Here is a 72,089-nt window from a genome sequence, read left to right on the forward strand (position 1 = left end):
GTGTTGACATAATCTGGAAAAAATAAAACATGAAATAAATAAGCAAGCAAAAACAACAAAAAAGGAAGCATGGTCATATGTTAGTTTGCCTTAAAAATAGCTGTGACTTCAGTAGAACACACATTTTATAAGAATCAGATTAAGATGTATCAGCCAAAAAAAGTATAATGACTTTTGGGCTGTGTTAAGGAAGTTAAAGGAATAAAGTTGATAATTTTTCTATGTTCTTCCCTGGACAGACATATCTGGAATATTCTATTTAATTCTATGTATTATGATAAGCTAGAGAGCATCTGGAGAAAGACAAGAAGGATAGTGAAGGTCTTTGAATCCATGTCACAATTTAGAGGATCTGGAGATGCTTAGTCTGAAAGAGAGAAGAGTCAGTGCAAGGGTGGAATGATAACTGTGTTCAGTCATTTAAAGAACTGCTGTGTGGAAGGGACATTAAGGTTTTACTGTTTTGCTTCAGAGAATAGAAATGGGAGCAATGGGTGGAAGCTGTACAGAGGCCAAACTAGGCTTCATGTCAGGGGAAAAAAAGAAAATGAGTTCTTAACAATGACTATTGTCTAAAAATGAAATGGGCTGACTTCAGGGATGGTTAGTTCCCCTTCACTAAGCCTTCATTAAGACTAAAGGTCTTTAAGCAGAGTATGAGTTGAATAATTAGAGGCAGCTAAGTGATGGAGAGGATAGAACCCTCTCCCAGAGTCAAGTAGACCTACTTTGTGACAGGGCAAGTCACTTAATCTCTGACTGCCTCAGTTTCCTGATCTATAAAATGCCTGGCACATAGTAAGTTATTATCTTATCTAGCTATTACAAATAATAAAAATATTAATCATTGAGATGCTAAAATCCCCTCCAATTCTAAAATTATGTGATTCTGTGCTTATTATTTTGTGACAGGACCACTTTCTGCTTCCTCATGGGTTTGGAAAGGGAGGAAAAACATTTATCAAGTTTCTACTATATTCCCGACACTGTGCTAAGGGTTTTGTACAAATCCTACCTCATTTGATCCTCACAACAACTCTGAGAGGTAGGTTGTTATTATATATTATATATAGGTAGCTATTGTTATCCTAATTTTACAGTTAAGAAAATAATGTGCAGAAGAGTTTTTTGAACTCAGTTGTTCCTGATTCTAGGGCAGCCTGAAATAGTGGAAGACTCATCTTCCTGACTTCAAATTTGACCTCAGAAACTTACTAGCTATTTGACTCTGTTCAAGTCCCTTAATCCTGTTTGCCTCAGTTTCCTCATCTGTATAATGAGCTGGAGAAGGTAATGTCAAACCACACCAGTATCTTTGCCAAGAAAACCCCGAATGGGGTCATAGAAAGACTGAAAAGACTGAACAACCACGTAGTTCCCTGCTCTGGGTCCAGCTTTCTAACCCAGCTACTCCGCCAATTAGGAAAATAAAAACAAAATCCCCAACTCAGTCTTTACTCTTATGGGTAAGACCACTTGTGAATCACTAGGCACATGCAAGGGCTATCCAGAGGAGGCAAAAGGTGGTATTCTGAGAAGAGAAGGCATTGGCACATTTCGGGGGACAGAAAAGCTTCTTGAAAAAGGCTGACTTTGAGATGTAAAGAATCTAGGGAAAATAAGAAGAAGAGATAAAGGATTAGAGCGTTTCTAGGCAGCTTGGAAAGCTTGCACAAAGGAATGGGGGAGATGCAATATCAAAAACATGCAATTAGGTCAAAGTAGCCTGTTGGGGAGTGAGTGCAGGGCAGTAAGAGAAGATTGACATGCTGAAAAGGGACAGATTATGATGAACTGTAAAATGCCAAACAGAAAAGTTTATATGGGATTCTGGAAATAATAGGATAAGTTGAAGAGGAGAAATGAGGCAGTCACAAAACCACTAATACTTTACAGTCTCTTTTTAACAATAGTCACTCTTTTTAGGATTTTAGTTTGGATTCATAGTCACTAAAGAGAAAATAGGCAGAATTACATTTTTATTATTTTTAAGTCTGAATAAAATATGACTTGGGATACGACAAGATTTTCAAATGACTTTGGTGCTTTCTAACGTTGTATAGCATCTCAACATATTTCAAATCTATTGAGGTTTTATAGCTCATACTTTTGAGGTCAATTATTATGGATCTATTTCCTCAGCTCTTTGGCTGTGGTCTCTTTTCTTGATAAAACATTTTTTCTTTGATTGTTGGATACTTCCAAATTGTGCTTGCACATACATTTTGCTTCCTTGCATTTGAACTTCTTAACTTATGTGTTCTGCATTTTGAAAAGAAAAGTAACACCATTAATGATTTGGACTGTGTGAAATTTTATAATTTTGCTTATATATGATCAATAATCACATATATTATGTTAATTAATTTATGGAAGACTCCTTGAATGATTAAAGATTAAATACCTCTCATTTATAGGTTACTTTCATGCACTAGGTATTATGTGGCACTAGGGCAAATACTGGGGATACAGGAAGAAGCAAAGACAGTCCTTGAGGGGGAAGTTAGGTGACTCAGTGGATGGAGAGCCAGGCTTAGAGACAGGAGGTCCTGGGTCTTGGGCCTTAGAGACTCCCTAGCTCTGTGACCCTGGGCAAGTCACTTAACCCCCATTGCCTACCCCTAATCTCTCTTCTGCCTAAGAACCAATACACAACATTGAGTCTAAGATGAAAGATAAGGGTTTAAAAAAACATAAGATCATCCATCTTTGCCCTTAAGGATCTTACAATCTAATAGAAGAGACAATGTGCAGACACATATGTACAAAGCAAGCTATATACAGGACAAAAGAGAAGTTAATTAACAGAAGGAAAGCACTAGAATTGAGAGAAATAGCAAAAGAATCCTTTCAGTGTAAAAGGTCAAATTAAGATAAATATAAATATAGCTAGCTTTTGCAAACATTAGCATGGTATATTGCCCATTGTGTATTTAGTCTGTTTCCAAAAGTTCCCAGATTTCTTTTGGTTTCCATCATTTCTAGGTTCATATTGTTACACAGCACTACTTTGGATGTATCACCAGATTTGCCTCAGGTTGATGAAGAGGTAAATTCTTATTCAATTCAATTCATGACAATTCAATAAACATTTATTAAGTTGTTATTATATTTGAGGACTAAATGTAGAAATTGTTTTTACAGTTTTTTAAAAAATTATTCTGTACAGGGTTCTACAGGGTAGATGACTTCAGTGCCATTGCTTCTTTGGCAGTAGAGATGAACAAGAATGAAACTTTTGGTTATTGACCATTACAAATTTAACCCTCTCATCCAGGCCTTCAGAGTGGCTTGTGATTCTTATAATATCCTGAAGTTATAGCAAAACACAAGTGTCACCAGCATTGATAATGTGGCTCCTGGGTTAGCTGAGGATATTCCTTTATCATTCATGGGTGGTTGACATAGAAAGAGAAAAGAATAAAGTTAGATTTGGTCTTTACCAACTTATTCTGCCACTTAAGACTACCCTCTAATGGGTTGTGTAATGCCAATGCCCTGCAGAAATGAAATAGTAATAATAGCAGTAATAATGGTGATAATAATGGATGCTAATTCTAGCATGGCTGACCTCCCTTGGGACTTGAGAGGCATTATACAAAACACAGCATCCAACAATAACTTAAATCCTATAAAATGAGAATTAGACACAAATATCAACCAAGGATTCTTTTAGTGGCAATTGGCCTAGGCTTTTGGAAAGTTTTATGCTCTTTATAATGAGACTAAATCCATGACATTTCACATTCTCTGGGCTATAGATGTATAATTAATGTAAATTAAATTTTGCTTGGATTTAAATTCAGATACTTTCTCCTCATTTACCATGACTTTCACTGATTTGTATCCTTGGGCACTCAATATTTCATTCAGAATTGAGAACAATAAAAATATAGGTCTGCCTACTTTTGCTTTACTGATTATAAGTCCAAAACAAAACACTAAAGAATTGAGGTTATTGTTAAAGAGAGGTTGTAAAGCATTATGCTTAACATAAGTTTTTGGGAAATTATTACAAATAATTGCTACATTGGAGGTTTTTAGTTCATTGAAGATCAATGTGTGAAGAGAAAGAGAACAAAGAATCAGTTACTAAAAATTTACTAGCACCTAATAAAATAAATTATCTATAATTTAGAGAACTTTTTTAATTTTCAAATTTGGTTGGGAACTGAACTGAAGGGTTGCTGTGTGCTTCTCAAGGTCTGGGTGTATGGGAGTTTGCCTGCTGTTATCTGATCCTTATCTGAAGTGTTCCTGGAAACCAGTCCAGTGGTGATTATTATCTTTCATCACCCTGTTGAAGGAAGGCAGATCGTGAATAGGAAATTATTTAGGGGATGCTCCTGAGGACAGAGTCTAAGGTCTGATGCCCCCTGGCATTAGCATGAGTCAGTGTTAAGAGTAGTTGACCATGGAATGCCCCTAGTGAATGGAAAGAGTTATTGGGAAGTAGCCACAGCTTGATATTTGTAAGTGACTGGACAAGGAGGGTTCTTAAACCTGGGTGGGAAGCACCTCAGGACCCCTTCTTTTTGCTTCTACACCTGGACTGACTGGTTCTCAAAGTTGTCCAGGCACTGGCTTATCTTTGTTATTGATCTATGACAAGCCACAGGCTTTGACACAGACAAGGTCTTATCTAGCCAAATGAAGAATCAGTTCTAGTTAGGCTGATCTCCCTCTTTTTTCTCTCTCTCTTTTTATTAATAAATGACTATAACTCTGGCACTGAGCCTCCAAACTACCTTCTAATTGTTATGTTTTGTTAATTCTTCTCAACATAAATCATTTAAAGGCAAAGACCATATCATGTCTCACTTTTTATCTGAGTATCCAATATATATATATGTATATATATATATATATATAAACATTCATGAAGTTTTTGTTTTTGATTATGATGATGATGACTGGAAATAGTCTGGTTATTGTTGAATTTTATTTGATGGTCCCTCTACTTCCAATAGACCAAAGTTGATGGCAATAATGATGATGGGCAACTCTCTCAAAAGACAAGGGATGAAGATTAAAGAGAATATCAGAGTCCACATTCTTTGAAACCTAGTCAACTTAGAATAAGAAAATAATCCATATCATTTTAAAATCATTTCTTATGCTTTGCACTACTCCGCACTGGAGCATCCTGGACCATCATGAGAAGGATATAGACAATCTAAGTGCCTAGATGCCATGGAATTACCACAGACATAAAGTCAACATCTAAGAAGAGCCTTTGTTTCTAGGTAGCTTCCTGTGAACCATTCATCAGCAGGAGGAACATGGAAAGATGAACTTAGATATAGTAGTAGATCAATATCATGTATTTATTATCTGTACTTTTTGATCCCACTATTACCCAGCATGAAATCTCTTCTACAATTCAATATTCTTTCCCAAATCACATCTTGCCCCCAGAGATGCCATTGTCTTTGTTCTTTTCTATTATGATTACTTCCCTATTCCACCATCACTACCTATCCTATACTCTTATTCACTTGAAGGCCCATGTCAAGTGCCATTTCAGTTCTAAGAACTTACCTAAGCACTCTATTCCTATTCTGATTTCCTATATCACTCATTATATAGTACTCATCTTTTTCATCCTTCTGTTTTAATGATTTGTGATTAAATTTATGAATATAGTATCTTTATTTAGATTAAATTAAAAGCTCCTAGAGGGCAATTAATCAATTATTAAGCACCCACTAAGTTGTCATTATAGTAATAGAAGATATAAAGACAAAAAGTGTAAATGATCCCTACCCTCAAATATATTACTTTCTTGGGATGAGAGAAAGATAACAGATAAGTATAAAATATACATAAAAAACCACAAACACATATATGTACATATATAAAACATAAATATAATACATATACAAAGTACATATGTATATATGCATACATGCATGTGTTTATGGGGCCCTTATAGTAGGGTTCAATAGCAAAGGATTCATTTGTAAATTGATATTTGAGCTGAACCTTGAAAGATAGAGATAAGGAAGAGAGTCGATTCTAGACTGAAGGGCAATTAGCACAAAAACATGGTGGTAAGAGATGGAGTTCTATGTATGAGAAACTGCAAGGCCAATTTGGGTGTGTAGGATTTTTAATAATAATCAAAAGAGAGGGGAAAAAAGTTCTTTCAGTCAAGTGAGAAGAGAGACAGACAGACAGACAGACAGACAGACAGAGGAGAGAGAGAGAGAGAGAGAGAGAGAGAGAGAGAGAGAGAGAGAGAGAGAGAGAGAGAGAGTCACACCTGCAGTACTTTACCAAAAGCACAAGCTCTGAAAAAAAAAGAGCCCCACAGAGTGTGGGTCTCAGCCAAATTTATCTGCTAAGCTTCCTTACATAAAATGAGGACAGAACTTAAAAGGATGCTGGGAATGTACCTCAGGTGTTGCAAATTTTCCATCTGCACAGTTGTATTATATGTATGGAGGACAGTAACATGTCAACCATGGCTTACTCATTTTTATATCTCCTACTATAGTGCATTAATAACTGCCTCATATGTAGCAGTGAGCAATAAATATTTATTGAATGAATAAGAAAAATGTCTTAATTTCTTTAAGGTATTAGGGATAATTGTGAATTCTAGTTGACAAATTGAAGCTTTATGGAACAACTTAGGTTATATACTTTACAAAAACTAGATGAAGTAAAATTTGGAAAACCAAGGAGGACTACATGACCATCCCACCTTCTTTCCAAATTTGATGTTTCCAGAATTATCTCCTTTATGCCATTTCTTGGGCATAGGCCATCATTGGAAAGATGATGTTGCCCACTTGTTCCCATGATAATATCTACTATAGCTTTTGGGGCATCTCCAACTTTGATTCTTTAGAGTTGGAAGATTTCTAAGATTTGTAATCATATTGCATAATTAAGAAAATATTTGTCATTTTTTAAAAGAGAGACTTCTGTGCTGAGTTGTAATTTAGGTTCAATAAAAACATACAACTTCCTAAGTCCAGTTCTTCCTGCTCTCTTCTTCTTATATAATATAGGCCCAATTCTTTGTTTATCCTCACTGCCTATCATAGATATTTTCATAAACATAGTAGCTAAAGGACTAGCTTTATAACTGTGCTTGGGTAATATTCTGAAAATTAGTTACTTTTCCCTTATTGAATTTTCCCTATAATTGTTAGGTTAATCCAATTCAAGAATTATGGATCACAATGAGAAAGAGCTTTCATGTTTGGGGACTTGCTTCAATCAGCACAAGAAGATCTATAAGCACCATAAGAATTCAAGAATTGAACAAGAAAAAAATGCAGAAGATGCATCTTCCCTATATTGAGTCCTTGAGGACCTCTTGACTAAGGAGGCCCCTGACCAGATGATGGACAGGAAATAAAAAAGTAAAAAAAAAGAAACATAGCTTTGGCTCAGATTTTTCTGCAGCTTGGATATTGTGACACATAAAAGAAGAAAAAAAATGTACCTTTCTAATTCTCAATATATTTTTATTTCTAACATTAACACATTAAATCTTCCTCTCTCTCTACCATGATATGTGAGAGATAAGGTAATGATTAGAAATATCTGGAAAGATTAAGAAAATATGAATATATTTGATATTGAAAAACATGAAAAATGATTCTTTCTTTAAAAGTTCAATCTTAAAAACATTTATAGATAACATGAAAGCATGCTGAGCTCAACAGGAGCTCACAGACTTTACTGTAAATTGTTCAGCATGAAGTAAGCATTTACAACTTTAGAATATTTGAAGAAATTACATGGAGATTCAATTCCCTGTAGCAATTTTCCCCCCTCTGATTTGAGTGGTTATGCATTCATATATTGGTTGGAAATTGAAATTATGCCACTGTCCTTCAGTTGGGGCCTTCCTTCTTGATGAGCTAAAATGAATGAAGGAATATAGAATGAAAGAAGTTCCTTTCTCAGAAAAATTATTAAACACAGATGGGAACTCCTATATCACAACAGATGGCCAGTCACTATAAACAAATTAGCATATAGACAACAGCTACCAAATTCAATTAGTTGGGAGTGTAAATATTAATTAGGATTTAAAATCAACACTAAAAAATATCCCTAGAAAAAACATGAACCAACCCCCAAATCAACCACTGTAATAAATACTGTCTTTTTTGAAAAGGCAATCTCATTAGTCACTAACACACAAACACACTGGCAAAGATGAAGAATCTATATTCTTGCAGTATATGCAACCCAAGCAAAGTGGAAAATCAAGCTTATTTCTTTACATTGACCTATAATTTTCCACAGAAACATAAATGCCTTTTTAATTTTTGTCCTTGGTGATTCTCTCATCTTTCTCTAAAATCCTCATATTTTTACCTATATATACTCTAGAGGAAAAAAGAAAAATAAGCAAATGCCCTCTAAGAGTATTTGTAGAACCTTGATTATTGTAGGTACAAGTCACAGTAGCTTTTGCTGGCAACAACCCCCCAAATTTGCACTCCGGGGTGTTGAGGACTGCTGAGGATTTCCCCAGGGAGCTCCCAGTGTGGAAGTATAATTCCTAGCAATTGGTTCAAAGCTTAAATCATAAAGTACAAAACAATTACCTGAAGTGACATGATATCTGGGGATCAACTCCTTGCTGGAAGACAATGTAGCATGGGGGTTCTTAACCTAATTATGTGTCATGGACCCACTTTGGCAATCTGATGTTCTCTAGACTGTTCAGAATGTTTTAAATGCATAATGGAAAGAAATAAAAATTTTCTGAGGATTTTTTCCCCCATGCAATTTCACAGACTCCCTGAGATCACATAGGTTGGTGATAGCGAACCCTTTAGAAACGGAGTGCCCAAACTGCAACTCTCATGCCGCATGTGAGCCCTCCTCCCTACCCATACCGATCATTCTACTAATCAACAAAGCTCCAATCTTCAGGAAATTAATTGTTATGCCTCCCACTCTGGTTCTTCTGGCTTTACATAAAAGGAAAACAAAACAAAACAAAAACATATCTTTTTTGTGTGATTATATTTTTCTATATGTTGTATCTTCCCCAGTACATTATAAAGGCACTGAGGGCAGGAAGGAAGTATATAGTATAGAAGCTATATTGTTTAGGATCTGGGTTTAAATGATATCTTAGCTTTTGACCACCTATGTGATCTTGGTTAAAGTTATTTAACTTTAATGGGCCTCAATTTCCAAAAAAATATAAAATAAGTCTGTCAAATTATATCCGTTTTAAGACTTTCTCTTGCTATGATTTTGTTTTTGCTAGCTTTGGAGTCTCCCATGGGGATATATATATATATATACATATATATATATATATAGTAGAGACTTGATAAATGTCCATAGAATTGAGCTTACTGGGGAATGGGAGCATTGCTTTTCAAGCAAAAAATCCCAATTTTTCTCATGATTTCTTTTAGAAAATAATCTAATGAAATTATACTATGAAAAAATATAAGGTATTACTATAAAATATTAAAATTATATCTCTATAGAATAATGAAATTTAAAAAGGTTAATCATATGATGCTAATAATATCTAATAGGTATATACCCCTTTAAATATGTAAGCCTTAACATGCTATGGGTTATTGTTTCCATAGGTTCTATAGATTGATTTTAATTTTTAGCTTTCAGCCTACCAAGTTATTTAACATTTCCTATCCTTAACAGTCTTTTTCATTTCCTCTTGATTTAGAAGTTATTTGGCTGTGAAGACAACCCAAGTGATTAATCCAACAGCATTTGTGATAATAAAGTGGAAAATCCAAAATTGATTTGCTTTGGGTTTACAGAATCTAAATAAGCCCACTGCTACAACACTGTAGGTATCCTTTTGGGGGTAATTTTTGGTGTTTGTTTCATCAGTTAAAAAGGCTATTGGACCTAAGTGGAAAATCAATAGGAACCCAGAGAAAGAAACATCACCCAGGCAGAAGACAGTGTTGAGGAATCAATCTATACAGCAATCTTTTCAGCTGTATAGATCTAAGGATATATCATTAGTTAGGTGTCACAGTGGGTTGGAAGGACCTTCAAATATACACGATTTCCTTTTATTCAATGGAGCAAATACAGGCATTCATTTTCTGTGTTTTTTTTTTTTAATTCAAGGATCTTCATTTTTGTGTACATATGAAAAACAAACTGTCAGCATCCTTCAGTGACTCAGTGGAAGTGATGCAAAGCAGAATTAGGATCCTTACCATATGCATTTTTTCATCCATCTATTAAAAGATCAAGATTGCATTTTTACATTTTTTTTTTTGCTTATAGGAATATGAGAGTCTATATCCTCAGCCATGCAATGGTTTAATCACAAGTAATTGAAGGGCTAATACATTCACTATGAATCACAGAAAACCATGCTGAATCTCCAGATTTCAAGGAGAAAAATATTAGCAGATTTTTCATGGTTCTTCAGTAGTCAGTTCTAACCGGAGTGGGAAACTGAGACAGAGATAGGGAGAGATGAACAGAGACAGAGAGATATCAGACAGGCAGAGAGAGGTGGAGGGGAGAGAGAGAAAGATATATATATATATATATATATATATATATATATATATATATATATAGAGAGAGAGAGAGAGAGAGAGAGAAACAGAGAGAAATATATTTTCCCCCTATTATGTTTCTAACATTGTTAAGTTATAGCTGATGTGCCAGTTATACTCAAGACATCAAGAAAATTAGTGTCTCTAAAAAGAAAAGTATTATTTCATCTTACTACCTGTTTCTACTCCCCCCCCCCCCCGTTTGGTATTCCCTGACTCTCCAACAAACCCCTAATCACTTGAAATTGCAATAAGGATTGATCAACTTAAGCATCAAGAGCTTCACTGCCAGTCTATATTCCCACAGGTGACCTTTGTTAGCAAATTATAAGCAATACCCCTTCATAACATGAGGCTCTCCACTAATTGGTGAAATTGGTTATTAGCTTGAAAATTATGATTTTTAACTATTAAATTGTGTAGGCCACTTTTTTGGTCTGTGATCATTTTATTGCCATTTATCTTAGTCAAAAATTAAATCCCAAAGGGATTTAATTTCCTGCAAATTGCTCTGTAATCATAATACTCTCAGCCGATTTGAATTCATTTTTATGTTCATATGAAATGGGCTTATCTTTTCAGAAATCTTCTAATAGATTTTAAGACCCTATTTTAGTGTTATAATTCTTATCAACAGAAAATGTGATGGGAAGCAGAGAGAAAAGAAATTAGTTATAAAGCTTCAGGAAAATATTAAATTAGAACATTCAAAGAATTCTATTGCCATGATGGATACCCCCCCCCAGATAATCCTTATATTGCACTTCCAAATATGAAAGTCTAATAGCATCTTCATTTTGCCCACAGAATACTAAATTTGCTTTTATAACAACTAGAACTTTAAAAGTTATTCATCAATTTTTTTTTGTATTACCAGGAAAAGATATATTAGGCCATATACAAAAGATATATTAGGCCATTGAAAGAATATGAACTCGAAATCAAGAGGTCTTGTTTATGGTGCTAGCTCTGTCACTAATTTGTTATCTGACCTTGGACAAATTGCCTTACCTCTCCGATCTACAAGTTTCTCATCTTTGACAGCAAATCACTCCCTTTTCTGAGTGTCTACATAGAACCACCAGGAGGAGCTGGATCCTTCACTCTCTGTTTTTCATTTGTTTGTATCATTCTTCCCAACTGCTCTGGGGAAAGAAAGAGGACAGAAGGAAATTGAGAGAACAGTGAAAATGATCTCCGGTAGCCTGAACTCCAGACAAAAGTGCTAAGACAATCAAGAGATACATTCTTCAAACTTTGGCAGAGAAAAGGAAGGACCTCAACCCAAGACAGAAGAGAGAATGACTAGAATCGAGCAAACATAGGGGAGGACCACTAGGTAGGGCTACTATCATTGCTATCTATGGACTCAAATGTGAGTTTTATGTTTCTAAGTGAATTTGTAAAGAATTCTATTTATAATTAGAGCTTTCTGAGCCTATATGACTGCAAGGGGGGCTGGTAATCATCCTCGTAAGTGCCAGGCACTGATGATCCTACATTATCTGGCAGGAATAGCTCATCAGAGAAGTATAGTCATAGAAAGTTTTAGAGTTAGAATAAATGAGAGAGGTTATCGAGCCCAACTCCCCATTTTAACAGATGAAGAAAATTAAGTTGTCTAAAACATTTTTAAACCTTTGCCTTCCATCTTAGAATTAATAGTATTGTTCTGTAAGGCAGAAGAGCAGTTAAGTGGGAAGGAGGGAAGCTAGGAAATGACTGAGATCACATTTGAATCCAGGACCTCTGGTGTCCAAGCTCTGCTCTCCATCCACTGAGCCATTTAGCAGCTCCCCAAAATAAAGTTCTAATAGGTTATGTGACTTGCCCAAGATTACCCTAATAAGCAGAATTTCGAATCACACTCAAGTCCTTTGACTCCAAATAGAGCAATTCCGCCTTCCCCACACCACATAGATATCTGTTTGCATTAACTTATCACAAGGTATTTATTAAGCACCTACTCTGTTCTGGGCATTGGGATAAACTCTGGGGACACAAAGACAGGCAAACATCATCTCTGTCCTCAAAGGACTTGTAACAACTTTAAAAAATGAGTCATGAGTTTGTATGCTTTCTGGGAAAAATGATGAGTTACTCTTGTTGAATTGAAGTTTTTAGGTCATTTGGGTTCAGTCAATGAATGATACAGAAAACTAAGTGCTTCCTAAAGTATGCTTGAGGCCTGTCATATTAGGAAACAGTCTGGCTTTGGTTATATCTAAAGAATGAATAATTTGGATTAACTTCCCTGTTAGATCTCTTTAAACCTAAGTCTATGATTCATTGAAATTGGCACAGAATTAATAGAAACTAGGAAGTGGAATGAAAATATATTTAAATTGAGGCTCACTCACCTGCACATTTTTTCATGAAGAGCTTGTCAGTGAAAGAGGCATGAGTGAATATAAGGCCACTAGAACAATTAATGTCCTCATAGTTTAATGATTTCTGGAGTTATGGAAAAAGGTGGTGAATAAATACAAAGAGTAGAAATTCTGTGAGCAAAATGGAATATTCACAGAACTACTGCTTTTAATTTTTCTGTGAGACTTCATTAGATGCTTCTTTATAAAAAGTTATTCAAGAAGTACCCCGTTTATTAAAAAATCTCTTTAAAAATAATTATAGCAAATTTCATTTCTTCGGATTACCTGGACAAAAAAAAAATGGCTAGAACAATAGTGATGTAGACTGCTTATGGTAGACTCTCTCTTTCTGGGGAAAGGAAAACCTTTAGGCAGAAAAAGTCAAAATGATTGAATATATATATATATATATATATATATATATATGTATATGTAGATTGACATCAGAGCAATTCTACTAAACCCTTTCTTCATTACCTTCTTATTCATGACTGATTTTAAAGATAGTGAGGAGCAGTTAAATGGCTCAGTGGATAGAATGCTGGGCTTGGAAATGGTTGGTGCTTAGTTCAAATTTGACCTTCAACACTTTCTAGCTATATGACCCTGGGCAAGTCATTTAACCCCAAATGTTTAGCCCTTACCTCTCTTCTGCCTTGGAACCAATACTTAGTTTTGATTCTAAGACAGCAGGAAAGGTGTATTTTTGCTTGTTTGTTTTATTTTGTTTTTGCTTTAAGATAGCTAGAGCTCACTTATTGTATATATATATTCAAATTTCTAACTAATTCTTTCTTCCACATAATATAATCTTATCCCTAACTACCTTAGGCTGCTCAGAATCAGCTTTCAATTCTAGTCTGGTCTGCTTTCTGTGGACTTTTATTCATGTTGCTTAATCTCTTGGGATCATGACCAACCTCGAGATCTATTTCACTGTGAGTTGGACAGGAAAAAAATATATATCCTTAGGTTCTTTTCTTTCCCTATCATAGACCTTTTGTACACGATTTATAAATCCTACTAATACTTCAACTAAGCATGGTCCTCACTCTGTTCTTTGAATTCCAAGACTAAACTCTTAGAGATAGTTTAGATGATTAACATGAAGAAGTCACCCCCTCCTACTTGATTTTTCTCAACATTGCTTAACAGAGAAAACGAGTGTTTTTAGATGATAGTCAAAAAGCAATGAAGTAACACATCTAATTGGTAAAAAATCAGCACAGCTTTCAATCTACTTGAAAAAAAAAAACTCCCAAGAATTAAATAATTAAACCTGTGATATAAATAGGTCATATAGTTCAAATTTTGTGTGTTTTGTATTATCCTATTTAAGAATCCCAATCATTTTTAGATCTGTATGAATTTATGAGATACTTAAAGGAGTGCTAAGTTGGCAAGTTAAAATTTGGGAAGATCATATGGTTAGCAGATTTTCTCTTAAATGGTTGAGGTTTTGAAAGAAAACCATGACTTGAGAACCCTAGACCTTTTGTGTCTTGAGTAGCCACATTTAAGGGGAAATCAGCAATCTTTTGGTTCATTGATCTCCCTCTAATGACTACTATTTATTTATTTAACTGTTTCTACCCATGTCTAGTTATGGGTATTTAAGAGAGTTTAAAATAATTTTCTGCACTCTACTTATATTCTTATTGTTACACTATTCCAACCAACAAAAATCACTTGGAATTTCTTACTGACAGTTTCTTGACAGTTTCTGATGGTATTGTTTGATACCTTTGTGAAATGTTAGATGATTTGATTTGTCACTCTGAAGTGGATGATTTGAAACCACCTTGTGAAATAATAACTATGGGAACTTATCATAATGCAGCCCAAGCTAAATTTTGAATCTTTAATTCTAATTAACTGTCAGTTCTCCCTACCAATCACAATAGTACTTGCTCTTGTTTCAGAGGAGTGGCATGATGCCAGCTTCAGATCTAATAGTCAGGTTAGGTGGATTTCAGACTCTGTTCAGTTATTACTAAACAGTGTATCAGCATATTCCATCTATTAGTTTCATCTGTGCATATAAAAGATACTTTGAGGATACAGAATACATAATGCATATGAAAGTACTCAGAAAAATTTTAAAAAGTATAAACTTAAGGTATGTTTAGCAATCCACATAGAAAAACCAAGTGGATAAGGAATCTATATTGACCAGATTGGAATTGGTGGCTGTATTGAACTAATCTATTGAACTAGCTTATTAAACTAGTCTCCGTGTGTGTATATCTGTCAGGCACTGCAATTTGTCAATGATCTGGCACCAAGTAGGTGAAAAGTAGTATAGACTGAATTGAATTTGAGAAATTGTATAGCAATCACAATAGTCTAAATATACTTTTTACTGTAAAAATCCCATCTTTTATAGTTGTGGTAGACTCAAGTAAATATATTGCTCAATGATTGCTAGACTCAATTAATTAATAAATTAATAAATAATGAATGAATAAGCATTTAAAAGATCTCATGTGAAAGATACTATCTAATGTGAGTGTTAAAGGAAATTAGGTACTCCAAGATGGTATGTACTCCCCCATGGAAACCTACTCCTATGCGAAGGCAGGGAAATGAAAGATCACAAGTGAAGAATGGCAAGAAAATTAGCTTGGCATGAAGAAAATAGAGAAAAAAATATAATAATCTTTTAAAGGTAGGTTGGATTCACACTGCAAAGATTTTTAAGTGTCAAACAGAGGATTTTCTATTTTATCCTAGAAATCTTTAAAATGGATCAAATAAGGCCATTACTTGGTTAGATAGATCTGTGCTTCAGGAATATTACATATCAAGGCTATGTGTAATTAGAAAAGATGTGAGTTGTTCAGGCATTTTCTGAAAAACAAAACAGACATGATAAGAATTAAATGTAAGAATTCTTAACCTGGGGTTATGAATTAAAAAGATACACTTGGATCATTATCTTTCAAAATAATCGAGTCCTTTTGCAATCTTGAGACGAGGTTCATAGGCTTCACCAGCTGAAAAGAGGTCCAAGATAAAAAAAAAGTTAAGGACTTCTATCTTAGCAGAAGTCATTTAGTGTACTGCGGAGTCCTTTATATAAGATATGGAGAAAGCCAAGGCCAATAATGATATTGGATGAGAAGTTGTGAATAGATTACAGTCAGAACTGGTAGAAGTCACCACATTAGCAATATCAGGCAACCAACAAATTCTCGGCATTTATCATTTACTTTATTATTCACTAAAACACATCCAGTAATAAAATGATATTTTTATTCTGTTTTTTATCTATTTTTTAGTGCCATGAATCAATGGCTTTCTGTCCCTTTAAAAGTTCTTTGGCAGAAAGAACATCAGCTGTAGACCCTTTTGCTGAGAAAATGGCACCCCACATCCGTTCCCCCATTCCCCTGCCCCCTCAAGGAAATATGTCTCAAAGGGAAGCGGTTCAGCTGCATGGAAGGGTTGGCAGAAGGAGGGCAGTATGGGGAGAGCAGAAGCTTCCTGGACTGGGGGCTCAGGCTGGAGCCCGACTGAGACAGACCTTGCCTCCGCTCACTGCAGCTGATGGATCCTGAGTGTTCCCAGCCCTACTGCTGGGCTGGAAGGGAAGTCCACAAGGCAGAGAAGCCAGAGGTCCATGCAGCCTGCTTTAGTTTTGTCAAATGTATTCATCATCAATAAGCAGGTCTCATCACTGTGGACCAATTGGAGTGGACCAAAGCTTGCTTGAGCTCCTTCACCGAGATGTACCCACTGGTATGTGAATCCACTGAATGGAGCCAGGAGTCTGCTTGGGGTCTACACCTGCCTACTGATGGGCCTTGCTCAGAAGGTCCTGGGAAAGGGGTATGATCGGGATTCATACTAGGCTGGCCATAGGGACCTCCTGGGGCAGAGCCTCCATATGGTCCTTCAGAAGCTCCTGAGGGGAGCCCCCTTGGCTGGGATGTCCATAGACCCCTCCACCAGATGGTGGTCCATAAGGCCCTTCAGGAGCTGGGCCTCCATAACTCCCACCAGGGGGCAGCCCGCCTTCATACTGGGGGAGGCTCCTGGGGCCTGTCCAGCAGCTCCTGGGTAGACCTGCCCATAATGGGAGCTAGATATGGCCTCTGTGACATTCTGGCACTAGGCGGGACTTCCCCTGTAGGGACTTTGTCCCTATATTCTCAGGAGAGGAAGACCTGAAAGCATGATCTCCTTACTCTGCTTAATCACTACACACACACACACACACACACACACACACACACACACACACACACACACACACTAACACACACACACACTCACACACACACTCACACACACACACTCACACACACACACACACTCCTTATATTGCCAGCATCAAAAATTAAAAGGGTTTTTTATTGTTAATAGTGGTGATAATCATTAATATTTGACAAGAAATAAGGATAATGATGAAAATGATGGACAGCATTTATACAGCACCTTAAGTTTTATAAAGCATTTACAAATTTATCTCACTTTATTCTCACAGTCATAAATATTATATCGATTATTATTTACATACAGAAAGTAATATGTATGTGTGTTTGTATATATACATATAATTATATATTTATAGATTTTATACATTTAATACATGTTAAATATATATTAAGTATTTTATATATATGTATATATAAAATACTTAATATGTATTTAATTTAATAAATAAATAAATTTAAATAAAATAATTATATTTAAATTTAAATAAAATAATTTGATATATTTAATAACATATATATATATATATATATATATATATATATATATATATATATATATATATATATATATATATATATATATATATATATATATATATATATATAAAATGGATAAGGAGCCAGGCCTGAAGTTGGGAGGATCTGGGTTCAAATATGACCTTAAAACTTTTCTGGCTGTGTGATGCTGGGCAAGTCACTTAATCTGTATTACCTAGTCCTTCCTATCCTTCTGTCTTAGACTTGATAGTAAGATAAAAGGTCAGTGTTTTGTTTTTCTTAATGAGATGGAGAAGGAAATGACAATTCACACCAGTATTATTTCCAAGAAAACTCTAAAATGGGGTCATAAGGAATTGAATATGACTGAAACAACTGAAAAATTCTCACAGCTTCTATAAGAGGTAGGTGTTGTTATCATTCCCATTTTACAAATGGGGAAAATGAGGCAAACCTATCAAGTGAGTTTCCTTGGGTCATAGAGCTAGTTAAGTATCTGAGACCAGATGAGAAATCAGGTTTTTCATGGTTAATTCTTCATCACACCATTCAGAATTTTCTTCATGGAGATTCTGGAGTAGTTCTACATTTCCTTTTCCAGCGCATTTTACAGATGAGGAAACTGAGGCAAACAGGGTAAATGATTTGCCTTGGGTCACATGGCTAGTAAGTATCTGAGACCAGATGTGAACCAAGGAAGAAGGGTCTTCCTGACTCCATTCCTGGCACTCTATCCCTGAGCCATCTAGTTGCCCTTAAGGGTGGGAGTTGTATCTTTATCTGTGGAATGTCATTACCTAATAAATATACATGTATTGAGAGTCTGCTATGTGTGAAATAATGTGCTAGAGATACTAATACAAAAGTTAGAAAGCTCCTATCCTCAAGAAACTTATATTTTGATCACAAAACTGCCAAATGGCAAAAGTGGGATTTGAATTCTTGATTTCCTAATTCCAAGCCCAGCATTCTATCCATGAAACCATTGATGACCATTGTGTATATCTAGTTTCTGTGGAAAGAGTAAAAATGAATGTATTTCAAACAAGTCTTTGATCCTTTCCTTTATTCTAGCCACTGTTTATAGGTAGATCTGTTCAGAGTTTGCTTCTGGAGCAGATTGTGTGATTTTTGAAATTGCATTTATGATATGTCATTTCCTCATGTGACTAAATAAAGTAGATTTTCATCATTTTGATGATTTAAGAATATTTCTCAAAATCACATTAAAGAATGTACTGGTCTAAGATATCTCATCACAGTTAGACAAGCAGAAAAGGAAAATATTCTGAACTCTTCCCAAAGTCATATGCTTTTTGCCTTTGAGGTGTGCATGTGTGTGTGTGTGTGTGTGTGTGTGTGTGTGTGTGTGCTAGAAGTTCCATTGACCAAAAAGTTTATTTCATTATGCATTGTTAGAAATTTTAAAATGAAGAATTTTTATTTTATCCAAATAAAAACCCCACCAGCTTTTCTAGAAAGAAGAGGGATGAGGCTATTTCCTTAAAGTAGACATCAATAAGTCCCAGCTAGTAGGCATTGAGCACTTAACATAAAATACACATATAATTCATATTTATTGAATCCCTGCTATGTGCAAGACACTGAACTTGGTAGTGGTAGACAGAGAAGAGTGGAATAGACCTATAAAATAGGTTCTTCAGCCTAAAGGAATTAATGATTTTCTTTGAGTTAGACTTTTTTTATTTAAAAGAAATTTATGTCATCACAAAAGCCAAACCTGAACTTTTTCCTGTGGATTTGGTTTCTTCCTCCTGTTTTTTTTTTTGTTGTTGTTGCTAATTTACTCTTTAGGATTTTGGGATACATCTATATCCAATATGCTTTCTCTTTTTTTCTCCTGAAAATGGTCAGCTAAAACATGGTCTCCAGTTAAATTCTGTTGGAAATGTGTTCTTAACAACTTTTCCTTTTGGACATTTGTTTTTTGATATAATATTTTGATTAAATATAGATAATATTTAAGATTTCTTCTGAAATTGTATTGGTTATATTTATCCCCTGTTTTTCTATGCTCAAAAAATTCTAGGCTTCATGTTTCTTAAGATATGAATGTGGAGTGGAATTGTTCATTGGCTTTTGTAGGGGGTTAGGAGGAGGGGAGGGAAGGAATGTGAATCATGTAACCATGGAAAATATTCTAAATTAGTTAATTAAATAAACTTAAAAAAAAAGAAAATGGTCAGCTAAGCTCACCCAAATAAATTTTTCTTCTTAAAATGTTTTTGATGGTCCAATATGTAGTTGATGACTTTTCCTTTCTTTGCTTCCATCCAATTTTTGTACTTGATTTATTTTTACATAATGATTACATATATTATTTATATTACATATACATTATTACATATATTGCACAATTGTTCCATAATTTATTGTGTGTTCATAGCAGGAACTCATTCCTTCAGGAAAGTTAATAACCTAATTTTGAATAATGAGAATGTTTCTCATGGCTACTGTTCTATTATATATATATATATTTTTTTTTTTTTAAGTGGCCCAAAATTAGACTGTTCCTTAGCGAATAGAGAGATGAGCTCAGAGACAGAAAGATCTGGTTTCAAGACTCATGTATGACTCCTACAGGCTGTGTGACCCTAGACAAGCCACTCATCTTTTCATTATTCTAGACAACTTTCCTAAGGAGTCTTTGAACTTCTTTTAAAAACATTTTGAAGTTGTATTTCAATACAATTGATTTCTTTTGTAATTCTTATTTTATTTTATGTTGATAAAAGCATTTTTGAGGGTTCCAAAAGCTTCACCATGTTGCCAAAGGTTCCTTTAACTCATGAAAATGTTGAGATCACTTGTTTCAAGACTATAAGTTGCAGAGAAGACCCTAACCTGTGCTGAAAAAGGATATTTTCTCATCTGAAAGTTCCCTATACTGATAAAAATCATATGTACAGTCCCCATTCCCTATACCTACCTACAAAATATTGTGCTAAGATGTTCAGAGAATAGAAATATCATATATAAACAAGGAAGAATCTATTCCAGTACCAACTTCACTTCATGAAAACAATTTGGAAAATGCATTTGGAATCTAAGATGACTGTCCAATAATATTCAATTAATGTAAATGTGCCAATGATCCTATCGGCCATGATACCAAAAGAAAAATGGAATGCATGGTGAAATGAATAAAAGCGTGATTTTTGTATGTTTCCATGTTGGGAGTTTCTCCTTTCTTGTCTTATAAGCAGAAATTTTAAAGAAATATTGCTGCCATTCTTCCTGCATATTTGCCACAAGTAAGCTATTTTTTCCCTAAACCTCATATTAGTGAATATCATAGGACATAATACTCAGTAGAAAGAAGTTATGTCTTCAGTTTTGTCCTAATCAGAATAAAAAGATGGTGAGTTCTTATTAGCAGGTATCTGAGACAAATCCATGGAGCCTCATTCTTTTTTTTTTTAAACCCTTACCTTCCATCTTGGAGTCAATACTGTGTATTGGCTCCAAGGCAGAAGAGCGGTAAGGGCTAGGCAATTTGGGTTAAGTGACTTGCCCAGGGTCACACAGCTGGGAAGTGTCTGAGGCCAGATTTGAACCCAGGACCTCCCATCTCTAAGCCTGGCTCTCAATTCAGTGAGCCACCAAGTTGCCCCTGATGGAACCTCATTCTAACAGCATCATAGTGCTCAGGCCCTGAGACCACGCATGAGTATGCTGGAACATTAATGTAGCCACAACACCATGTAATCAGGTATGGCTCAGGTGTGCCTTTGATCCTGTTCAAGGATGTTGGCTTCTGGATATTACCCTGTAACTTTCTCCCTCATCCACAGTCCTCGGGTCTAATGGGCCATGGCTTTCTCTTGGAGGTCCATTTAATGAATTAGAACCCTGTATATCATCGACCCTCTTTGATCACCATTCAGGGGTATTTATTTATTACATAGCAGAGTCACAGTTTTTTTTTTTAATTATTTGTAATAGTTACACTCATGTATTATCAGGAAATTTACAAAAGATTTGAAATAAGAAGATTCTGGGATCTGAACCATAAAGATATTAGATGGTGACTTTATTAGATGGTATGACATGCTTATTTCCTGTTGAGAATCACCTATATTCTTGGTAACTTTGTAGGGTTTCTCCTTATTATTTCTCTAGTTTCAATCAGACTTTCAGGTTAACTGAGATTTCCTGATCTGGTCCTTTTTTTTTTTTCTTACCAAAATAGGTGGAGTTGCTGAAGATGCTGCTTTTATTTCAGGACTTGTATTAGGAGTCTCTATTTTTGTCTGATTTCACACATCTTTATAGCCACACATTTCTCAGAAGCACCCCTGTAAACTGACACTCATTGTGTAGCCCCTAAACAAGGACAAATGGGTCTTCTGTGTAACGCCGCAGGAATTCACAGACTGGAAAGTGAAAATCTGACCTGTAAGGAATGAAATGTCACAGATGCACTTATGTTCACACCTTCTCAAAATGACTAAACACCCAGGATAGAGGTGACTTTTTCAAACAATTTGCATTTCAAAATGTAACCCAGAGACTTTGGGAAAAAAAAAATTAAATCCCACAATAGGAACCTCCAAAGTATCTAGCAAAAATCTCAAGGGTCAGACCTGCTTTCAATATTGATAGATATTTTTCTTCAGTCTTTTGCCCATTTCTCCCCCTCCTTCCCCAAATCTGCTAAGATAAGTTTAACCTAAAAGCAGCTGGTTTGTGGAATTCTTACAAACCATTTCTTTAAGAGAATAAAACTTATCAGACAGCTACAGCAATTCCATTTGCAGAAAAAAGTAGAATGTCAACTCCAAGGTAAGTATGCAGCTGTCTTCCTGTCACTTAAAGTTTTTAAAGACAAGTCTAATTAAATGTCTACCTAAAAAGGCTGACAGAATAATTCTTAGCATGCTAATAACATTTTGCATAAGGATGCGTGCTGAGTCCTGATTCTGCTGTTGTACTATGCTTCTGACTAACACAGAAGGGAGAAGCCCTTCCCATTCCCAATAAAAATGGATCAACCTTTCTGATGTAAGAACTGTTCATATACATCAAATTAAACTCTGTCTCATTTTTACTGAGCTGCTCTTCTCAAAGGGAAATACCATCAATAAAGACGGGAGGAGTTGATGTATTCGGTGTGAAAGGTTTCTTTTCAAGATTCTCCTTTTCAGTGTGAAAGACCTCTGAGAAATGTATGCCACCTGAACACCTGATCCTGAGGGTTTTACAACCAAGGAAAATCATTAATTTGAAAACATGTTTCAAATTATGAAACCGAAAGGGGCATAGAGTGTCATGTCTATTCAGATTCTCCTCAATCAGCTGTGTTTGATCTTGTCTGCAATTCCACAGGAGGGAAACCTCCGAAGATATCACATGTCCCTTTTAAGGCAGTGGTCTCCAAAGGGGTGCTGTGGTGGGCTGAAGCTTGGCTCTAGGGGATTGTGGCATGACCTAAAGGTGCCATCAAATATATAATAGAATGACATGGTGAAAAATGGCCAGATTTGAAGCCAGAAAGATGGGAATACCTGACAGCTGATACATACTGGCAGTTTGACTTTGGGCAATTTAGTAAACATCTTAGTGTCTTAAGAAGTTCTACCAGACAATAAATTGCAGAAAAGGCACTTACCTGTGAATTTCTAGAGAGGGAGTTTCTGAACTCACTGAGTCAATTAAATACAAGCCTAGTCCCTATCCCTTTAACATTTAAAACCTTCTTTACATGTATGATCTCATTTTACATGTGCGAAATAGGTAACACATATTTTTATCCCTGTTTTAAAAGTGAGAACCGAGGAACAGAGAGATTAAATAATTTTCCCAAGGTTGTATGACTAGGACTGGAACACAAAACTACCTAAAGTTCAATGCTTTATGTACTTTTCCATAATGACATTTATTAATAATACTTTACTTAATTTTAATTGAAATTATTTTTAATTTTATTTAATAATCTCCCTAGAGATGTCTTTTTTAAACAGTGGCCATTGATAAAGTTCAGATACTTCAAAGGGAATATTCTGGAGAGTTTAAACTACTATTCCTATTAAGTGATGAAAGAAAGAACAAGTTCTGTGCTTTCATGAACTTCATCTTTCACATCTTTCACATTTTATTGTTATTCAGGCATTTTTAATCAAATTCAGGTCTTTGTGACTCCATGTGAACTTTTCTGGGCAAAGATACTGGAATGGTTGACCCATTTGCTCCACTGGCTCATTTTACAGATGAGGAACTGAAGCAAATGGAGTTTCCTTGTTTAGGGTCACACAGCTAGCTAGATTTAAAATTGGATATTAATCTTTCTGACTCCAAGTCAGCATATACTACCTTGCTACCTCATCTTATCTTTATGGTTAGTAATTAATTATCAGATCAAGCTAAAACTAATTTCCTATATTGACATTAAAAGCCAGGCCTCCTACATTGTCATGTGTATGTTTCATGTCACAAAATACCCAACGACAAGTCCCAGGTTACCATTGTGGCTGAGAAAACTTGTCTTACCCTATGTTACTTATTTTCATTTGGGGAAAAAATACTCTTCTAATATTTGCTCACATTACTCTAGCACTTTGATACTTAGAAAACCTTTTCTTGATAATAATCATGTGTTTTTTGTAGTTTCAGTATTAGCATTCCCATTTTACAGAGATGAAACTATGGTTCAGAAAGGTAAAATTATTAGTCTGTGCTTATAGAGTTGGTAAGTGTCACAGCAGCATTCACACCCAAATCTTCTTATTAAGACTAGTTTAGTAAGCTGATGGCTGCCTCTCTTTTGCCTATGTTACTAGAACAATAGCCTGGAAAGCTTCCCAGGGCTTGGCCACAATGAATATTTCATAGGTTCCACTGGAAACTTATACTCCCATCAACTGATCTAATGCTTTCCAGGGCCAAGATTTTATTTTATTTTATTTTATTTTATTTTATTTTTTAAAGTAGTAAAAATTAAAAGAAAACCAGCTTTTTATTATATAGGCCATAGCAAGAAGTTTGGTAATTCTACTAGCTCAGACAAAAACAGAATAAAACAACAACAAAAAATAACAAAAACCCCACTCTGATGTAAAGAATGAGAGAATACTAGTTCTTCACAATTTCAGAGGAGAGATTTCAAAAGGAGGGTGAATCGCTGAGCCAATTGCTATCCAGTGTGTTTCAGTACCAGGGGGACAAATAAGTCAACAGAGGATTGGGGTATAAAGGGTGACCAGATCAGAGAGAGAAATTAGATGGGATTTCTAGAGAGCAGTATAAATCAAGAAGAGGATCTTGAATTTGGCATGGACCTGACTAGTAAATAGAGTTATGTTGCTGTTGGCTGGTTTGTTTTCCTCTGTAGACATAGCAGCTCCTATCCATCTAGGCTGTTTATTGAGTATGAAAAGAGATGTGAAAAACAGTGAATATTCCAAATGGCACAATAAAGAACTTAAACAAGGATCCTTGAAATGAATTAAAAACAGGAACACTCTTCATTAATGAATTTACCACAAGCCAAAATGTTAACATTTAGATGTGTTGAAAGGTCCTTTAAGGTTAACCATATTCAAACAAGGTGATGTCATATTGTCTCTGAAAGGGACCAGGCACAACATAGATAGCTAAGCCTTGGACAGACAGTCTAGTAATTCTTAGCTAGACATGTCAGAAGGATTTTTCAACAGCCCAGAAGGAGATAATAAAGATCCACATGAAGGTGTTAGTGCTGGGAATAGAAATGTGCATGGACAAGAGAGATAATGAAATGGTACCATGAGAATTGGTAACATTGTGAAAATTAAAATGGAATTATTTCAGGAAAACTAAAATGGAAATCTTTTAGGAATTTTGGTAGTAAAGAGAGGGATAGTGGAATCATGCAGAGATGAGATGTTAGTTGGACCCAGTGGAAAGTTCAAGAGTAGTTTCCTCCCTCCTTCCTCCTTCCCTTCTTTCCTCCTTCCCTCCCTCCCTTCCTTCCTTCCTTCCTTCCTTCCTTCCTTCCTTCCTTCCTTCCTTCCTTCCTTCCTTCCTTCCTTCCTTCCTTCTTTCCTTCCTTCCTTCCTTCCTTCCTTCCTTCCTTCCTTCCTTCCTTCCTTCCTTTCTTTATTCCTTCTGAAGTTGCTTATTGAAAAGAAGACTGAAGATATATGAGGGTATGCCATGGGCTGATGCCTTGTGTATAAATTGGACTTCAGTGAGGCAAAATTACACAAAATCATCAGTTTCACTCTCTCTTCTAGTCATTGAAGTTGAGTTGTAAGACAAAAGTCAGAAAAAGTGGTATTGGCTCAAGATACACTTGGATGACCATGACTTCTTTGACATCTGATCAAATTCTAAGTACTCCCCAGAACCTGCTTCTGTTACCTTCATGACCAATGGAAGACATTGTTTGCATCTGCCCCCTTAATTGGGGGACATTTTCATATTCCCCTAACTCACCAAAGAGTTTAAGGTCTGCCTGCTACCTTCCACCTAGTCGAACCTTCCTAGGATGGTTTACCATGGTATTTCCACTGGCCATGCTATAGATTTCTTTTTTTTTAAGTCCTTTCCTTCTATTTTAGCATCAATACTGCTTATGGGTTCCAAGGACGATGGATGGTAAGGACTAGGAAATGGAAGTTAAGTGACTTGCCCATTGTCACATGGCTAGGAAGTGTCTAGGGCTAAATTTGAACCTAAGACCTCTCATCTCTTGGTCTGGTTCTCCATCCCTTGAGCTATGTAGCTGCCCCATGCTATAGCTTTTTGGAGCCATAGGTGAGAACTATGTTGCAGGAAGAAATCAAAGAAGGAAAGTAGTCCTGAAATAGGCTTGGCAAGCCCTCCCACCAGAGGTTCTAGTCATCCCTGAATACTCCATATATGCCACATCAGGAAAGTTTTTTTAAAAAGTAAGGGTTTCTAGGGTAAGGGTTAGTGAATTAGCAGATCAGCTGACCACGTGATTCATACTGGAGTGACCAACATATTGCAGTGTCCCAACTATGCTGATTGATTAATCATTTGAGACAAAGGTAGAATGGTCCAGGTAGACTGAGAGAAGCATGGAGAGAGAGATAAGGGTAAATGGCTTATTGAGTCTAAGTGAGAGAGTGGAAGAGGTAGAAAGATCGGTGATTGTAATTGAGTTTAATTGAATTTCAAAGGTCAACATAGTGAAATTGTGAACTTTCCAAGAGATGCTGAAGTCTAATTTGTGACCACGATAGTGTGTAGCTAAAGTGAATGGAGGAGGGGGCAGCTTGGTGGCTGCACACAGTATTGACTCCAAGATGGAAGGTAAGGGTTTAAAAAAATAAAGTGAATGGTGGAGAAAGTTGTGGGAGTTAAGGAGGTTAAAGTGTGGTCCCATAATGAATGATCATCCAGTAGAACACTGAAATCCCTATGAATTATACTAGATATAAACGGATAAAACTATGAATTTGGGAGTAGATACAATCATTGGAAGAGTACTCATGCTGATCTGATGGTTGGAAGATTATAAAAGCAAGTATAATGAGATGTTGGTATGAATAAATCTCATGGATTTTAAATAAAAAAAGAGCTAGTAAGCAACAGAGACAGAGGAATGGTTTAAAAGTAATAATAGGGAGCAAGGGTTATCACAGACTTCATCCTGGCCCATGGCATTGAAGAACTGGGAAAAGCAATGTCCTTCAAATGAAAAAAGTTGCAAAAGATGTGATATATGAAGGGAGATGCAAGTTTTATTTAAAGTAATGAATTGAAAGCCAACAAGAAGATAATAGTGGATAGAACATTGGGGTTGGAATCAGGAAGATATGAGTTCAAATCTGTCCTCAGACACTTATTATATAACCTTGGGAAAATCATTTAAATTTTTATTTTTGCCTCAGTTCCCAGAATTTAAAAGGAGGGCACACTGGAGAAAGAAATGTCAAATCTCTCCAATATTTTTGCAAGAAAACCCCATTGACAAAAGTTTGTTGAGACATATAGAGTTGGACACAGTTGAACAACAACCACCACAATGAATTAAAATCACTGTTATTTGAGATTTTTGAGGACATAGAAGTGTTAGTTTTAAATAGAGTAAATCAATAATCACTTATTAAGCACTTATAAAGTACCATGCATGGTATTAGCTTCTGGGGAAACAGAAAAGTTAAATGCAAAAATAGTCTCTTCCCTAAAGATTATCTTCTAACTGAGAGGAGTGGAAGGGAGGGAGGTAACAACATACACTAAGAAAGGAACACAAGATAAATCCTAGGTATATGGAGATCAGGAGCAGAAACCTTCCCCTTCTCAGTCTCTCTTAAGTTAGTGTCTTTCCTATTGATCATCTCTAATTCATTCTGTATACATCTTGTTTATACATAGCTTTATGCCTGTTGTCTATCCCATTAGACTATGAACTCCTTGAGAGCAGAGACTGCCTTCTTCCAATTTTTTTTTGTTCTTCAAGTGTAAGCTTAGCATGTGCCTTGCACATTGTTTTTATTTAATAAATCTTTATTGTCTAACTGACTTTCAACTGTTAGCATTGTAAAATGAGATAGACAAAGGCATGAAGTGGATTGAACTGGCTCTGAAAGGAGTGGGATGGATTAAAATAGGGATGTAGTTTAAAAAGTCAATAGTAGGAGCATATAGTTCATAATCTAAGGTGTCAAGAATAGGAAACTGGAATAGGAGATCTAGTATTTTGAGAGGTGAAATGTACCTCAGTTTAGTGACCAGAAAGTTGGCTTTATAGCCTGGATTTAAGTTCTACCTGACATATGTGAACAACTCTGGGAAAGTCACTTAACCTCTTAGTGACTCCAATAATTCTCTAAGACTAGATGTTGCAATGATGGTACCAATCCCCATTGGCAGGGGCAATTCTTTACTAAAGGGCCATTATACCAATGAAATTACAAGAGTGTATACTTCTAGATGGTGGCACTATTGTCTTTCAAGATGCAAAACCTCCATGAAATCTGCTTCTTTTTTGGGTATACTTCTTATCCTAAGAAAATTATATGGAGAATGAATCTCACTTGAATATATACTATTGTGTCATTCTAATCTATAAAAGGTGGCTATTTCCACGAAGGTGTTCTCAGATTACATAAATATTGTCTTCTAATGAACACAAAACATTTTTTATCATCCAAAATTTTATATAAGGGATATATTCACAAATCCTAACCATTTAACATTCAATTTTTAAAGAAGATATTTAGTATGGCATTTTAAAAAGGTACTGGCATATATATTCTTGAAAATATATTAATAACATATATAATAATATATTCTTAAGAATAATGTATTTGAAAACAGACTTATTTTATATTACTATCCTTTATACTCTTTGTTCCAATTGAATTGGCTTTTGAGTGGTTCTCTGAACTCAATTAATCTTTTCTCACCTCTGAGAATTCATAGAAGACACATATCCTCTGTGACTGTATTGCATAACTTCCTCTTCTCCACTTTTCAGAATATCTTCCCACAAAAACTAAACTCAGATAGTGCCTTTTGCAGAAATCATCTCCTGATTCCCCAGTTGAAAATGATCTCTCCTCCCTTAATTTTTTTTTCTAGAGTACTTTGTTTAGGTCTCTTCTTTGTCTCTATTATGCCCCACTTTGTAGTAATTAATTCTCTATGTATATGTCATCTTATGCACCCTTGTGTCAAATGTAATTCTTTAGGGAAATAGAGATTTTATAATTCATTTTCTTCTTTGTAGCTTCAAAACTGAGTAGTATCTTAACCATACTCAATGTGTCATGCATATTTGTTGAACTAAATTCCTTGAAAAACTAAGATATTTTTATCTTACATATTAGTTAAAATATTGAGTTATGTGTTGTTCACTAACTGAACAAAAATTTATTAGGTGCTTACTGTGTGCAAAGATCTACAAAATTCACTAATGGACATACAAATACAATTAAAATTCAGTTGCTACTCTAAAGGAACTTAGAGTATAGTAGAAGGTAAAAGATCAGTGCACAGAGAACTCTAATACTACATATGGGCATCAGAGTTTATGGAAAGAAAAAAACGAATTCTTTGCTTACTTTGACCTTGTCATATGGAAACTGCATTCCTCTTAGTCGTTTGGTCCAGTACTCTGTACGCTGTAGTTGCTTAGTAAATATTGTTGAAAGTAGCAGGGACATCCTGAAGAAGGAATCATATTTTGTGGTAAGGTACTGGGAGACTCTCAGGAACAACTTATAATGGGGAAGTTGTTCATGTATATCTGTGTGAGATGAGTAAAATCTTTGAAATTCAAACACAGAAGGGAAACCTAAAAAGCTACATATATATTCGAGCTCTTGAAAAAAACTATGAGGTAATGAAGTGCTTATCTTCTAAAATAAATAATACAAACTGATAGCCTGAAGGTGAATTTATTAGGTTTAATGGTTGTCAGAGAGAAACAAAAAGGAAGAGAAAAAGTAACACCCTAGAAAGATAACAAAATAATAGGAAATAATTATATATGAATAATAAATAAATGTTAAAACTATGTATAATAAAATAAAATCTGGGGGAAAAGGAAGATGAGAGGGAACTCACAGAATGAGTGTTCAAAAAGACTATAGAAACATGGAGTAAGAGATAGAAATACAGTCTTGTCATGGATTTCACTTTCATCTGAGTAAAAGGTGGAAAGTTACTATGCTCCAGAATAATTGGGAATTAAGAGACAATTCATTGAAAAGTATTCACTATATCTGTCTTTCTATCTGTCTATCTATCTATCTATCTATCTATCTATCTATCCAATATATAATAAGAAGTTCTGACAAATGTCTTTTGCAATAGATATAGCTCCTAAAATTATTCACTGTGGTCAGCAATTCATATTTTAATAGCTTCTTCCAATTTGAAGTTTAATTCACTCACAACAACCTTATGACTTAAGTAGTTAGTTTAAATATATATATATATATATATTTCCTATTTTATTGGTGAAAACTGAAGTTAAAATAGATTAAATGTGTTGGTCATCCTCATCACATGTATACATATGATTTGTCCCAGATGAAATTATCCTTTTTTTAATTTGTTGGGCAGCATTTTGTTTAGGTTCTTCCTTAATCAATCACATTCTACAAAATTTTTTTCTTCCTTCCTTCCTTCCTTCCTTCCTTCCTTCCTTCCTTCCTTTCAATGTTACACAGAATTCTTTGCGTTCTGGATTTGGAGTAATCCAGGGATGTTTCTCTATAATATTCCATGCTGCCTCTTTCTTTCTTTTTTTTTTATAGGAAATCAATTAACTTTTCCATGGCTTTAGACTTTTGTATATATGTATATATATGTATATATATTGTATTAAAACAATCTAAAAAGAGGTTCTATAATGCAGAATGCCCATTCGATATATCAATTTATTATCTTTTTATCTTAGTTATATGTGGATGTGCTGTAGAAATGTTTATGCTTATTCAAATTACTTTCTGAAATAGAATTCTACCTCTAATCAAAAGTCTACTTGCAGCTTTGGGAAGTTTCACTAGCTAGAAGAGAGCGTAATAGAATATGCTGGTTATGCAAATTAAACTAGGTAAGAAGCTAGCAGAATTGGAAAAATGGACTCCTGCTGGGAATATTCCCTTCCCTACCTATCTAAGCATCCTTATACCTTCCCCAACCCTCATTCTTCCATCTTCTACTTCAGAGATATTTAGAAGTATATTTGTAGTAGCCCAATCAGTGATTAATAGAGGGAATATTGGGAGCTGTTGTTGGTTTTTGTTTTGTTTTTTGGCAAGTAAAAGCTTTTTTTAAATTTTAGATTAGAAGGCATTATTATAAGTCAATGACCTTTACAATTAAGACTATTTAAATTAATGTGCTCATGTCTAGGAAATAGCAGTTTCATGCTGAAGGCCATCATGATCATCACAATGAAATGAGGTCTCTTTTGCATACCATAACCAGGGAGAAAAATGAAACAAAAGAAAACATTTCTGTTTTCCTCAGTAGAAACGTTTTTAAAATGAGGCCCTGAGGTCTGAGGTTTATAGGAAGCAGAATGTCACTTTGGCTATATATATGCACATAAGAAATGACAGAATGGGGGACTTTTGTGAGGAAAATTTCCCTGAGTTCCACAGTTCCTAATATAACTATGATAATCAGTAATATGTGAAAAAGACACACAAATATATGACAATTTTTTTTCCAGGATGATAAACGTCATTGAGAACATGGAACATTTAATCCTTCTCCTTTTTCTCTTTTTCTCCTCTCATATATACACATACTCAAATCCTTGAAAAATACAACTTTAGTATCTTTTCCAGCTTAAGATATTATATATGTAAGTATATATGTATATGCATACAAGTAATGAGTCATATAAATATACCCACATTTTGAATGTGTATATACACACATGTATATATGTATACTTACAAATATATCTTAAAATATGATAGAAGTAAGTACTAAAGACATTTTGTATCAGATAGGAACAATTCTATTATATACAAAGTCATAATTACCATGATTTAAGAAAGAAAATCAAGAGGTTCCTTGACAGGTAAGAAGTACATATTAGTATGTTTGAAAACAGTAAGTTTTTGTTTAATTGTTTTTCTTTGTTTTTGTTGTTTGCTTAAAAATTAATTCATTTGAGACAATAAACAAGTAAGTTAAAAATGACTCTAAAAAACCTAGCTATTAAAAAACCAGCAGTTAGAAGAATATGGGTAATAAATAAAATATATTATAAAATTTCATTAGTATCACTGGTGTGATATTAATAATATGAGGTTATGAAGATACAAAAATGGAAAAATATACTTTATTAAGAGGAATAAATTAGACAAAGGATTAACTAAGTAGTAATTGATGTATAGCTTCATGGAGTGTAACGAATCTGTTAAGTAGGGGGAAGCATGGAAGAGAGAATTTGAAAAAGAATTAAAGGATGGGACTATTGTGATGGAAATAAACTATGGAACATCAAGCCAGCTAGAGAAATGGTTGACAAATTCCTGACCTAACACAAATCTTTCATGAGGGTAGGAAATTGTTGTTATGGGTAGTGGTGAGGCTTCAAATATCTGAACATTTTCTAGTTTTTTTTTTTCTGAAAGAAGTTCAATATATAGTAATTTCTTATTTTATTTTGTAGTAATTTCATATCTCAAAGGGTAGAAATGTCAAGAGATTTTGAAATTGTAGACCCTGCTCTGAGCCATAAGAATGCATTTGGTCAAGTTGATATGATAAGAAACCTGGGGTAAAACAACTCTACTCTTTAGGTTTGTGATAGATAAGAAGGGCAATGTTGAGCATAAATTGACCTGAAGGATGAACTTGAGTGAAATTTTCAAAATTCTAAGAAAATATGAGTTGAATCTCATGACTTAGAAATGGAAAATGGAAAATTGTTCATTAGCATTAGGAAACTATTAAGAAGGAAGTTTCCAATATTACAAATGCAAAAAATAAAGATAAATGTGACTACCCAAGAAGTTCACCACTTAACTCAGAATTTTAAAATGTACAAAATTAGTAAGTAGGAATAATCAAGAGTAGTAGTAGTAGTAGTAGTAGTCTCCCAGTAACCGAGGATGACGATTGTCTTTGTGCATTTTTGTGCACAAAGACACTTGTGTTTGAATATTTAAGTGGAAAAGTCGATGCACAGAGACAGTCCCACTCTCTCAGCGTTGGAAGCCTGATCCATTGGCACGAAAAGTCGTTACACCTGGAGACTTCCTCAGCTTCTTTGGATGGTCGTGTTGTCTTTTGTGCTCCATCATGCCCTAAGCACTCCACAGTGCTTTGCTGCGTCGCCCTCTCAGCCGTTGGACCTTCTTATTGGTTTTTTCCACCTGTTCCGCTGAAGCAGTCTTCACATGCTGGGTGAGGAAAGCCCTGGTTCACCAGGGGTCTACGACCCTGATGGCTACCCTCACAAGGTTTATCTGGCCTGTTGAAGCCTTTGCCTGGGGTGTAGCCGCTGCCACAAGCTAGCAGCTACTGGGAGCCACAAGTGAGAGCTGGGTGTCAGGTGGGGGTCAGAGGCTGGAGAGCTGCCCTAGGAGGGCACGACAAGCCATCCATACCAGAGATACTACCCCTCCCTGAACACCCCATACACCCAAATCAAGGGTAACCTTTGACTTAAATCCACGTTCTTGCTTAATATGGACTAGTTATTTTCTCTCATAAATTCTATTTTTGGCTTATGTCCTCCAAAGGTTTTCACCTAGGAAAACTAGAATGTGGTTCATGTTTAACTATGTACAAAATGGAAAAATGAGCCCAAAGTCTCATGTAACCACTCTGGTTAACAGTGCATCGTCTATACAATAATCATTATTTCAAGTGACGGCAAATAAAACCCACATAGGACTTGCACTCACACTCATGAACAAAGTATCTTTTTCGCTTTCCTTCCTCAGGAAAGGTATGATAGACTTAATGACATTATTAAACTCCTAGCATATTATTAAAAAAAATTGTTCCTTTTCTCCTGAGAGGCCTCATCTTTGACAAGGATTTACAATATCCCTATTTATTGCCCTAGGATGGGCATTTCACATGCAACATTTTTAACCTGATAAAAAGAAAAGTCAACAGATGTAATAAGTAGACAATAAAAGTAGTGGCTTCCAAAGATTAAATTGGCTCATTTGGAATGAGTTGTCTGTCAATGTAATCTATGTAGCCACTAATTGGGGACCGTAAAAGAGACTCAAGCTTGAGATTGGATTCAGCTTCTTAGATACCTTTACTTTTATATTCTACAAATATTTTAAAATGTTATTTTATAATACATTTCCCATTAATTCTCTTTTCCTGATAATAGCCTAAAAGATAAGGATTTAAGTCCTGACTCTAACAAATCTTTTTCTGTATGACCATGGGCAAGTCACTTAACCTTTTAGTGTAAACACAATTTTCTAAGACTACACTTTGTAGAGAACTTACATACCTAAATTGATAGAGCATATTTCATATACCAGCAAAATAACAAGTCTTATATTTATCATATCTCTCATAATTTGACTGATACCCCTTTTTTAAGAGTTACAAACTAAATGTAGTGCTATTTAGGAATATGTATCCCTTTTCCTTATCATTATCATTATTTGGATACAAGTATATAAATATATATTTATATTGTTATGCATTTGAGCCAGACAATTTATGGGGTAAAGCAGTCAATTATATAGTTTCTTTGCTTAGAGAAATTTAAGCATCTGGTCTGACAGTTTTAGATTGAATTGGCTTCCTTTTACTAGATGTTTTAGTATTGTGCAAGCCCAAACCTTGCATTCTAGAAGGAAAATGATATATATCCAATTTTATTAAAAAGGTTAATTTATTTTATCCAAAGATGATTAGTAATCCAATTGAAATGCTTCAAAGTATGATTCTGATTTTGATTAAAAAGTCAAAATGAATGAGTGTTATTATGTAGCTATCTTACAATTAATGAGATCAAGAATGTAGGCAGTTCTATCATTCATTTTTCTTATTCATTATTCATGGAAACTAACATAAAACATCTTTGCCTATTTTGGACAAAAAAAAGGTAGGTCAAAGAAGGGAATGGGTCACTGCTTAATTTGGAGAGTGTGATGACAACTGACAGCAGAGAGAAGCCACAACTGTTCAACTTTCATATTTTGTTTTCTCTGACAAGGAAAATTATTTTTGGAATGGAAAGAGGAGAATCACTCAATCAGCAATCATTTGTTAAGTGTCTCTTACATTTAGTCATTCTGCTAAGGACTGAAAATACAAATATTAAGCAAAATTGGCCTTGACTTCAATAAGTATTTGGTCAGGTGAAAATGCAGAGAGGGGGGGGGGGTATAAATAAAATGAATACATGGAAAAACTATTTGGTCAATGAGATTAGAGAAATAAGTAAGGCACTAGCATGTGTGGAATTGGGAAAGACATTGTCTAGGAGGTAAAAGTTGAGATGAGTTTTGAAGAAGGCTTTCCTGTAAGAGAAGGCATAAATAAAAATCATCAACAGGAAGTTGGAATGAAAGAGAACAAAGACAGAGAAAGCGTGCCTTGACACATATAAGTCACAATGGCAAGAGTCAATATATTCTAGCTCCCTGAAAAAAATGATAATTGTGTATGTTCAGTGAATATCAATAATCTTTTAAAGACTATGGAAAATATATTATTTGTCATGGGGCTGGAAAAGAAGAAATATTCAAAAATATTTTAAGAGAAATCAGTGGTCTATAAAATATAGAGCAGTGAATCTTATTTCAATTCCTGGCAAAATTTTTAGAATGAATTACTAAAGAGATTCTTAGTCAACATGTAGAAAAGGAAAAATGATCATAAATTTCCATTATAGATTAATAATAATAAGATCAAAAAAGTGCTTTAAGGTTTGTAAAATTTACATGGATATCCTCATTTTATATTCACAATAATAGTATTTAGATGTTATTATTACCAATATTTTATAGATGAGGAAATGGAAAATTAGAGGTTGATCTGTGAAGAATCCAAGAGTCTTGGAGAGCAATTTCTAAATTTTCAGTCTGGAATTTATACCTTACAAATTAACAAATGCTATAAATCAGGGTTTGGCTTTCTTTTTCATTACCTTTTTAGACCTAAGAAAGTGATGGAGGAAATATGAATATGATAGACTAAACTTAAAAGCATGCCATATACCAAAGACCAAAATGTTGGACATTTACTAGTATATTTCTGCCAGAGTTACACACTGAGGTGAAATTTGAACTTAGGTCTTGCTGATTCTAAATCCAGCTTTCTATCTATCATATCACCTAGCTGTTTTGTTAATAAAAGGTCTTGCCAAATTAATATTTTCCTTCCATTTTTATAGGGTTATTAGCTTTTATTTGGCCAAGTTTCATGATTTTCTGAAGGGCAATCAGGTGGAGAGATAAAGGCTACATACTGAAAGAGTTAAAGGGATTACAAAATGGTTGAATGAATGTACCTATGGTATTTAACATTTTTATTAATGCCTTCAGGAAGGTCAAAAGAGTCAGGCTTATCAAAATTGTAGTTCAGACAAATCTGGGAGATATAATTAAAATAACAGATAACATAGGATCCTAAAGGAACTCATCATGCTAAAATGTTAGATTGAATCAAATAACAACAAATTTAATAAAGTTGAATGTAAGGTCTTACACCAGTGTTAAAAAAATAATTATTTATAGTATAACATATGGTTTGTGGGGCTAGAAAGAGTACATCTAAAGACATCAGTTTTTTTGGTTTCATCTGTATCTATGAACTTTGAGGGAATTTAAAAATTAATATCCTCCACTTATCAAGAGAAAAATATTTTCATTGGTCTGAGATATAAAAAAGCATATTTGTTTTTATTTGCCATATGGAAAATAAAAAAAGAAATGCCCAAAATAGGAAAATATCAGTTTTACAAGATTTCTATAGCTAATGAACTTCAAATAAGCAACAAAATACTAATGATGCTTGAACCAATTTTCTATTCAAAATAAATCAGGTTTATTTGCTTTCATCCAATTCAGACCTATAATTTTGTTATCGGGAATTTTCAAAGTAAAAATTCCCTCCATCACTGAAGAAAGCTATCCATTGATGCAGATCAACCACTTATTTTGTAAACCTAGAGATTTTTCCTGGGAGACTGAAAAATTATATTATTTTCCCACGGTTACTCAATGTGTGTGTGTGTGTGTGTGTGTTTTAAAGTTTGAGAAATGCTTTACATATTTTTTCCTCACTTGTTCATCACAACAACCTTGTGAGGTAGATGCTATTTTTAGTCAGTTTTCAAAGATAAGGAAACTGAGGTAAAAAAGTGTTTTGCCCAGGGTCAAATGGCTAGTAAGTAGCTGAACCAATTTTTTAACTTATTTTCCTCTTTTTAAGTACATCACTACTCAGTGGTATCTAGCTATCTACTTTAATTCAATGATTTTGTACATATGTGTACTTCTTCCATGGATTAGATTTAAATCCTACTTCCTTAAGTAGATGGTCTTCATAAGTGGTGGCAAAGCTTCTTGGATGAGCCTCTCTCATCTTGGCTAGATTGTTTCCAGATGACAGGCATGCCTGAAGTTCTTTCAAGCTTGGTAGGAACTGCTGGAATGTACATCTACAGTCATATCCCTATGCCAATGAGCCAACAATATAGAAATTCAGCATTTTTCCCTTTGCTTATTTCCTTCTTTCTTTCTTTTCTTCCTTTCTTTCTGTATTGGCTTCTCAATGAAAGCATAGTGTGTAAGACCACAATCTAGATGATAATTAACATTGTCTTGTGTTTGTGGGATCAGCTCTTTTTCTGAGGCAAGTGGGTGGCTCTGAAAAGAGCTTTTGGATGTGTGAAGTTTCAAATTTGTACCAGTTCTATTTCTTGGCTACCATTTTTTTTTTTGCTCTTGGTGGCTATAAGCTTAGCTGCTTTGAGCCTGAATACCTTCTTAGTCTTGCTTGCCTCAGGCTTAACTGGGCTCTTGGCCACCTTTTTGGGGCTTAACTTTTTTGATCTTTTTCTCAGGCTCTTGGCTGCTTTTTTGGTGGTCAGTGGTTTCTTGGGGTTCTTCAACTCTTCTTGGTGTCTTTAGCCTCTTTAGCCTTCTTGGGCTTCTTGGGAAAAAAAGGTAGCCTTCTTGGTCTTGCTGGCCAGCTTCTTTGGCCTCAGCCTTTCTGTTGGCCACCATGGCCTTCTTCAGCTTGAAGAAGCCTTACTGAGCAGTGCCTTAGCCTGGAGTACAATGCCTTGCTGAGCAGACATTTGAGCCCCAGTTTGATGAAACTTTTGTTCTTGTTCATGTTGTAGTCAGTTCCTTGCCAGCCCCTTCTTCAGGGCTGCCAAGAACAAGTAAGTCCTTTCCTGGAGGCGATCATGACTTTCATGTTCATCTTAGACACCAGAGGACTGGCATCCTGGTGGCCAAAAGTCTCTTGCCCCTTTTCTTGGCAGGGGCCCTTCTCCACAGGGGCTGAGGCAGCTGCTGCTCAGCTACCCTCTCTGCCAAGGCAGTTAAGCAATGGTAGTACAGGAACAGCAAGACATCACTAGAGACCACCATGGAGTATGATTTATTCAATTCACTTTTAAAAATTCACTTTTTAAAAAGTTCATCTTCTAAAGAGCTGTAGTATGTGATGCCTTATTGAGACCTAAAAGTGATGGTGAATTCACAAAGATTAGGGTAGTAAAGAACTGCCTGGGCAGGTCCTATCCTTTTGGAAATGCTCTTAATATGGGCAAAATAGAGGGCTGTTGTCCAAGGGTCAAGCTAACTACATTCATGGAGGATCATGACCAGATTGGGTAGAGAGTGATGAAGTTTCTAGCCACTATGCTTACCACTAGAGGCCCTATAATCTGCAGGAATGGAGAAAACCCCCACAGTAAGGAGATCCCAAGCACTAGAATTATTCAAGTAAGTAGAGCTCCCATGGGGTGTCTCCAGTTTTAGGCAAAAAGGGCCAAGTGGGCTTCCAAAATGAACTTCTAAATGCTTCTGCCACCACAGAATTTTTTTAAATTTATCATATAAAAATATGTTTTTGAGAACCGATTTGATGTTAGGATCCTCACCTTCCACCCAGAAAAAATGGATTCATTTCCCAGTCCATCCACATGCCATTTGTAAGGCAGTGGGGTGCATTAGAAATAAGAATACACTTTGAATCAAAATAGCTGACCCAGAACTTCTGAAACTTGTATGAGCTTGGGCAAAACACATAACCCCTCTGGTACTTACTTATCCTTATCTGTAAAATGAAGACATTAGACTAGAAGAAGGAAGATCTTCAATGTAGCTCCTCAATTAAGACCAGGGCTTTTGGATTTCCCTCTCTTCTTTCCCATAGTCCCCTCATTTAGAGTAAACACTGTCAGAATACAATAACTTCTTCATCTTTATCTGGAGACAAAAACAATATTATATATATATATATATATATATATATATATATATATCACACACTCACACACACACACACACACACACACACACACACACACACACACACACATATATATATATATATATATATATATATAAAGAAAATAAGAAGTAGCAGGTAACTCCCAAGGATAAGTTGAGTCAGTTCAGCTAGCAGGGTGAAGGCAGAAAAGAGGAAGAAATTGGAGAGGGGATAAATTCCCATGGTCCTGGTATGCTGGTAAGTTGGGTCCAGTCAGATAAAGATCAAGACAAAACTCCAATTATTCATGATTATAGTCAATTCTAGATAGTGGCAACTGTCTCTATAATTGTTCCTATTGGACCCTCATCCCACAAGACTGCCTTCCATAATCCTTCAGTTCTTTCTTCTATTTGGAAAAAAAAATATATATATATATATATCAACCCCTGTGCTGATAAGAGACTAGGATAGAATATATATATATATATATATATATATATATATATATATATGTATATATATTTCCCCCTTCATTGTTTTTGAATTAAGCTTTCTGATCTATTTTTGAAATATGAGTTTTTTGAGTAATTTAAAAAAAAACTCATTTTTGTAGAGTTTAATGGAATTAATCCTTGATATATTAAAAATTAGAAAACAGTTGCTGTAGCTTAGAAAGTTTATAATATTTTAAAGGAGAAAAATGTTTTTTTTTTTTTGGCAGATGTTTTTTTGAAACTTTATTTCATTTGAATTCTCTATGAAGACATCCTTAATGCCTTTTTTGTTGTTTCCTTCCACTTTGTGTATTATTAGTGATAGACAACACACTACACAGATGTTGCTTCTATTTAGTTTGTGGTTCTGTTCCAATTGGTGTCATATGGCAGATGTTCACTTATGAAGAACTTCCATCCTACTTTTTCTAAACAAACAACAGATTGCATTGCTCATCTCCTAAATCCAAATAGAAAATCCCACAGAAGCATTGCCAAGATTTCATTCCAGTTTTGGCAGGAGTACCTTCTATCCTTCTTTCCTATTGTTTCTTTGTGGCTATCCTCTCAATAATATAGAGGAAGCGATATGGCTCATTGGCCTGGATTCAGAAATATATGAGTTCAAATCTTGCTTCAGACACTTAACTAATTGTGTGACCCTGGGCAAGTCACTTTATTTTTTATTTATTTATTTTTTATTTTGGGGGCAAGTCACTTTAACCTCTGTTTGTCTTGGAGTTGTCAAATGACTCAGTGGACAGATTGGTTGGCCTAGAATAAGGAAGACCTGAATTTCAATCTAGTCTTTGACCTTTCTACTCTGCATAGTCAACCTGAGCAAATCACAATCCACCAGAGAAGGAAATGCCAAACTGTTGTGATGCCTTTGCCAAGAAAATACCATGGAGAGGACTGGCATGAGATCCATGAGGTCAGAAAGAGTCAGACAGGACTGAAAACACCAACATCTTTATCATGTAAAGGGAAGCAAAAATGTTGGTGCCTCTCAAGAAATGCTAAGCTAAATATGGATTTCCATGTCACTAAACTATATTGGCAGACAAGTTGAACTATCATCACTATAGCCAGTGTTAATAGCATAAGTTTATTTTGTGACCATTTACAAGGATGCCAAACTACATGCTGGTGCAAAGATTTCCAGCTAGGCGCACTTTGTTTTTCAGAACATGCACATATCTACCCAACTGAGAATAGAGTCTTTGGTACAAAAAAGTGAAGGAAATCGTAAGAAAAGAGTAGTCTTTTCAGAACTAAAGGCACACATTCCCCTGATGGGTTTAGACTTCAAATAAAAATGTACTATTAAATAAACTATAATTTGTTCCTTGGCCTTTCCCATCCATTCTTTACTTTATGATAAGAGACTACTATAAGATCAAGTACTGTTAAAATAAACATGGTTTCAGAGACTCCAGGGACACCTCAGGAGATAAACAAGAATCATATTCAGATATATAGATAGGAGAGAAAAAAAAGGTACCATGACTCTGAATTTTTATTTTTGGTGTTTTGGGCAGTAACCTAGAAGTAAACCTAGATATTTGAAGCCTATGCCTGTGGATAACTCAGTCAGATAGATCTTACTAAGTATGGACCTGGCAATAAGATGAATGTCTCTAATCTCAAGATTGAACTAGCCAGGTTTTTAGTGTTTTCCCCTCAGTGATAGAAATCATATTTGCTAGACTTTAAACTGAACTCAGTATTAATGGAGGGATTCCACTATCCTCATCTTGTCCCCTGGTCTCTATCATAACATTTCTTCCTTTCTCATATTAATTTTATTCTCTTTTTCTTATTATATCTTTCTTGCAATTAGTCTCACATTATTGTTTGATTTAAAAAAATTACAACAAATTAAAGTGTCAATCAAATAACATTTTAATTTTCGAAAAATTATTTTTTGTTATTTTTGTAAGATAGTCAAGTGACATTTTTATTTAAAAATCATTTTTCTGTTTTCTAAAGATGCTTCTGACATAAAGTATAATTATTATAAGTTCTTCAAATTATAAGGAAAGTTAGATCATCTATTTTAATTCCTTCATTTTGGAAATAAGGTAACTGAGGCTTAAAAAGTCTTTGTTAAATAGGCATTGTTTTCTCCTGCTAACCTTCTAGTAATATACTAGTTAGGAGATGAGCAATTCCTTTAAGACTAGATTACAAATGGTATTCAAAGAGTACTTTGGATTTACCTAGCTATGAATGTGAGTACACACACACACACACAGACACACACACACAGATACACAGAGTTCCAAAAATCTGAGAGCCCTTTTAAGCTATCAATGTTGAAAATGGTAAAACTTTGGTGAAACTCCATTTATAAACCATTAAAATATCAGTCAACTAATAGTCAATAAAAATCACCTGAATAATAAATTATTTTGACCTTTCTTCTTTGCTGGTTGTTTATTTGTTTGTTTATTTAAGTGTTATCAATTTTCCTTGTTGATGAATCTTATTATATCAAAAGGGACATAAACATTTAGCAAAACAGCAGCTCAATATTAGCAAAATGGATCCCTTTTCTAAGACAGCTTGTAAGACATTTTTTTTTATACTTTTCATTAAAGAGTGAAATAGTCTACTTCACCTTGAAGGTAAGTGGACAATAACTTTGTTTAATTTTTAACAGGGAATTTCAAAAATTTCACTTTAGGAGCAAAATTCATTCAGATTAATCAGGCAATGAGTATTTAAAAAACACTTAGAGTGACAGAAACCATGCTTGCTGATAAGTTATAGATATAAAAGTCAGACTGTCCCTGTGTTCAAGAAACTTATATTCTACTTGAGGTATAATATATCAGTAGAGAAATTTAAAAAAATATATAAAACAAATTATTTTTCTGAGTGACATTTAAACCTAGAAAGACCTCTTTGGAGAAGGTGACAGTTGAGTTTGAAGGAAATGAGATATTCCTAGAAGCCTAGGAGATAAAGGAGTATATTCTAGGTGTGTAAGGCAGCCTTTTTGCCCATGTACACTTATGATAGATGATAAAATAATCTTGGAACAGCTTTAAATACTATAATATAAAAACATAATGGACTACAAGTTGTGTGAATCCATAATTACATTTCTCTGAGGAGCTCTTCAGCTATTGTTGCTGTTTGGTCACTGTCTTTGGAGGTGACCTTGGAATAGCTACTTAACAAGGTTTTATTTCAGTGTTCTCTGTAAATTAAGGTTAATATCAACTCTTTTCCTCCTAATCATTTACAGATATTAAAAATTAACATGTTAACATTTTCAAAGAGCTTCTAAATCCTCTGAGATATTTTTACTAATTTGTATCACCACTTACTCTTTATCAAACACAATCAATTTTCCTGGTTAAGGACAGAAGGGGGAAAAGTAGGTAGTATATTTTATAGGTAAATGTTATAGATAGATTTATTTTGTTATGGTAAATTAGCAAGTAACAGAAAGTATTCAAAATATGTATCTCACTTTTGTTGTTGTTCATGACCATGTTAATGCTTTGCTATTGTATGCCAGCATGTCCATTTTGTGGTGATGTGCTGCCATTGGGGGTTTTCTTGGCAGACATATTGGAGTGTTTTGCCATTTCCTTCTCTACATTATTTTTTTTTAAACCCTCACCTTCCTTCTTGGAGTCAATCCTGTGTATTGGCTCCAAGGCAGAAGAGTGGTAAGGGCTAGGCAATGGGGGTCAAGTGACTTGCCCAGGGTCACACAGCTGGGAAGTGTCTGAGGCCAGATTTGAACCCAGGACCTCCCATCTCTAGGCCTGGCTCTCAATCAACTGAGCCACCCAGCTGCCCCCCTCTACATTATTTTTAAGAAAGGGAAACTAAGACAAACTGATTTAAGTTAGTTGCCCAGGCTAACACAGTTAATAAGTGTCTGAGGTTAGATTTGAACTCAGGAAGAGGATTCTACTCCCACCACTCTATCCAATGTGCCACCTAGGCTTCTATATGAAATCATGACATTATAATATTGTCAACATACAATTGGCAAGAAAAAATTGTATTCTAGTCTCCCTTCACTTTTTTTTTCTTCAAAATTGTAGGCAATATCATATCTTTTGCATTTACACTTCAGTTAGATCTTCCCTTTTTATAATGGAATATTTCATGTTATCTATTTTTTTCATTCTTTTTAATTTATTTTATTGCGTTTTGATTTCTCATGAAATTATTAGCTTCTAGTTGCCCTGTTCTAATTTTTAAAGGATGATTTTCCTCCATCAGTTTTTGAGCCTCCTTTCTAATTTGGCACATTTCTTCTAGCATTGTGTTCATTTTTCATCCTCATTTTTCCTCTGCCTCTCTTAATTACTTTTTGAAATCCTCTTTGACCTCTTCCAGAATCTGCATATAATTAATCTCTTTCTTTTTTAGACTTTGCCTGTGTTAGCTTTGTTTTCATTGTCCCTTTCTGTGACTGTCTTGCTCTTTGTCTCTGTAAAAATTCTCTTTAGTCAAGTGCTTTTTTTTTGTTTGTTTACTCATTTTCCCAAATGTTTTAAGGTAGGTTCTGTTCTCTGGGAGGTTAGGGTATTTTCTTAAGCTTCAGTCCTTCCTTGATGCTACATTTAGCCTTATTTCTGGGTTTCTGCAGTTTCAATTGAACCAAGATGATAGTATAACCTGAGGTCTGGGATCTTTCAGAGCCACCTCCCACTGCTGATTTAATTAACCCTTGAGAAGTCTTATGACACATATTCTTACCTCAGGCTTGGGCAAAGCTTTTGGTCTCACTAAAGGCTTGATCAGATCATGTACAGGGCAGAATGCCCTGCACTTGAGCCTTTAATGAGAAGCTCAGGGGACCCAACTTTGGGTCCACTAACTATCCCAAACTGGGATCTATGTTGTCACCACAGGCCTTAGCTAGGACTCCTGGCCTCAATCTGGGCCCACACATATTAGGCTGTTTCAGCACAGACTTTCTGAGATGGAATTCTGAACCCCACTGTAGGTTTGCTTGGAACCTCTATCTGCTTAGGTAGGGTCTCAGAGTCTAGATGTTGTTTTAGGCTCAGGTTCAGAACCTGACATAGAAGATGTGGGGTGGGGGTATGTGGCTTGCTCTCACCTTGTTCCTCATTTCTTGCTATAGCTCCTAATAGTCATGTTCCCCTCTTACTACAGTGCCCCAGATGTTCTCTGCCTACCTTTTAGGTTTTTTTCTTCTTGAGAGTTGTTTCATTCTCTCTCCTTGTTGGTTTTTCACTCCTGAATTCACTTAATAGTGTTATTATAAGATTGGTTGGAGACAATTCCCATGTTGGTTTTAAGCTTCCCTACTTCTACTCTGCCATATTGGCTCTGGAACCCAGATCTCCCTTTTTTAAAGAGAAAATTGGTTTTGAATAAAGGAGGCCCTTTTCTGTTAGTTAAAAGAAAATGGTTCCCACAATGCTGACATTATACAGAATTCAGCTATTTTTTTTCTTGCTAGAACTGAGTGATAAAGGGACAAGTTATTCAATCCTCAAAACTGAACAGATATTTTAGAATGAGTTATTATTATATTTGCGAAGAATAACTAACAGATAAACTCACAAAATTTCCAGATACTTTACCATCCTAATCACTATTTTTATTTTATTTTCTTCTTGTTTATACCTTGTTTATTCTTTGATTTAATTGATTAACTTAATACAGATTCCATACATAATCCAGATTCCTCATACATACATGAGGAAACTGAGTCCAAGAAAAAGAAGGTTTTCTTTTTACCTCCAAAGGATACATAGTGGCATTGACTCTCATTCAGTACTCTGCATAGTATGCTAGTAGGTTGGACCATCCAGCAAAAATCGTTCATGGGCCAGATTTTGATGTTGATGATGAAAATGTTGATGACAATGATATTGATGATGTTGATGTTGATGATGTTGTTGATGGTGATGATGTTGATGGGGTGATGATGTTTATGATGATGATGTTGTTGATGATGTTGTTGTTGATGATGATAATGGAAACTGAATTTAGAGTGGGAGGTTTCCTTCCATCTGAACCTTTCTGACCCTTCCCACTGTAATGATTAACATTTTCTTGGAGACTATCTCCAACCTCTTTCATTCCTCCATTATAGTGATGGTCTTCTCTCTCCCTATGTGATTTTTTATGAAACATAAAATTATCCCATTTTATCTCTTTTCCCATTTCTTATTATATATATATATATATATATATATATATATATATATATATATATATATATAAAACTAAGGGTAAAAAAAGAGGATAATACATAGAGATATTTAATCCTATAGAGTTTTTCACTGATCCCTCTAAGTATACTTCTTCTAGCTACCCTGATGATAATAACAATTTTTAAGAGTTGCCAATATTATCTTTTCTCATAGGAGTACAAATCATTTTAACTTATTGGGTCCTATAAAAATTTGTTTGTTTTTCTCCTTTCTTAATTACCTTTTGGTGATTCTCTTGAGTTCTATGTTTGGGCATCAAATTTTCTGATTAAGTCTGGTCTTTTCTTTATGAATGCTTGGACATCTTCTATTTTATTAAATGACCATACTTTCCCCTGCAACAATATAGTCAATTTTTCTGGGTAGTTGATTCTTGGTTGTAGACTCAGTTCCCTTGCTTTCTGGAATATCATATTCCATGCCACGTGGTTTCAGCCAGGTCCTGCGTTATCCTACTTATGGTCCCATGATATCTGAATGGCTTCTTCTTAGCAGCTTGTAGTATCTTTTCTTTGGTCTAGAAGTTGTTGAATTTGGCTATAACATTCCTGGGTGTTGTCAATTGGGGATTAAATGCAGGAGGTGATCTGTGGATTCTTTCAATCTCCATTTTTCCCTCCACTCCCTTTAGGGCAGTTTTCTTGGATAATTTCCTGTAGAATGATAAACATTTTTCTTTTGTCATGATTTTCTGGTAGTGCGACAATTCTTAAATTGTCTCTTCTGGATTTTTTTTTTAGGTCTATAGTTTTATCAATGAGGTGTTTCATATTTTCTTCAATGTTTTCATTCTTTTGATTTTGTTTTATAGATGCTTGTTGCCTTGTGAAGTCATTTGATTCTAGTTGTTGGATTCTAATTTTTAAAGACCGAATTTCATCCCTGGCTTTTTGGTCATCCTTGTCCTTTTGGTCTGTTTTTCTTTGTAGATCATCTTTCACTTTCTTTGCCTCATTTTTAAACTAGTCAAATCTGGCTTTGTACAAACTGTTTTCTTGTTTTAATTCATGTGCCTCTCTTTCCAGATGTCTTATTTTTCTTTTTAAATTCTTATCTCAATTGTCTTCAGCCTCTCCTAATTTTTTTAAATTTTGTTTTGAGTTCCTCAAAAGCCTGAGTCCAATTTGCTTGAGTTTCTATGTTTTTGCTTGGTATTCCTTCCTCTTCCTCTTTTCCATTGGCTCTTTGTTCATTACCTGGTCAGAAGCTGTTGATTGTCATTTCTTCTTTCTTTTTCTGTTGTCTACTCATATTTTCACCTTCTTTCCCCCTGCCATTGCCTGTAATCTTGTTTCTCTGTTTATTTGCTGGATCTGTGAATTTGGGCTATTCTGTCCTGAACAGGCATCTTCTCTGCTCTGCTAATTCCTAATAACTATTTTTAAACCCTTACATTCCATCTGACAATCAACATTATGTACTGGTTCCAAGGCAGACGAGTGGTAAGACTATGCAATGGTGGTTAAGTTACTTGCCTAGGGTCACACAGTTAAAACATATCTGAAGCCAGATTTGAATCAAGAACTTCCTATGTCTAGACCTGGCTCTCTTTCACTGATCCACTTAGCTCAGTTTGTCAACATCTCTCATAGAATATGATACATAGAATTGGACATGGGGTTCCAAACATGATTTGATCAATAATTAATCAGCCCAAATCTACTATATGCCAAGCACTGTGTTAGCTACTGGGGCTACAAAGATGAAATTGAAACAATCTCTGTCACTGGGGGGTTATATTCTATACAAAGAGAGACACATAGATATTTATTCACCTACAAAATAGATTAAAATGATTTTGAGCAAGGATTTGACAGCTAGAAAGAATTAGAAGAAAAGATTTCATGTAGAATGTGATTCTTGAGTTGAACTTTTGAAGCATCTAGAAGTTCTCCAAAATGAAGCTGAGGAGGGAGGACATTTCCACTATTTGAGTACAGCTAGAGAAAAGTCAGAGATTATGGAGGGAATTTTCTATGAATGAAATATCAAAGTTTGTTTTATGGGACCTCAGAATACATAAAGGACAGTATTGGGTTATTAGGCTGGACAGTCTGAATATGGTATGCTTGTGTTGCACTTTAAATTCTAAACAGAGGAATCAGTTATCTCTTCCAGCTTTGTTGCATTAGAAATACTGATAAATGTCATCTGTATCTTTATCTAAGACATCCATATAAATGTTAAACAAAATATGGGCAGGAATCTATAGCATAGCACTAGAGAGTTCTCTCCTTTTTGACTTGGAAAACATGTAAAATTTGGAGCCAAAAAGACATATTTGAAGTGTGGCTCTAACATTTACTCATGTGACAATGTCTGAATCACTTGAAGCCAACTTACAGGAATTTATGAAGTATCTACTAGGTGCCAGGCACTGGGATAAGTGGTATTGATTCAAAGAAAGGAAATAAATGGTCCTTGCTGTCAAGGAGTCACAGTCTAAGAATGGACACACCATGCAAACAACAACATACACATGAGAACTATATGAAATAAATTAGAGATAATCTAAAAATTAAGGCACTAACAAAATAAATTGGGTTGGTGGAAGGGCAGGATAAAAAGCTTATTTTAGAAGGTGGATTCTTAGCTGGAATTGGAAGGAAGGCAGGAGATAGAGATGAGGAAGGAGAGTGCTCCAGGCATGGAAGGTAGCTGGTGATATATGGACAACAGTTGAAAGTATATATTCATATGATCAAGTATCTTCATCTCTTTAGTCCTTAGTTTCTTATCTATAAAATGATAACATTGAACATATTACCTCTAAAGTTCTTTCCAATCCTAACTTTATGATACTATGATTTTGATACGTTCATAGATCTGTGATGTCATCAATGTAGATACTCTTTCATGGATTATGGGGGCAGTGAGGTGATGCAGTGGAAAGAGTGTGGGACCTAGAGGTAGGTAGGAAAACTTGATTTCAAATCTAGTCCCAAATACTAAACAAGACATCTAACCTCTGTTTGTCTATTTCTTCATTTGTAAAATGGAGATAATAATATCTACCTCCAAGGTTTGTTTGAGGGTCAAATAAGATAATATTTGTAAAGTGTTTAGCACCATGTTTGACATGTAGTAGGCATGCTATATGATTGATAGTTATTATTTATTTATTATTACTATTACAGTTGCTTATCTATCTATCCATGACAAAGTCATTTTTTTTAATGGGAGAAGGGAGAATCTGTATTGCTAATTTTACTGGGTGGCATCTCTTACTACACAAGCTTCTTCCACCAATGCATCCCAAAAATCTATCTGTAACTTACAATTCTAGAGTTTGATGAAGACAGTGGAATTCAGTGACTTGCTAATGTTTACAAAGCTACAGTATTTGAGGCAAGACTCAAACCCAGGTCTTCCTGATTCTTAAGCTGGTTGTCCTTTCTTTCATACATCTATTGCCTAGGCTGATATTGATCTATTATTAAACACTTTTGGGATTTGCTTATTTAACCTACTTCATGCCAACATATCTATATAATCAGCTCAGTTACTCTTTGTCATCCTCAAGAATATCATGAACAACTTTGCCAAATGTCTTGATGAAATTCAGGTATCCCTAGTATGGTTTTAATCCTGCTCTAATTTCCCAAACAAGTAGATGTTGTCCTCACCTTTCCCAGAGGCTATAATCTAATCAGCTCTAATATCACAGAATAAAGATATATTTCTTCCATTTATAGTTTTATGAGGTAAACATACATGACCAACCCCAGCTGTGCAGAAATACCCAAGTGCTGAAGGGAATTTCTGGAGTGACTGATGGCAGCTGAGAAGGGATTAGTCAGAGAAGTCTTCATAATTCCCTGCATAATTTTGTTTCTCTATATAATACCCACCCCTTTATAGATGTAGCATTATACTTCCTTTCAACTGTTTGGAAAGGTTGTGTTTGTTTGGGGTAGTAAGAGAAATGATCATTTTAGGCATCTTTAATATACTGAAGATTTTTTAGTTCTTTTTCCTTTCCTTTTATTTTCCCCCCTTTGGTAGATAGATGGTAAAGATGATAGAGCACTGGGTCAAAAGTTAGGAAAACGTGAATTCAAATCTAATCTTAGGCACTTATTAGTCATATGATTATGGGGCAAGTAACTCTCTATCTCTATTTCCTAAACTGCAAAATGGGAATACTAATAGCACCATACCTTCCATGTTGTTGTAAGAATCAATTGAGATATTTGTCAAGCTCTTAGCATAATATTTAGCACATAGAAGACACAATAAGTTGTTATTCTCCTTCTGTCCTCATCTATTTTCTTACTGGTCCTAAGACAATGGAAAGGTGAGGAGAAAAGAAAAGGAAAATGAAAGAATAGTGAAGGGAGCAGAGAGAGATAGAAAGGAAGAAAGATAAGGAAAAATGAAGTGATGGGAGGGTAGGAATGGGGAGTGGCTTTACCTGACTAAGAGCTTCTACTTGTCTTATTCCAACATTTTACCTTGATCTCTGCAAAACTGGTGCTGAGAGAAGATGCATTGGGCCACTGCTTACATGTTGTGGTTTGAAAGGTACATTATTTTACCTGTGCACCAAAGGTCTTTCCTACCTATCGCAGTGCTTGAAATGCCTAATACTAAAGATATATTCATTCATATCAAGTCATTGGAACTTCCTATTGTAATTCAAGAAGGCTAGGTAACCTTGTCTTTTTTAGAGGAATCACAAGCTAGTTTCAAAACAGAAAATTATCTTAAGAAATTGAACATGGACAGGTAAGTTTTAATTGGGATAGGGGAATGGAAAAAGATAAAGTATTGATGCTACAATGGATGATAGACCTGGGTAGGACCCAGCAATGGGGAAGGAGTCAAGGGACTCTGTCCCCCACCCTCTCTCTTTATCTGTCTGTCTGTCCATCTGTCTTTCTTTCTCTCTGTTTCTCATATTGGACAAAGGAAATAAGAGGATACCTAGGAAAGACAAACTACCTGCTTCACAGATTTATATAAGTCTGATTGTGCTAATATTCACTCAGCTACCCTGTTACTCTTCTTCTGATTTATTGAAAGCAAATCTATGTCAAGGTATTTTTCTCCCTACATCTCACCTGTCGGATTTTTTTTTTCTCTGCTGAGTACTCTAGTGATGTAAATACAACTTTGTTTGACATTTTGTGCTTTTGGCTCCATTGTGTTGTCAGACCTATTATACTAGGATTCCTTTCCTTTGATTTTAACAAGTGTTCTGATCTTTCTTTCATGACTCTTGCCTGGGTTTACTCATACCAGTGACATCAGTGTGGTATCATGGAAAGATTCTTGGATTTCGATTCAATACAACTAGACATTAAACCCAGGTCTGCTGCTTTGTTCTTTTATGACCTTGAGCTAATAACCTCCTTTATTTGGGGCTTATAATCTTCAAGATAAAAATGATGGGGTTAGATCCATGTTGGCAAATCTATTGCATATATGACTGAGGGGGTTGATTCCTTCCATTCCACCCCTGTCTGGGGTGAGGTGTGGGGGGGGGGGCTCACAGGTAGTGTGAAAGTTGCAGTTTGATCACTCAATCTCCGAAAGGTTTGCCATCACTGGGTTAGATTATTAGGGCTTCCTAATTTGATATCTATGAACTTAAAAAAAATAACTTTACTTCAGTATATTTGTTTCCTTTGTAGTCTGTATTTTATTTTATTCTTTTATAAACAGTACTCTTAGAAGAGGTTTCACCAGATAGTCAAAGGGATCAATGTTACAAAAAAAAAATAATGTTAAGAATCCCTGGAGTAGATGATCTCTGTGGTCATTTCCAGACACATGTATATCAATCAGCTTACTTTTTCAGATCATGACCATCTCTTTCTCTCTTAGGTGTGCCTCTTCCTTTATACCCATTAATTATCTTTAATCACCTGCATACCTTGATTTCTTCCTTATAAGATACATGTTGCCTGACATATTCATGTGATATGGATGTCTTCCTGGATTTCAGGAAGGATCTGATCATTCCAAAACTCCTTCTCATCCTCTTTCCCACAAGCATTCCTAAACTTCTTTTATTAGAGCTTCAGTTCTAATTGTGAGACTTTTATCTCAAGTAAAATGCAAATGTCTCTTGAGAGATAAAACCTGAAGTTTTCTCAGACATTTCAAACAAGATAAGACCAAAAGATGCAGATTAAGTTTTAATAGAGATTGTGAAGAGAACCTAACAACTATGGTATCTGAGTTAAGATAGGGAAAGCACAGGAAGAAAACCTTCGATATCATCTCATGGAACTTCCTCCTTTTATAAATGAAAAAGACTAAGTCCTAAGAAGGTGGGGTTATTTTTCCAAGCTCATGAATGTAGTGAGTAGTATGCTGGACATTTAAATCTAGATCTTCAGGCTATTGAGATTCAGGAATAGGGCAAAGGGAAAACAGGTGGGAAGTACCAAAGACAAATTTCACTTGTTAGAATTTTGCAGAGTACTAGTCTTGGTGACTAGCTTCAGTAGGAGTGCTTGAACCAAGCATCCCAGGAATACTAAAGAGTCCTAGTGAGGTTAATATGTATGTATGTATGTATGTATGTATATATATATATATATATATATATATATATATATATATATAACCAGATATTACTATTAGGGCTGAGGTAAATCATTTTATGCTTAAAAGTATGGGAATATTTCACAAAGAACATCAAGAATCATTATCACACTAAATGCCTCAAAAGCTATTTTTGACAAAACAATAATTGTATTAAAATGATCAAAAAGCAAAATTAGGTGAATGTGATCTATATTGGTTCTTTCAGTACTAAGGAATATTAGAAATGGTTCATACATATCTACTCTGATAACATCTTATTAATATAATTAGCAAAAGGATAGCATATTTAACTTTGAAGATATTGTGGAAAAATAGAACTTTTAGTAAGACCAAATAATGTCTGAAAATCACATTTTTTTGGTGAAGTCCAAGTTGGATGCTGCATTGTTTTACCTCAGCTTGCTCAGCTGGTTAGCACTCAGTCATAATGAGAGCAAGACTACAATTAAATTTATTCTGTTCTGTGATCACAGACTGAATGTCTGTACCCAGGGTTTACTGCTGGTGATAAGGAAAGTGTGATAGAGAATGTGGATGGATGATGACCAACCCTATAGCACAACAGGAAAAGTATAGTAATTAGTTTATCAAAGTAAAAAAAGGATCAGCTGTGGCCAGGAGCCCTAGGGAGTACATCAAACATCTACCTATATGGCTTGGCTTTTTGAAGATGGGATCAACTCTCCTCTCACCCATATTTAGATTTAATCACCAGAAGCATGAGGAGGTCTGTTACCTATGTGTGCTATAGTGGGAGAAATCAAAACCCACTGACTGCCCCATGGGAAGTCCTAAGCAAAGCTATAGCTGCAATTAGGCCATGTAAAGTAGAAGGAAGGCACAGGAAGTGATGAAAGGAATGGTCTTTAAAAGTGGGAGAAACTTCCTGTGACCAGCTCTTTTGCTTTTGAACTTGACTTTGAAGGACCTTTGGCTTGGGAACTTTGGACTGCTCTTGGATTTTCCCTTAAAAATACTTTGTGGGTGAGTGAAATAAGCTGATTCCTTTTTCTGTCTTTTCTGGAGGTACTAGCCTCCAGAGAGGTCCCTTGGAGAAGGCCTCCTGACTGAAACCCTTGTTTAATTTACCTCTGTGCTCCCCTTTCCTAGGGTCTGTGAAGCCCTGCCTGGTTCAGATCAAGCTGGAGTAATTATCTACTCTCTCTCTCTCTCTCATTTCCTTACTTTCATTCTTCCTCCCTTTGTTAATAACCTACCCTAAAAAGTCATTCTGACTTGAGTAATAATTTTGGCAACCACATTTCTCATATATTTAGTCCAACCTTTTTATTTTTACTCTCACAGCTTTTAGTCAAAATATTGAAAGATAGAGGCAGGGTGTCTACTTCTGGTGTTTGGAAACTTGAAGTAATTACATGATATTAGTGAAGCCATATAGGACTTGGAGGATTGGGGACAGACAGGTAAGATTTCATCAAAGAGGGCAAGTGAAAATACAGGAAAATTGTATGAGGTTTGTTTCCTCCTTTCTCTTTATGCCTATTGGTGTGTTCCTCTTTGACTCAAAGGATAATAATGCTGGGAAGTACTTTAGAAACCATTTGGTTAAATAATTAAACCTCCCCATCTAATTTTAAGGATGAGACAACTGAGACCCATAGAATTGAAGTGTCTCATCTAAGATTGCTAGGCAGCTATGTGGCATGATGGATAAGAATGTAAGATCAGGAATCAAGAAGACCTGAATTGAAAAGTCACCTTAGACATTTACTACATTTTGTGACTCTGGGCAGATCACTTAAACTTTGCCTCATTTTCCCCATCTGGAATATATAATAGAACCTACCTCATATGATTTTGGTAGGACTAAAATAATATTTGTAAAATACCTAGCACAGTGCTTGGCACATAACAGGAGCTTAATAAATGTTTCACTTTCTTTCTTTTCTATGCAATAGGTATGATTATTATTATTCCTATTTGCATAAATGATGCCAGTTGCAACATTTACCTCAGTTTCTCATATGTAAAATGGAGATAATAATAGCAACCACTTCATAATGTTGTCATGATCAAATGAGATAAAATACATGATGTCTTATAAACCTCATGGTGCATTATACATAATAGTTAATCATATTTATTATGTTTAGTGGCAGTTGACTGACACTTCTATATCTCAACCTCAAACATCATTTTCTATAGGAATTCTTTTCTACTTGGGAATACTGCCAAACTTTGCAATGTGTATGTATTGTGAACCATTTCTGAGTGACTTTGTGATGAATTTGTACCTCAGGATTCATAAAGACCACATCCAAGACTTCTCACACCCAACTCCCCTGGGTGAGGATCTAACTAGGGAGTTTTAAAACATTGATGGTAAGCTGATAATGTGGAGAGGACTAACACAACTCATTGTTCATGCCAGGAAACACAAATGACCTCGTGGCACCCTCTTTATGAATCCAAAATAGTCTCATCATCATAAAGATACTCCTGAAGGTCTGTAGGTGGCAACACAGATTTCAGATGATTTATGAAAAAGAAGAGATTATCTTGAAAAGGAGGCAAATGAGTGAATGTCTTGCAGGTGCTTCAAAACACAGAGCCAAATTATCAGGTGTTGGTAGTTAGGAATGAAGGAAGGTTGCTCATAAGGCCAAATATCTGAGTTAGCCAAACTTACCAAGGAAGTAAACATTATAATTAAATTCCTAATACACCAGGGGACTGGAAAAATCAATTTATTTTTCTTTATAGTCCCAGTTCATTGTACATGTAGAGACATTAAGTATACTCCTTCAGGCACATCAGGTACCCCAGTGCAATAATCCAGAGATCAATCTACATAAAACAGGAGTGACTAACCTTTCCATCTTATATCTTCTTTTACTTTCTACTGACTCTTTCCTTTTCTTAACATCCTAGAGTGAAACATATCTTATTCCTGACTTAGCCTCCTATATTTTCCAGTTATAATAGAATACTATGAATTTATGGATATAGAGACTTACCTGTTTGTGGGATACTCCACAAGTAAGGAGGATATAGAATCAAAAGGTTAGAATAACAGATTTAGTCATAAGATTTAGAACCGAAAGGGATATTCAAAACTGTTGAGTCTAGACTCCTCATTTTACAACTGAGGAAACTGTTGAAGAGGTTGGAATAGATGAGCTCTACTAAGACTCTCAGTCTTTGAAGCTTAGTGCCTTAGTAGGTATTGTGAGGGGAATTAAAAAGAGTGCAAATAGGTTGTAGTAAAAATAATAAAACAAAATAGACAAATGATGCTTTTGCTATTCTATGAACCTGATCAGCCCATGGACATTTCCAATTTCCCCTCTCTCACATACAGGCATAATGATATCTTTATGATTTCCCTTTCCTCTCCCCCATCAAAATTAATTTTTATGATAATAACTGATTTCTACAAATCTCTTTCCATTATCTCATTTTGGCATGAAGGTAACCAAAGTCCATGCCACAGGAGTACAGTCTCTAGAAGTTTCTACAAAAATGAAATAAACTACATGTAGACCTTCTTGTTCAAAGACCAATATAGAAAAAAATATAGAAAGACCCTTCACCAAAAAGATACCAAAACAGCTTATAAGATAAATATTATAAAAACAGCCCTCAGTACTCTGTGCTTCCCTTCTCACATCAATTTCTGGAATGATGGTAGGTGGTGGATACATCTTTAAAAGACAGGAAACAACTCTTTGATGCTGTAAGATTAATCTAAATCACTTGCTTATGTCCATGAACCCTACTTAGTTAAGATAAAAAATCAATGTCAAATCAGAATAAGGGTTAAATAAGAGAAGAAAATCCTGTGCTGATATCTAGAGGACAAAACTCCCTTGGTGAAGTCACAATTTTAAAGGCACACAAAGACTTATTTTTCAAGATATTCTAAAGAGGAATAAAATCCTTATAAGAATGATTTATGTAATAAAGGTTTATGTACCCATAAACAACATCCTTTATGAAATTAGGAGAAAGAACAGAAAGGCTTTCATGGACAATTTTCTACAGCAAATCATTTCTTCATAAGTATTTTGAAAATACATCTGTCTTTGTTGTTAATTTATTTCCAATCATATTCAATTCTTAGTGTGACTCCATTTTGGGTTTACTCATCAATGATACTTTAGTGGTTTACCATTTTCTTTTCCAGCTCATTTTACAGATGCAGTAACTGAGGCATCTGGGATAAGTGTCATGCTCAGAGTGATTGAGCTAGTATCTGAGGCCAGATTTGAACTCTTCAGAAAGATGGATCTTCCTGACTCCAGGCTTGGCACTCCATCTACTTTTCCACCTAGCAGCCCAGTGTCTTCTTTGTGTCCCTACACTCATACCAGATGGGCAGCTGACTACTCATTCTGCCTTCCCCTAAGGTTAGTCTTTTTAATATTCTTGTTGGGCTAGGTGAGCCTTGACTGACAAGACACTTTTACCTGTGTGTTTAATTTTTTTCAAGTCCATTTTCAGAGTTTAAAGAAATTTAGGAATATTACTGGGAAGCAACTTCTTGCTAACCATAACTTGAGGCAGAGATTGTCTGTGATGGTGATTCCTGTAGCAGCAGAGAATGCTGAAAGATTGCTTGGAGAATTAGATGAAATATTTTTAGGGCCATTATTTAACCAAATCCAAATTCTTATCAGAGGTTAGCCTCTTTAGCCCTGAACTTTCCTAAAGAGGCCAAGTAAGACTGAAGGGTACAATTGTCAGTTTTATTGTATAGTTAAGAGAGGAAATAGAAAAAAAGAAAGCAGAGAGAAAAGAAAGGGAGGTGAAGAGAGAACAAAGGGAAAAGAAAAAAAAATATGTCCACATGATGGACAGTAATAGTCAGTCATCATGGACTTTACCAAAAATGCTCTAAAACAATGATGCCCATGCCTTGAGTCTTGTGACTCCAGTTATTTACCTCTTCAGGTATTCCTCTAAAGTCAGTTGTGAACAATTAAGCTTTTGTTGAGCATGAAAAATTGCTCATAGTTATTTTTCCCACAACTTATGCAATCTAGTCAAGTTCCTGTTTTCAAGGTCAATTGAAATCCCACCTTTTTTAGGAGACCTATCTTGGACACAAGGGCAGTTAGGTAGATCAGTAGATAAAGTATTAGACTTGAATTCAGAAAGACTCATCTTCCTGAGTTCAAATCTTGCTTCAGATACTTACTAGTTGTGTAACCTTAAACAAGTCACTTTTCCTCAGTTTCCTCATCTGTAAAATGAGCTGGAGAAGAAAATGGCAAGCCACTCCAGTATCTTTGCTAAAAAGAAACCCCAAATGGGGTCACTCAAAGAGTCAGATGCAATTGAAAGAACTAAACAGCAACAAGATTGGATATCCCACTATGCCAGTTCCTTCTCTGAGACATTATCCTCCACCTACTCTTTATGTATCTTTCATGTCCATTGTTATTTGTATACCATCTCCATCATTAGAATGTGATCTCCGAGAAGGCAGGGTTTTTGTCTCTCTTTGTATGTTCAGTGTGCCTGGAATATAGTAAGTGCTGAATAAATGCATGGTGACTAACTTTATGGAGGAAACACATTTTGTGTGGGCATTAGCATAGGATTGAAAGACAAATAATGTATTTGACATCAGATCTGAATTTGAATTATGGTTATGCTTATTATTACCTGTGAGATAAAAAATAGATATAGATATAATCTTGAGTACATTTGGCTGCTAGGGTTTGAGATTAGAAAAGTTAAAGTTTGAGAGGCAATATCGAGTACAAAACTAGATTTGGAGTCAAGAAGTCCTGGGTTCAAATTCTACCATAATCACTTTCTAGCCATGAAAGGCCAGAAAAGTGATTTGAAATGAGAAGTTTGGGATTAATAACTTTTAAGGTTACTTACAGCTTAAAATCTATGACCTATTTATGACCTATTAATGGGATAACAGCTGTGTCCCCAAAGATAGAAAGACAGCAGGGTTAATAGCTGTTTAAGACCTACTTAGAGAGGATAGGGATGGTAGTCCAACAATAGTATTGAAGGATGTGGGCATAGGTATGAAGTAGGAATAAGGGAACTATGAGATGGAGGATGAAAGCAGTAGCATCACAAGTGAAAAATACATTACATTTGGCCTCACCAATCACCAAATCCATTTATAAATTTTTTGCCTTCAATAGGCCAACATTCTAAGCACAGACTTTTTGTCTCACTATGGGAGAATACTTAGAGTGTCCCTTCCTACATTTTACAATGGTCTGAATGCTTGCGTAATGGTCCATACTTTCTATGGCTACTTACTAAGACCTGCATTTTCTCCATTTCTGACCTTTGTTACCTGTTAAAATTAGGTTCAGATTTATTTAAACTTTGATCTCTTTTCATTCTGATCCTCTGAATATCATGCTTTGATGTCCTGTGACAATTTTCCCATTTAAAAAGATCACAGTCCTTCAGGCTAAACCTTCTCTACAAGATAAACACAAATAGAATTGACAAACAATAGAAAGTGATTCAATTTTGAGGAGTATTATTTTGGAATTTGAAAATTTTGAATAAATGATCATTTGAAGATGGACCATCTGAAGCAAACTGCTATTCCAAATAAGATTACAAGCAAAATGTTTATTGAAAGAAAATTAACTGTTTAAATATTTAGTTCATAGTAACAGATAAATCATTACTTCACTAATTAGAAATTTTCTTCATTCATTCAGTACATGTCTGTCAAAATTGACAATTCTTGTTGACTTTTTATGTTAATTTGGGGACTTGAAAATGATAAAACCAAATTTCTCAAATAGTGTAGAATTTATACAATCTCTGTTCTAGTTTAGACTCTTCCTTCCTCCATATCTTACCTTTAGTTAATCCAAATTAGTGGGATTCATAATAGGCTTATTTATTAGGGGAACTCTTAATCCTTAATTGAAAGTCACTGATACATTCTTGATGGGTATTCTGACTCAGTGAATTATACAATCTCTGTTTACAAAAATATTATCAACCTTATTAGTTGGCTCCCAAGTGTTACTTTTCTGGGCATTCAGAAAATTAGCCTATAAGTTATTTATCATAGAGTTATTCAATTGCAATAACTTCACTATATATTTCATTCTTGCCATATGCTGTAAATGATCGTGACAATATTATTTTGTTGGTAGTACTTACAGAGTAACTTCTGATTTTAGGGGTAATTGAGCTATATAAATTCAATGTGGACTGAAACTTAAAACAAATTTGTTCTTCTAGTTGTAAGTTGTAAAGTGCCAAATGTGAAATACAGTATTTCAGCACATACCATAAAACCTGCCTTACAATAGAGTAGTGGTTTATTGAGTCAACACTAAAAATCCATTATTATGAAAGAGAGGTTTGCCTATAAGCTACAATACTGGTGTTTGGTCTCTCTGGTTACATTAAGTTGCAGTTCCTAGTCTGAAAAACATTTGAAAATAAGGTTTTCTTTTAATTTTGACTTATCTAGTCTTACTCATTTAATAAATTTGGAAGAATGAAAAACAATTGAAATAAATCACAAATATCCTAAGGCATCTAATGTTCCCATGTTTGTTTGTTTGCACCTTCATATACATTTGTAACTTAAGGCAACTGATAGCATTATTAGGGATCTTAATTTTCCCATCTGTAGAATGAAGTTATTAATAGATTATTTCTTTTAAAATATATAATAGTTTTCTTTTCCAGATTACTCATAAATATGATTCTTAATCATGGTTTTCTGACTTATTGTGATCCACGTTCTCTCTCCCTCTCCTCCTCTGACCCTGAAATGGAGGTAATGATGATAGAGTTTATAAATATGATATCATATAATACATATTTCCATGGTTGTCATATTATGAAAGAAGAAACACATAACTTATATGAGAAAAATCATGAAGGAAATAAAGCGAAAATTCATATGCTTCAATTTGCATTCAGACACTACCAGTTCCTTCTTTGGCAACAAATAGTCTTTTTAATCACCCATCCCTTGGAGTTCTCTTGGATCCTAGTATTGCTCATAATTTTTGTCATTCACAACTGATCATCATATGTTATTGCTGTTACTTTGTACAAAATTTTCCTGGTTCTGCTCATTCTACCTTGCATCACTTCATATGTCTTTCCAGTTTTTTTGTGATTATCCTGTTCATCATTTCTTTAGGCATAATAATATTTTATAAGAATCATATACCACAACTTGTTCAATCATTCCCCATTTGATGGACATATCTTTAGTTTCCACTTCTTTGCCACCAAACAAGTAGGTCATTTCCTCCTATGATGAAGGGGTATACATAGTTTCATGAGCCTTAGGACATGGCTCCAAATGACACTCCACAATGGTTAATAGATTCTCTTAAATTCTACTTCAATGAATTGGTCAAGTACTTATCAAGTACCTTCTATGGCAGACCTTGTGCTGGGAAGACAAAAATCAAAACCAACAATCCCTGCCCTCAAGGAGCTTATGAGCTGTAGGGAAACACATGAACAAATAATATTTGTATACACAATAAATATAAGATCATGCATGGGGGGAGGTGGGAAGAGAAGGGCAATAGAGTGAAATCAAGAAAGGACTCCTTTAGAAGGGTGTTAATTGATCTGAGATATGAAAGAACCCAGGAATTAAGAGGTGGTGAGGGCATAATGAATTACAAGCTTGGGGAAAATCAATGGGAAAGCATAGAGACAGGAAAAGCAATGTCATATGTGATGAAGTATATGAAATTTAGCTTGGCTGAGACATGAGTGATTTAATGAAAGTAATGTACAACCAAAAGAAAAGGCATGCCATGGAACCAGGTTCTGAAAGATTTGAAAAGTCAACCAGCAGAGTTTGTATTTGTTCCTACTGATAATAGGAAGCCATTGGAGTTTATTGAGCATAAGAGTTATTCTGCTTTAGGAGTATCAATTTGCCAGCAACATAAATGGTAGATTGCAATAGAGAGAGAATTGAGACAGGGAGACCTATTAGGAGGTTATTGCAAGGTTAGATGGGAGGTAACAGGCCCTCAATGAGACCTCAGTTTTAAGCCCAATAGCACTATAATCCATGTTGCACCTTTCTCCATCTCTTGACCCTACATATCTGGAATATTCTATACCTGTAAAAATTTGAACAAGAAAATTCCAACCTCCAACTAATTGTTATCTCCTCTGCTACTGAGAGCAATGACATCAGAAGTAGGAAACCAATTAGATGTCACCAAGCAAGAAATTACCTCTTCCCATAAAATAGCTTTCTCAAGCTTTGCTGGTGTATGAAGTCTCATTCAGATGACCAGAAGGTCTATCAAAAACTTGGGTTAAGGGTATGTCAAACTCTTTCCTGCCATGTATTTGATACAGTCAAATATAAAATTAGCCAACAGTCCCACTGGTTATAGTAATTATCTATTTTTTCCTATTTTGTTTTCAAATGGTCAAATAGACCTCTCATTCATAGTATCAGCCCATTAGAAAAAAGAAAAAAGATTCCAAAATAGGCAGGATAGGTGAATTGAACCTGAAATATATAATTCTACTGTCTTATAGATTATCATTTCTTATTGGAAAGGAATTAGGTTTTGTACTTAGATATATGGAACAAGTATTTCACAATAGACTTGACTTATTTAATTTATTTTTTATTTTTTTAATATGGAAATTTTTATTTAATTAATTAATTTAGAATATTTTCCATGGTTACATGATTCATGTTCTTTCCCTCTCTTCCTCCCAATCCCCTGTAGCCAACATGAAATTCTACTGGGTTTTACATGTGCCATTTATCAAGACCTATTTCCATCTTGTTGATGTATGCACAAAGGTGATCATTTAGAGTTTATATCCCCAATCATATCCCCATTGACCCATGTGATTAAGCAATTGTTTTTCTTCCGCGTTTTTCTACTCCCACAGTTCTTCCTTTGAATGTGGATAGTGTTCTTTCTCATAAGTCCCTCAGAACTGTCTTGGATCATTGCATTGCTGATAGTAGAGATGACTTGGTTTATTTTAAACCCTGAGTTTATGGGGTCTGCTAGGCACCCTTGTTTGTGTCAGCAGCTGGCCCAGTTTATTGGGTAGGTATTACACAGGTATCACTTTCTTTGTTGCTCCTGCCTCCCTCCTCTGTTAAACCATTATCCCTATCCTTAAATGAAACAAATTAAAGAGTCTATAACTATTAGCACTGATGTGTATATCTGGTTCTTCTGCAGAGGCCCTTCATGTGCCAGAAATGGACTCAGTAGAGGCATGTTTAAACAAAATTGAAACTGCAGATTTTGTGTAGCCAAACAAACAACTCTGAAATAAAGTAGGAGAAAATTGCATGCTTTGGGGCATAGAGTTTAAGTGCTTTCTATAGCCATCTCTCTTGTGAGGATAGCTATTAGTGAAAGCTTTCAGGAGGCTGACATGGCTAACCATCAATAGAATGTACCACCATAACCTAATCTGATGCTTGCAAAGACACGAGGGTCATCTTACTGTGTTTGCTTTGAGATTTTCTAATTAAATGTAAATTGGAAAATGTCCCTTCATTGATGTACAACTCACCAGTCTAGAAGCAGATTGGAATCAATGACTACTTTAGATTTGGGAACTATTGGTCAAGGAGCAAATGATCAATTAAAATGTCAACATTTCACATCCTGAGTAATCTGTAGTCCATGGTCCATGTAAGTCAAGTTTATTGGCTAATGTTCATCCTGATGAGTCATCAGAATTTTGTGGATGTCATTGTCACCTGAATCAGACCTATTATTCTTTAAAGTGTTTCCAGTTAATTTTTAATCCAAATTTTACCTTTTATTTCCTATCATAGATTTTTCATCATCTAGATCTACCTTGTTTATTTATAAATTCCTTAAAAGTGTTTTCTTCATTGTTTAATACATGTTCTAAAAATGGATGTTTAAACTCTCTTTAACTCAGAGATTTAAATGAGCTAACTTAATTTTTTTTCAAATTGATGTATTTTTGACATATCACTGAGTTCTAAATGACCCATTCATTCAAAGTATTAGCCCATTAGAAAAAAAGGATAAAAAATGTATTAGAATAGCTAGCATGGGTAGATTGCCACTTAGAAGATATGTACTTCTATGCTCTTATAGTTTATCATTTCTCAACAGGAATAAGGTAGGTTTTGTGCTTAGTTTTCTGGTGCAAATATTGCTTAACATATTTGACCTGAATTCTGTTTTCTGTAGTAGGATCTTCATTCATATTGTTTTGTTGGTATATAAAATATCTTGGTTTTCCATTCTTCTTTCTGAATCAATTTCCATGAATCTCTGAAATTTTCATATTTACGATTTTCCTGGCATTGTGATATAATGTTATACTCTTATAGATGATAGGTGGTTAGATGAAAGAGAGAACATTTAATAAATTGTTACTATGTACACTATGTTAAATATCTGGGAATCAAAGTAAGGGAAAAAAAACCCAACAGTCTTTGTCCTAAAAAATATAGTCTTTTCCTCTTATTGCTTTTGCTTTTAAAACATAAATATTTCTAATTTAAAATGGTAGTTCCAACATTGCTTTGCTTTTTCTGGGTTCCATTCTACACTTTCTTTTGATCTCTTATTTGTATTTTTAAAGAATTCATAAATGTTATTTTCTTTCTTTCTTGATATGATTATCATTAACTCTACTACTTTTCAAAATCTTATTCAACAAAAAACTAATAAACTTTGAAAAAGAATTTCCTTTCTTCCACTTCTACTCCTTCTCCAAGAAGAAATTACATTCTAAAAGTGAGAGAGGATACATAAATGACCTCAGTAAAAGGAGATTAAGGGTAGGATCACAGGTTACAGCATTGTGTAGAAACAGCCTGGAGTTGTCCTTTTCAAGATATGGAATGAGGGCAAATGGGTAAGGAGTAGTGGGTGGAAAATTCCAAGAATGGAACTCAGGGTTTTTGTAGAAGGGAGGTCATGTAAATTTATATCATCTTTTATTCATAGATGCCCAAATTGTTTACAATATAATTTGTTTCCACTTTTTTTGCCTATTATGAATAGGTTACAGAGTAATAGTAAAATTGAAATTTTTCTGTCATTGGCCTCTTTTTTCTATAAAACCTATGAGGTCATTGAATAATAAGGTAGGAACTTTTAGTCATTTTTCACACATAATTTCAATCATCATTCAGAATATCTGTATCAAGACATAGTTCAACCAATGATATACTAGGTCTACTTTCTCATGGTCCCTCCAACATTTCCTATTTTCCCTTTTATTGTCATTTCTAATTTGATTGATGTTAGATTATATTCCATAATGGTTTTAATTTGTATTCCTCTTATTAGTGATTTGTGGCATTTTTCATAGAATTATTCGATCATTTGTATATCTTCTATTGCAAATTATTTCTTTATATCTTTTTATATCTTATCTATTGAAGAATAACTCAGTAATATTCTTGTCAACTTCCTACAAATTTAAGATGCCAAATTTTTATTTATTTTTAAAATCTTTTTTGAGTTCTTCTTTGAATACTTTAATTATAATAACATTATTTCTTTTAATTCTTGATCTAAATTACTCTGAGGAATGTTTGTGTGTGTGTGTGTGTGTGTGTGTATTCATTAGCATTTCTTGGGGCTGGGAGGAGACTTTCCCACTGCAATTTCTTACTCCTTTGTGCTTTTTATTTTGCATAATATTCAATATTGTTTAATATTTATTCATTGTTTTTAAGTCTCTGAGGAATTTTCATTTACTTTTTTCCTAATTTTTGTATATTTTTCTGATGATGAACTACTTTCTATTCCCTGTTGTTTATTTTCATTTGACTTTATTTGGCACATTTCCAGCTACTTTGAGATAGTGTATAGTGGGATTTGTTAGGGAAGATGCTGGAGTGGTTTGCCATTTCCTTCTCCAACTCATTTTCCAGATGAGGAAATTGAGGTAAAGAGGATTAAATGAATTTCCTAGGATCATACAGCTAGTCTCTGAGTCCAAATTTGAACTTGGACCTTCCGGTATTCAGGCCAAACATCCTATCCATTGTGCTACCTAGCTAATGACAGATATCATATAAATGCCAGATAGGATAAGGATGATTATGCATTCATGTGTTTATATGTGGACCCATATTTGGAATCCTTCTACAATGGCTGGACCTTGTTTTCAAATTCACTTATATGTTTTACTCTAATAGATCCTATTTAATTCCTAAATTCAAAACACATTATATACTGCATTTTTGTTTGAACTTCTACCTGTGATTTCATTTGCAAAGAGAACCTCAGAGAGGAAACGCCAATGCACATCTACACTTACCCTGCAATTTAACATTTAAAGTTTTCCTTGGAATATTGAGAGTTTAAGTACTCAGAGACATATAACCTGTATATGTCAGTATTAGAGCTTGTGACTTATAATTTCTGACACAGGGAGCTTTGTCTTCTAAAAATAACTCTCCAGAAGCAAGGCTGTGTAATCTTTTACTATTTTAACAGATGAGATAAAAACCCTTTAATACTCTTTTTCTTTCTTTCTCTATGCTTGTCCCCACCCTTATAAACTTAATCACAAAATCCAAGAAAACATTAGCTCTAATGGAAAATAATAAAACCCATCACTACAATTAGCCCAAGAATATGACTTCTTAGCCACACTTCATGATACTTTTTCACTGATCCTTTTTTGTTGCTGATATTAGTTATGCCTTTCATCCTAATGCTGAACACAGAAGGAAATTCTTAATCTATGATATTTCTATTCCACAGCCACCCTTTTTTATTTATTATTAAGTCCATCCATCAAGTATACAACTTAAAAATACAAACAAAAAACAAAAAAAAAATCCTGACATTCTCTGTAGCTTTCCACTTTTATGCCAGCCATCAGTTTAGATGATTCATAAGTTAACAATTTCAACCTCAGATTTATAGTAGGTGATTCTCTATATGGAATACAATCTGTCAAGTCAATGTAGCAAATGCTCTTTAAAAGCCTATATAAGAAAGATTTTAATGCATTCTTTTTTTTCCAAACCCACTCCATTCTGCAGTTGGTTCATCCCTCCATTGTTGAGTTCTTCTTGGGTTAATACTCAGTGACCAAGGACCTCACCAGTTTAGTTATGATAAATAAGTACAATATGATGAAATTTCTTTGTTTTCTATTATTTCTTCTCTAAATATCTTTGAGTTTCATCTCTGTTACTGAGATAACTCAAAAGGAAGTACCCTAAGCCCAAGACCTGTGATGAAATATTAGCTCTTATTTATAGAATATTTAGTTTTCAATTATCACAAGTTTATAACAAAGATTTTACATAGTAACCTACTGTCCTATGGTTCCAATCAAAGTGACTGCCTATCCAAAGTTTATCTTGTTCGATAAAAACTTACTCCTCCCTTATTCCTGTTCATATCAATCTTGTTCCCCTGTGTTAATATACCACTATGTTTTCTTTCCTTGCATTGGGCCACTTTAACCTTCATTAGAGACAACTGCCCTTCTGGTTGTACATATATTGTTCCAAGAATTTACTTTGTATATATTTTGCATTTGATTTTCTCTGTACCTAAAATCATGATATCTCAGAGCTAAAACAGCAATGGACTCTTAAACTACCTAGACCAGTGATGGTGAACCTTTTAGAGATCAAGTGCCCAAACTGAAATCCTCATCCTACATGTGAATCCTGCCCCCCCAATAACTTACCTCAGATAGGGGTAGGAGGAAGCACTCCCATTGGTCTGCTGGGCATATGTGAAAAATATCCTCAGGACTTCTGGATAAAGATGGTGGCAGTGTAGATGCATGACTCTTCCTCTCCTCATTGCCTACCAATAAATACTACCTGAAAAGGCCAAAACAAAACAAAACAAAACAAATTCATATGAATGAAAAGACTCCACAGTGGGGGCACAGCATTGAAGGTATGTGGGATTTGGGCATTTCCATGATATAAGGGGGTGAAATAGCTTCCACTAAAATAAGAGCTGATCTAACCTCCCCCACCCCAAACACAGTGCTAGTCAGAGCCAGTAGGCTCGAAATTTGTGAGCAAGGGGCACCTCTTAAGCAAGCGAGGGGTAACTCTAGATCCTTGACAGCTGACTGGGACCAACAAAGACCTAGACCTGAGAGAGGCTAGACTTGAAACCCCAACAGGCAGAGGAGCACAGACCTTGGGCATGGAGATAGTGCAGGCAAGGGCAGGAAACAGTAGAAGCTGCAGAGATTTGAGAGGTGGCCTCAGGCAAAAACCTTGCTCCTTAGCTCCATACACAGAGAGTCTGCCCTCTTCACTCAGACTTCTGATGGGAAAGAGAAGGAAAAACAAGCATAATGATGCCAAACAATGCCCAGGAAAAACAACCTCCCAACACTAAGAGGAACAAGAAGAAGGCATTGACTCTGGATAATGTTTATGGAGGAAAAATCCAGACTACAGAGGGAATGTCAGAAATGGACAAACAAATAAATACATCCAAAGCTTTAAAAAATAGAAATTGGCCACAAGATCTTAAAGAATTTAAGTCTGAACTTATGAGAAAGATGAATGAATTTTGGCAAGACAAGTGGGAAATACTTCTAAAGGAAATAACAGTTTAAAAGATAGTAACTACCAATTGGAGACCAAAATTAAACATCTGGAAGCTATGAAAAGCAGGATAGACCAAACTGAAAAGGAAAATCAAAAGACTATTGAGTAAAATCAAAAGATCAAAGTGGCATAATCAAAAGATTATAGCAGAAAACCAGTCTTTAAAGACCAGAATTGGGAAATTGTAAGCCAATGATCTTGCAAAACAGAAAGAATTAATTTATTATTAATTAATTAAGCAATATTAAAAGATCAATACAAGAAGGAAACATAAAATATCTCACTTACAAGATAATAGAACATGAGAACTGGTCTTGAAGAGACAATTTGAGAATCAATGGTCTACCTGAAAACCCAGAAATAAACAGAAATCTTGACCTCATACTACAAGAAATTATCCAAGAAATCTGCCCTGATGTTCTTGAAAAAGAGGGGAAAATAGACATTGAAGGAATTCATAGAATACCCTATACACTAAATCCTCAAAAGACAAAATCAAGGAATGTAATAGCCAAATTCAAGAGCTTCCTAGGTAAGGAGAAAATATTACAAGAAGCCAGAAACAGACAATTCAGGTATCAAGGAGCACAAATCAAGATTATATGGGATCTGGCAGCCTCCACACTAAAGGACCTCAAGGCTTGGACTATGATATTCAGAAAGGCAAGAGAATGGGGTCTTCAACCAAGAATCACCTACCCATCAAAACTGATTATATACTTCCAAGGGAAACTTTGAGCATTCAACAAATTAGAAGATTTCCAAGTATTTGTAAAGAAAAGACCAGAAGTAAGAGGAAAGTTTATATCCAAACACAAACATCAAGAGAAACATGAAAAGGTAAATAAGAAAGAGAGGGGAAAGGGAAAAATGCTTTTTATTTATTTTTTTTCTTTAAGGTCTTCAATTATATCAATTTTTATATTAATGTATGGAAAAATGTTAATTATAAACTCTCAGAATTATATGAAGCATCTTAGTAATAAGAAGAATCATTCATAGGTAGAGATTGGGATAATAAGTGGTCTAAGATGATATGCAAAAAGAAAAGGGGAGGGTGGAATAGAAGATGGCACCAAGAGAAACTTGAAGGAATAAGATAAATAGGATAATCTATATCACACAAATAGGTGAATGGGAAGGGGAGGGGAAGGATACTATTATAAGTAGGGGAGAAAGATTGTTAATAAGTTATACTTAAACCTTACTCTCAGTGAAATCAATTCTGAGAGGAAAGAGCATCTTGATACATTGGGATATTGAATTTTATCTTACCCTACAGGGAAAGTGAAAAGGAAAAACTAAGGAGGGGAATGGGACATGGAGTTAAAAAAGGAAGGAAAGAGAGGGGGGAGGGAACTTAATAGACTCTAATAAAAAGAAAAAGAAGGGAACAGAAAGGGAGGGGACAGAAAGGGAAGTATAATAAGGGTGGTGATTAGGGGGAATTGATTAAAAGCAAACCACTGGTTTAAAAGGATATAGTGAAAGAAGAAAGGGTGGAACGAGGGGATGTTGGGGAATACACAAGTGGAAATCATAACTCTGAGGAGGAATACAATGAACTTTCATCCATAAAACAAAATCAAATAACAGAGTGGATTAGAAACCAAAATCCTACCATATGGTTTCTACAGGAAACACACATGAGGCAGGTAGACACCCATAGGTAAGGATAAAAGGCTAGAGTAAAATCTATTGGGCCTCAACTGAGAAAAAGAAGGCAAGAGTTGCAATCATGATATCTGACAAAGCCAAAGTAAAAATAGATCTGATTCAAAGAGATAGGGAAGGTAGATAGTATAGACAATGAGGAAAAACAGTAATCAACATGTATGCACCAAATGGTATAGCATCCAAATTTCTAAAGGAGAAATTAGTGGAGTTGAAGGAGGAAATAGTTAGTAAAACTATACTAGTGGGAGACCTGAACCTTCCTCTAACAGATCTGGATAAATCAATCCAAAAAATTAATAAGAGGTGAGAAAAGTGAATGAAATCTTAGAAAAATTAAAGTTAATAGATATGTGGAGAAAAATAAATAGGGACAAAAAGGAATACAACTTCTTTTCAGCAGCACATGGTACATTCACAAAGACTGACCATGTACTAGGGCATAAAACATGGCAAAGAAGTGCAAAAAAGCAGAAATAATAAATGCATACTTTTCAGATCATAATGCAATAAAAATAATAAATGGTAAGGGTACATGGAGACCCAAAACAAATATTATTTGGAAATTAAATAATATAGTTCTCCAAAATCAGTTAGTTAAAGAATGAATTATAGAAACAATTAATAATTTCATTGAAGAAAATGACAATGATGAGACATTTTTTCAAAATCTATTTGGATACAGCCAAAGAAGTACTCAAGGAGAAATTCATATCCCTGAGTACATATATTAACAATTTAGGGAGTGCAGAGGTCAATGAATTGGACATGCAAATTAAAAAAAAAAAACTAGAAAGTAAACAAATTAAAAATACCCAGATGAAAACTAAATTATTATTCCTAAAAATTAAAGAAGTTAATAAAGTCAAAAGAGAAAAAATATTGAATTAATACTAAGACTAGAAGCTGGTATTTTGAAAAACAAACAAAAAAGAAAAAATACTAGTCAATCTAATTTTTAAAAAAAGGAAAGAAGAAAACCAAATTAACAGTATTATAGAAGAAAAGGGAGACATCACCTCTAATCAAGAGGAAATTAAGGCAATCATTAAAACTATTTTGCCCAATTTTATGGCAATAAATATGAAAATCTAGGTAGTATGGATAAATGTTTACAAAAATATAAGTTGTCTACATTAATAGAAGAAGAAATAGAATGCTTACTCCTAAGAAAAAATCCCCAGGGCCTGATGGATTCACAAATGAATTCTATGAAACATTCAAAGAACAACTATTCCCAATGCTATACAAACTGTTTGACATGATAAGCAAAGAAGGGATTCTATCAAATTCCTTTTTTGACACAAATATGGTACTGACTCAAAAGCCAGGCAGGTAAAGCAACAGAAAAAGAAAACTTTAGACTGATCTCCTTAATGAACATAGATGCAAAAATCTTAAATAGATTACTACCAAAAAGACTTCAGCAAGTGATCATGAGGCTTATTCATTATGACCAGGTGGGATTTATGCCAGAAATGCAAGGATGGTTCAATATTAGGAAAACCATCCACATAATTGACCATATCAATAAGGAATCCAACAAAAATCATATGATTATCTCAACAGATGCAGAAAAAGCCTTTAACAAAATACAACACTCATTCTTATTGAAAACACTAGAAATTATAGGAATAGAAGGGTCTTTCCTAAGAATAATAAACAGAGCATATCTAAAACCATCAGTAAGTATCTGCAATGGGGATAAATTAGAAGCATTCCCAATAAGTTTAGGAGTGAAAAAAGGATGCCCATTATCAACTCTATTATTTAACATTGTACTAGAAACACTAGCAGTAGGACTTCCGGGTAATCATGGCTGCAATCTAGACGCCGCACACTTCCTCTCCCCAGCACCGAACGAAATAGACTACATCAAAGGAGCATAAAATCACCTTTGGAGGAACAGAAGGACTCCCCAGTACCCCACAGAGGCAAAGGTACGTGGGGCTTGAACATTTCCACACTAAAATAAGAAGGAAAAGCTTGCACAGAAAAGTGAACTGAGCCGCCCTTCCCCCACCCCACCTCCCCCACTAAACCAGAGTGAGCTACCTGAGCGCTCACCAGGACAGCGAGTGAGTGGGG

At 34.9% G+C, this 72,089-nt stretch overlaps 1 pseudogene; it reads right to left on the reverse strand.

Annotated features, from left to right (window-relative positions):
- Positions 1–16,248: 16,248 nt before the first annotated feature.
- On the reverse strand, positions 16,249–38,291 carry LOC100619695 (peflin-like; annotated as a pseudogene).
- Between the last annotated feature and the right edge of the window lie 33,798 nt (positions 38,292–72,089).

This window comes from Monodelphis domestica, chromosome 5 (genome assembly GCF_027887165.1).
Source record: "Monodelphis domestica isolate mMonDom1 chromosome 5, mMonDom1.pri, whole genome shotgun sequence".
Classification (NCBI taxonomy): domain Eukaryota; kingdom Metazoa; phylum Chordata; class Mammalia; order Didelphimorphia; family Didelphidae; genus Monodelphis; species Monodelphis domestica.